The sequence below is a fragment of the Magnolia sinica genome, chromosome 4, assembly GCF_029962835.1.
Source record: "Magnolia sinica isolate HGM2019 chromosome 4, MsV1, whole genome shotgun sequence".
Lineage (NCBI taxonomy): Eukaryota > Viridiplantae > Streptophyta > Magnoliopsida > Magnoliales > Magnoliaceae > Magnolia > Magnolia sinica.
Genome location: NC_080576.1, coordinates 5,417,090 through 5,478,037, shown reverse-complemented (window position 1 = coordinate 5,478,037; position 60,948 = coordinate 5,417,090). Strand labels below are relative to the sequence as shown.

At 41.0% G+C, this 60,948-nt stretch overlaps 5 protein-coding genes and 1 long non-coding RNA gene across 6 annotated transcripts in view; 3 read left to right on the top strand and 3 right to left on the bottom strand.

The window, feature by feature from the left end:
* Positions 1-1,613: 1,613 nt before the first annotated feature.
* Positions 1,614-8,745, top strand: LOC131242241 (acyl-coenzyme A oxidase 2, peroxisomal). Its single transcript, XM_058240760.1, has 7 exons — positions 1,614-2,161; positions 5,626-5,741; positions 6,279-7,159; positions 7,536-7,715; positions 7,809-7,975; positions 8,059-8,182; positions 8,344-8,745. Exons 1-7 carry the CDS (start codon positions 1,710-1,712, stop codon positions 8,497-8,499), a joined length of 2,076 nt encoding a protein of 691 aa, XP_058096743.1. The 5' UTR covers positions 1,614-1,709; the 3' UTR covers positions 8,500-8,745.
* Positions 8,746-9,921: 1,176 nt separating this feature from the next.
* LOC131242240 (protein ALTERED PHOSPHATE STARVATION RESPONSE 1) lies at positions 9,922-18,677 on the bottom strand. The gene is made up of 5 exons (XM_058240759.1): positions 16,527-18,677; positions 15,858-15,935; positions 15,471-15,682; positions 11,802-12,025; positions 9,922-10,815 (listed from the first exon to the last, which is right to left on the bottom strand). The coding sequence occupies exons 1-5, from the start codon at positions 17,617-17,619 to the stop codon at positions 10,158-10,160; spliced, it is 2,265 nt and encodes a 754-aa protein (XP_058096742.1). The 5' UTR covers positions 17,620-18,677; the 3' UTR covers positions 9,922-10,157.
* A 17,567-nt stretch (positions 18,678-36,244) lies between these two features.
* On the top strand, positions 36,245-47,417 carry LOC131242238 (probable beta-D-xylosidase 7). Its single transcript, XM_058240758.1, has 6 exons — positions 36,245-36,729; positions 37,649-37,960; positions 38,650-38,819; positions 43,561-43,658; positions 45,442-46,206; positions 46,772-47,417. Exons 1-6 carry the CDS (start codon positions 36,331-36,333, stop codon positions 47,356-47,358), a joined length of 2,331 nt encoding a protein of 776 aa, XP_058096741.1. The 5' UTR covers positions 36,245-36,330; the 3' UTR covers positions 47,359-47,417.
* LOC131242239 (uncharacterized) lies at positions 38,826-40,792 on the top strand. The gene is made up of 3 exons (XR_009169555.1): positions 38,826-39,294; positions 39,422-40,305; positions 40,336-40,792. It is a non-coding gene; the product is annotated as an uncharacterized LOC131242239 (long non-coding RNA).
* A 1,341-nt stretch (positions 47,418-48,758) lies between the features above and the next one.
* On the bottom strand, positions 48,759-50,764 carry LOC131244340 (annexin Gh1-like). The gene is made up of 4 exons (XM_058243966.1): positions 50,652-50,764; positions 50,091-50,242; positions 49,613-49,834; positions 48,759-49,492 (listed from the first exon to the last, which is right to left on the bottom strand). Exons 1-4 carry the CDS (start codon positions 50,719-50,721, stop codon positions 48,971-48,973), a joined length of 966 nt encoding a protein of 321 aa, XP_058099949.1. The 5' UTR covers positions 50,722-50,764; the 3' UTR covers positions 48,759-48,970.
* An 8,526-nt stretch (positions 50,765-59,290) lies between these two features.
* LOC131244339 (leucine-rich repeat receptor-like protein kinase PXC1) overlaps positions 59,291-60,948 on the bottom strand; it is a 3,456-nt gene continuing 1,798 nt past the window's right edge. Inside the window, exon 2 of the mRNA XM_058243965.1 lies at positions 59,291-59,978. Coding sequence (XP_058099948.1) covers positions 59,305-59,978 — 674 coding nt within the window. The 3' untranslated portion in view covers positions 59,291-59,304. The remainder of the gene's footprint in view (positions 59,979-60,948) is intronic.

Below are 60,948 nucleotides of genomic sequence, written 5' to 3'. Positions count from 1 at the left end.
ATTTGTCATCCAACCTGTTCATAAGATCAGGAAAACATTGATTAAGATGAAACGCAAATATAAGCTTGATCCAAAACTCGTGTGGCCCTCAAAAACTTTTCAACGGTAGATGTTGAATTCACACTGTTTCCCGTGATGTGGTCCATTTTATCTTTGTATATGCTTCATTTTTAGGCTCTGGCCTAAAATTATATATTAAAATGGATGGAAGGAGTGGATAAAATATATAAATCACGGTAGACCCCACAGAGTTTACTCAGTGCACTTAAAAGATGGCCCACCATCTCCAGTAGCCAGATCACATCGATCAGACGGTTTCCATTTACTTTGCATTGGTTCCAACCACAGGCATCCCACCCACAAATATAATATGCTACACACAACCCATAGCGACGGTTATCCAATTCGAGGGCCCATGCAGATGGACCACACCGGAAGATTATAGATCAGATGATCTCAGCCATCTGATTTCATTAGTTGAATTTGATTCAGGCCCAATCCCAAATAGTTGGGACACCTTTTTAAGCATCTATTAAAATGACAACGAATTATTTGGATGGTTAGATCCATGACATTTTCGCGCTTTGCTGCATCCATTGTAGGGCCCACCATTTGGAGGGAGTGGATTGGTAACACGTGTGCCTCGTGCACGGTGGACCGGTTGCCATCTGTGGCGATAGCACGCGAGACGGTAACTTGCGTAATCGGCTCAATGCCGTCACAGTCCAACCTACCCAGATGAAGTGTATTGCTGTGCGGCCAATACCATTTTCGTCATGGCACAAATCGTGGGAACGATAATCGTATCCGTTGTTTTCATCGATTTGGACTAACCGAATGATATTTCAACCAAACTTACATCAATTGGCTGTTTATTGGGATGTGATCTGTTAGGACCGTTGATCCCATGAAAGTGCAATGGACAGAATAGTAATCAACTTCCAATCTATTATGGATCTTACTATATATATAATCCAAGAAGTGGTTAACTAATTGCACGGTCCAGATCCATTGCTTAAGCTAACCAAAGAAATTATTTCTCAGAGACGAGCCGCCACCGTACTTGTGATATACCCTATGTACAATCCTATCTGAAATGGCAAGTTCCTTTGTTAGTCTAGCACCATTTAAAAATGACATAGTTGTAATCATCCATGCCATTCAAATTATGATAGATTATTCCCGCTGGTTTTTCTAACCTTTTGATGAGAAGGAGAACTGAGTACGTAGCATAAAATAAAAAAAAAAAAAAGCAGTGAGAAGATTACACTCTCGGGTTTTCTCCTATAACATGTACCCGTCGCAACTTTACTTCAATCCGTCCATTTGATATCAATTAACTTGAAAGGTTAAGACAGCTTAATCGGTATGATTTTAGAGATGTGCTCTATCCACGAAGGGACTCAGATTTTAGAGATGTGCTCTATCCACAAATGTTCTGGATGGGTTACCACTATTTTTAAACAGTAGAAAACTAACATATGAATGTATAGCCCCAAACCAATCCGATGACGTTGAAAGGCGAGCCCAGGATAACTGACTGGCACAGTCGACATATCCAATACTTTCACGCCACGTTGCTTCAGGTCGTAAACTCGTAATACGACTCCATCCCCCGCTGCATACAAACCGGCCACTTTTCCTACCGGCTCCTGCCTTCGACAGTCCAATATCCGTTCTGCTCTCACTTGCTGTCCGGATCCCACACAATGGAAAATCCCAATCCAGATCCAACGGCTGAGAACGATCAGCATCTCGCCCTCAGGCGGATCCAACGGATATCCTTGCACCTCGCCTCACCCAGAACACCCCTTCATCACTGCACAGACCCCGATCAGCTGGCGATGTTAACGTGCGCCAGGGCGAAGAAGCTAAACGTGAGCCCCTCCGTCCTCTCGAATTACATGAGAGGAAAGAACAGGGAAATCCAGGAGAGGGTGTTCGGGTTCTTTGAATCCCGGCCCGACCTCCAGACGCCGATTGAGATCTCCAAGGACGAACACCGGGAGCTCTGTATGCGGCAGCTCCTTGCGCTGGTGAGGGAGGCAGGGATTCGTCCGTTCAAGTACGCTCTCGAGGACCCTGCCAAGTACTTTGCAATCTTGGAAGCGGCTGGGAGTGTCGATATGTCGCTCGGCATCAAGTTGGGGGTGCAGTACAGGTAGATTTGTGTGTTTTTGTTGAAAATTGGTGGAGATTCGATATGGGTTTTCTCTTGTTTGACTCGTCGAGCTGAGGTTTTGCTTGATTATATGATCTGGGTTGGCTTTTGTTTTTTGAAGATACTCCATTGTTTGGTAGGTAGGCTGGTTTTGAGTACAGTAAAGGGTGAATTCGAACGATTTTAGTACTGTTTTATATAGCATTCAATGAGGAATTCTTGAAATCCATAGCTTTGAGGTTGTATAAATAATGCTTTGTTTGTTTGGAGTGTTATGCTTATTTAGAATGTATGGTTTGATTGTTTTCCTTTTTGATTAATATGTGGAATTTTCTTGTTAGGATTGCAGGAACGGAATTGTTTTGAATTCTATAGTCCCGGTAGTGGTTGTATGTCTGAAGCTGTTGAATTTGTACAGTGCTCCTTGAGGGCATGTTTGGATTCTGTGTCAAAATGAATTGCAATAACTCAAGTTAATGAGTGGAAATGACCAATAGCTTATTCTCAATCCATTCATAATGACCGAGTAGCCTTCCAATTACAATTTTGATAGTTTCAGGTTCTCGAAATGCATGGAACTGTAAGGAGGGGTTTGGTCGTCATGATGATGGTGCCGCAACCACTTTGGTGATTGCCACTTGATTGAATTGATTTATTACAATCCAATCCCGTTGAGAAATCAAACACATCCTTATTGTACTATTATGCATGCTCCTATTTGGGACTGTTTGATTTTCAGATAGTAGTCTATATGCCCCATAAATGTTTCTGTAATGACTTGAGCATAGTGGGGGAAAAGAAAACTGGGTTTAGTCTATGATACCAAGTTACCCTGTGTTGGTATGTGTGTATGTGCGTGTGGTCATATGGCCTCTCTCATTTCTCTGGTTTGAATATCCCAAGTCACTCACATGTAACAAGGATGTGACTGAGAATGTGTGGAATGAAACATCGAGGAAACAGGACAGTTTCTCCTGGTGTGATCCTACAGAATCTGAACGTTAGATGGCAATAAATCAACCTTTTGCAAGTGAGAAACAAAGAGAAATATCAAACAGAATCTCATCTCACCTCCATTTATTGAAAATCTGATTGTTTCCAGCAATGTTGTCAAAATCGTTATTGTATCACAAATCATAATTTGGGTTAAATTGTATCTAATCACAAATCATATAGTAAATCGTAAGTTTTTAACTTTTTATTTATTTTTTAATTTATGTTTTCCTAAAAATTTGAAGAAAATCCGTAAAAGATAAATAAATCAGAAAAAATTCATTAGATATCCATTTTCCATCCATATGCACCATTACACCTCCATATCATGATTTTGTTAGATGATTCTTGTCTTTCCTATATGTTTCGTTATTCAAGAAATTTACCTTAAAAAAACATACAAGAGTCCTTTAATAATTTATGTTCTTTTTTATCTTTCTCGAGTGTAGAATCACATTGGAAAAGCAGCATTCGGTTGTAAACCGACAAAAAAAAGATAATTTGATTTTTAACCACCATTACCACAATATATATAGGTCAACATGATTGCAATCATCTATAAAAACATTCCAGATAAGTCATACATCAATTTGGTGTTTCAACCAATTAAGAAGTAAAAATGCAAAACAATTTAACGTTGAAGAGGATATCCATTATGTGATCTCTTATAAAGAATAAAATAAAATACTTGACCTCTTCTAAATGATTCTTAGGGCCCATTCTGATACCACCAAATAAGTTACTTTTTCTACTTACAACAGTAGATAAGTAACTTATTTGAGATAAGTTTGGTTTATGATCACAGTTATAAGCAACTTTTTTACTTAAAAGGTACGTAATCACTTCAGCTTAATCAGTAGAAACCAAGATAAACTACTTGAGGTATAAGTAGCTTAAGTAACTTACGATCCAAACGCCCACGTAAAGCCCCCACCAATTTAAAAACATAAAATGAAAGCCAAGTAAAGCTTAAAACAGAAGAGAACAAGTACAATTTGAATAGTAAATGTAGGATTCAAAGCATAGAATTGTAGGGTTCATCTAAAAAGGGATTCAAGGTGGGATTTAAATAGTTTTGCTTGATATTCGACTCAAGTTGTAAATCGTAGATCATAGGATTTTGACAACATTGGTTACTGGTGATCCACAGTCTAACATCATTTCTCTCATCTATTCCGGCATTTTGTCAAATATCTGGGCTGTGCTTCCATGGCTTATCAGTATTAAGTGTCAAGGCCATCTCATGCTTTATATCCCTTCCCATGGATGATCAGATTGGTAGCAATTTTGCATGTCAATGTAAAGCCTTTCTAAACTGTCAGGACATCTGAAAATTGCCAGTTGGTGGCTGGTAAAATCACTTCTGTGAGACATGGGAGTAATGGATCCCCGGAGGGATGAGGATTGCCGGAATCACACCTACCAGAAGAATTCGCAGCTGTAAACAGTTTCTTGATCTCTTTACAAGAAGTTGGACTTCATGGGGAAAAATGAAAAACAAATGCATCCAGATCAGAATTCAGTTTTAGGAGGTGTGATATGGCAGCCTGAGAACATGGTCAACAGCATCCTACCACATAACATTATTGCATACTCATCTTTCTTTCTTACCATGACATGGGTGAGGAGGCTGCTGATACGCCTGATATGACAACTGGAGAACATGGTCAGTAACATCTAACAATGTGACATGATTGCATGCTAATCTTTGTTTGTAGCCATGTCATTAGGCGAGGAGGGTGCTGATATGGCCACTTGAGAATGTGATAAAAACCATGACTTTACGCATAGTCATCTTCATTTGTTGCCATGTCATTAGGTGATAAACCTTGCTGATGTTCAACTGCAGCCAAACTCGAGATGGCTGACATTTGCACGTTCAAAACCTTTTTAAATTAAGAACTGATCATATACAGGCACCTGCATCACTACTTGGTACAGGGCATATTTTAGCCACAAGATTCATTAAAATAATTATTCTTTTATCTCCTCCTTAATGCATCTTGTGGCTAAAAGATGCCCTGTACCACAAGTAGTGGTATGTAGGTGATCAGGTCTTTTTTCAATCTGGCTGATATGGTTTTCCTCACCTGGCTCTCATTTTGATTTTCAAAACCTTACATAAAACCATGTATCTCCCTCCAGCTTAAACCGTACCTGCTCGGCATGAAGACCCAAGTTGTAGGAGTAATCCATTTCTGTAGGCCAATGTTATGCTGTAACTATTCTCCAAAATGACCAGGAGTTTGTCCTCCAAGGTCCTAAATGGTTGTTGTGAGCACTACATGTTTGGATAGCTTTGAATGAGTTGCTCTGAGTGATGTTCAATTATCTTTAGAATTTCTTGTCAAATTTGGATCTTTCAACTGTTCTATGACCGATTTCACCATTACTATTTCACATTATCTTATGCCTTTGCAAATGATCTTTATAGTTAGAAGTGAGTTGATTATATAGTACTTTTTATGCAGTCTTTGGGGAGGCTCAGTGGTTAACTTAGGAACCAAGAAACATATAGATAAGTACTTCAACAAAATTGACAATTTGGAGTATCCTGGTTGTTTCGCTATGACAGAACTCCATCATGGTAAGCTCTTTTACCACCCCAGAGTTCTGAAACTTCAGTGTCTGTGTGATCCTCCATTTGGATATCTCAAATCTATGTTTGTTAGCCTGTTTGGATTGGTGGAATCCAAAAATTAGATTTGGAAAGGAAAATATCACATTGGAGGAAATCTGTGGAAAATAATCATAAATAATATTTTTGTTTAAGTATTTATGATTTTCATAGAAATGCGGATTGGTCAATGGTAAAAAAGTGAGAGCTTTCTTTAGAAAAACATGGAAATCTCCATTCCTTAGGTTTTTTGAGGAAATTGAAATTGCCATTTTTTAAGGAAAACCATGAAAATGGAAATCAATTTCCACAGCTGCTTTTGTTGTTAGAAATGGGAGAAACGTCGCATCTGAGAAAAGCAATTTCTTTTCACGGTAGAAAAGAGGATTCCACCAACCTATGCGGGCCCTAACATCTTTTCCACTATCAGCATGGTTACTTAATTTTCAGTCATGAAATTGAATTTCTATATCATGCTGACTGACTATTGGTCTATTTGGAGAAAAGGATCAAATGTTCAAGGCCTGCAAACAGTCGCCGCCTTCGATCCTGTTACTGATGAGTTCATAATTGACACTCCCAATGACGGCGCCATTAAATGGTGGATAGGTAATGCAGCAGTTCATGGAAAGTTTGCAACAGTTTTCGCAAGGCTCATCTTGCCAAATCACCAAACAAGAGAAGGCACTGATATGGGTATCCATGCCTTCATTGTCCCAATAAGGGACTTGGAGACACATTGTGCGCTTCCTGGGATTGAAATACACGATTGCGGCCACAAGGTTGGCCTGAATGGAGTTGACAATGGAGCACTGAGGTTTCGTTCTGTAAGGATTCCTCGAGATAATCTGCTCAATCGATTTGGAGATGTTTCACGTGATGGAAAATACACGAGCAGCCTCCCATCCATCAATAAAAGATTCGGTGCTACCCTGGGGGAACTCGTTGGAGGAAGGGTTGGAATAGCATATTCTTCCGTCGGTGTCCTGAAGATTGCTGTCACTATTGCTGTCCGGTATTCTCTGCTTCGCCAGCAATTTGGCCCTCCCAAGCAGGCTGAGATCAGTATCCTGGATTACCAATCTCACCAGCACAAGCTCATGCCCATGCTGGCATCAACATATGGCTTTCACTTCGCAACTCAGTATTTGATGGAGAAATATTCCGAGATGAAGAAGTCTCATGATGATCAGGTTGTCGCAGACGTGCATGCTCTCTCCGCCGGCCTCAAGGCCTACGTGACATCATTTACAGCAAAATCTTTGAGCATCTGCCGAGAAGCTTGTGGCGGCCACGGGTATGCTGCCGTTAACCGATTTGGCAGTCTGCGAAACGATCACGACATATTTCAGACATTTGAAGGAGACAACACAGTGCTTCTGCAGCAGGTTGAGACTAACCACCATCCCTTCATCCACCTAGTGTAGGGCTTACAGTTGCTGGGCTGGCTTATCAAGCTGCCATGCTGGAGCCAGCCATGTGCTGGACTTGGGCCTCATTTTTAGGCCCATCAGTTGGGTGCGGACCTGAATATCAATCGCAATTAATAAATGGACAATGCCTGGTCCCAAGTTCAACAGTCATTTCGATCTGGCTGATGTATGACAGTAAATTGTGAGGCCTGAGGCCCAGCTATTATATCCTTGATTATGGAATCGAGCAATTTCTGGTGGGCCCAACTCAGCCTGAGCCTGGCCTATTGCTACCCTCAGTATTCTTCCATTCCAGCACAGTTTGACAGTGAACTTTCAACTTATCATATAGGTTGCAGCTGACCTCTTGAAGCAATACAAAGAAAAATTTCAAGGCGGGACACTCACAGTCACATGGAACTACTTGAGAGAATCGATGGGTTCGTATCTTTCTCAGCCAAATCCAGTAACTGCTCGCTGGGAAGGAGAAGGGCACTTGCGAGATCCTACCTTCCAGCTAGATGCCTTCAGGGTGTGTGTTCTTTGCAACTTATGAAATATATCATTATAGCGGTATGGTAAACGCACAAAATTTCACGTGTCAATATGATTTCCATGTGTACAGTACCGAACATCTCGGTTGCTTCAAAGTGTCGCTGTGCGACTCCGCAAACACACAAAGAATCTTGGTGGTTTTGGTGCATGGAATAGATGCTTAAATCATCTGCTGACGCTTGCAGAGTCCCATATAGAATCCGTGATCCTTGCCAAGTTCATTGAAGCTGTGCAGAGGTACATCTTATTTGTGGTCTCCATTTATTCTCTCCTTTTGTTTTGTTTTGTTTGTTTTGAGTGTAATCAGTCTCCTGCTGCAGCTGTCCTGACGGGAGCACACGTTCTGTCTTGAAGCTTGTATGTGACCTTTATGCCTTGGATCGAATCTGGAATGACATAGGCACCTACCGTAATGTAGATTATGTGGCTCCCAATAAAGCTAAGGTATTGTGATAATTATGAAAATTCGGCAATGTGTCTGGTTTGGTTGGAACTACCAATGTTCAAAAAAAATGCAAAACACATGCAATTGATACGGCTTTCATGTTTTTCTCAAGTTGTTTAATATAAGTTCTAATATTTCTTCCCCCCCCCCCCCCCTTCAGGCAATCCACAAACTCGCAGAATACCTGAGTTTCCAAGTGAAGAACGTTGCAGGTGAACTTATAGATGCATTTGATCTTCCGGATAGCGTCATACGTGCACCAATTGGCATGAAATCAGAAGTGTACACACAATACACCCAGAATGTTGGATTCTAATATCTTGAAGACGGGCTCCCCCACGGTTGTGTTAGAATAACCAAATGCTGAAAGGCTATGTAGGAGTCTTGCAGTCATGTATATGCTTGCTGGAGAGCACATAAAAAGGAGTATACGGGAATTAATTAAAATAAAACCCATATCATATGGCAAACATTACTGAAGGAACTTTCACAATTTGATGCACTGAGAGTTTTACTTCATTGTCAAAGTTTATGTATAATGGACCATTGATCATTGGTTGCATTCCACTTCTTTTGGTGGGCCAGAAGGCACAAATGGCTTATTTGCATTCAACAGCAGCAAATGCTAATGTATGCTTCATTTTCCTTTTTTCATTTATCCCATGTTTGGCTACTTCTTTCATTAGAGACTGGTAAATATCGAAGAAGAAATATAAAATGCTCAGTCCAAATTACTGGTTTTTGAGATCGGGCAGCACTTTGTACAGGTGGGATTTACTTTTCAGTGATCTTGACTGTTCATCTAGTGGGCCTTGCTGGATGGGTGATGCCATCAGATAGTTGGCTGGACATCCAGCGGTTTGTATGCAAGCAGCGAAAAAACAGGAGCAAGGAAGCAATCGCAGGGCTTGTTTGGTAGAGGGGACTTGTGGCTCAATACTCATCCGCCATGGATGGAGACCACAAATAGGTGGAAGCCAATGATGATGGCGATTATGACAACCTATCCATGAGGGAACCCCCCAGATGAAGGGTCTGGAACACTGAATAGTAGGGAGCATCAGCATAAATGCCGCACCAAACATAAGCATGCAAGAGGATGCTGTCCAGACTGAGCATGGGATATTGAGGAGTTTGGTTTGTGATACAGACAACTCATTGGTGAGATGATCAGGGGGCGTTTTGGATTCAAGCTGCTTGGAGCAACCTGCTTGCATTTTGGGTTGCAGCTGCTTGGGTTAGCTTATTCATGGTTTGTCATACCCATCCAAGTTTCATTGGCACGACCTATTTGCGGCAACCAACTTGTCCATGGTTTGTCAAATCAATTTATGCATGGAAACTGTGGACACTCCAAAATATGACAAATTACCAGGATAGCATGTCTTTGTGAAAAAAAAAAAAAAAAACAGGTGGAATAACAATGATAGCTTATTGCTGGTTTGGTTGACAGGGGACGACGCTTCATGTATGTGCGTCACATGTGCCAAATATACAACCATCTAAGCTCATGCACCCCACATGCACATGATGGTAATATGGATTGGAAATGAACATGTTGCCCAGTGGTCCACATTCCACATAAGTATTCAACCAATCCAACAGTGCAGATTCCCAGCGTGGGGGAGATTTCAAGGGCATGCACCTGCTGCTGAACATGGGATTTCCTTCGGTAAAGCCATATTAAAATGAGATAATACCAACCGTGTAGGCAAGAACTAGGTGTTAAAGCAGAACCTTAAAATGACATGGCCTTGTATTTGATCAAACAAAAGAGAAATTTACAACAAATGGAAAATATCAGATTGTACCCAATTTAAATTTTGGGAAAATTTTCTGCACCATAGAAACCCAAGAATTTATTCAAATCCTTCCAGAAAGTTCTTTCCATCCACAAATATCTTACAACCAGCCACCCTTCTTTTAGCTCAGTCTTTCCCTCTTGGACACCACCCATCTAATTGCAGAAAAACCTCAAAACCTCATTCTACCGTTTGTATATGCAACACGGGCTGTCTCGCTTGCCTGCCGGATGTCTTCATACAGTTTTAGCGATGCCTCAGCAAACTTAGTCAGGCGATCAAATGCCCGAGTCAAGCTCGCTTGTAAGCTGCTTAAGTTCGAAAGTCGGTTGCATTTCTCCTCATCCTCTCTCCTCCCTGACCCTCTGTTGCTGTCCATGTCATTTGGCTCCTCTTTCTTTTGCTGTTCCTCCAACCGCTGCCCAAACGAACCATGTAAATTGGATACAATGCCCTTGATGGCATCGGAGAGTTCTTCATATGGTAGGGCTTTGATACCAGCCAACCAATCACGGCAGAGAACAAATATAGGTGGGGCCAGAACTCGGCGGGGGGAGAAGGCCATCCTCCTCCCCCATGACCGTTCTTGGGATGGTAAGATGCAGTTTTGGAGCCAGCTGTTTAGAGCTTCAACATAGGATTTGTGGGCACCGATCCAATCCACAAAGCTAGACCCAAAGCTCTCGATCTCGTGCTGAAGATGGACTACAACCTGCCTGTGCGACTCACTCTGGGATGCTGTAGTCGAGCTCCTTGCATGGTAGGCTAGTGTGATGGTGATGTACTGCGTGTGATGGCATTCGAGCATTGCTTTCCACATCCGGATCGATCTGCAGAGGACCAGCATTCATGAATCATGATACTGCTGTAATCGGATCCTTGAATTTGCAATCAGATGAGCATGTAAAAGACTGCATTGAAACGTCACTAGCTAACAACCCATTTATGCTCTGACAACAACTTTCTAATAAGATGAGGGCTTCACTACATATCGGTGCAAGTTTCCTCAACGTATGGGTACAAGCATTCCATTCCAAGCAGTCCATGTCCATTCCAAGAGACCATGGCAGGGTCAATCTCATATCATTAGAAGAAACACAGATGGGGAATTTGCTGCCCGGTTGATTGGAATGTTTAGGTTCGCGCTCACCCGGAAATGAACAGGGCTGACATGCAGGATTCTGACCATTTGGAGCCATAGTTCAATGAACCAAACAACCAAATGGTACAATGGATGCCCCCAAAACCTTCCCGATTGGAATATCCTGACCTTTCGATCAATGGTCTATAAACAGAGTAAATGATTAATAATAATTTAAAAAAAAAAAAAAAAACAGAAAACAGTCCAAAAATCAAAAGGGTTGGGATCTTTCAATCTGAAAGCTATTTGGGGCATCCCTATATAGTGGGACGCATCAGATAAATGGTTTTCATCACCAAACTATAGGCCCAACGGGCATGAAATCCTGTGCTTCAGCAAACGACACTCTTGCTGGTAAGCAGGACCTACAAGACTTCCGATGGTAAAGTTCCTCTACAGGATATAATTCAGAAATGTTGAACAGCTTTTACGATACGGAACTACATGCAGAATCAAGCAAATAAAATCTGTCATCTCTCTTCAATAATACATAACTGCAATGGTATGAGATGCATTTCACTGTTAACAGATCATTCAGATTTCAGCCAAAAGATGCATAGCATCCAACATCTGTACAAGGACGCAAAAGATTGAGAGAAAAACCAAAATGGATCTACCAAGCTTATTCAATGAATAAAGCACTCAAAATGGTCTGCAAGAGATATAGACACTGACCCTTGAATCAGCTCTACAAGCTGTGGTTGCAGTTCATCATCCCTCAACTTTTCAATCCGCTTCGCTATTGAATCAACTGCATGAATGGATACTTTTATTCGTGAATGTAGATCCTTCACAATAGCTCGAGTTTTGTCAATCACGTGAGTACTCAGATCCCGAGCAAATTGATGCCTCAGAAGGTTACATTTCTGATCGTAGTCCTTCCTAATAGACTCACTGGCCTGCAGCAGTTGAAGAATAAATTGCAGCCATGATTAGTATTTATGTTATCAGCCAACGGACCATAGGTAACTGCTCCAAAAAAGTACATGGAAATCAAGAAGCTTGAGAACCAAAAGAAAATGTTTCAAACATACGTCATGCTTCATTCATTCATCATCATCAACCAAGCCTTTCGCCCAGCAGTTTTGAGTCAGATTTTAAATGGTGAGTTGTAAGAACTTCTATGCTAAGTTGACCACTGGAAATCGCCCTTCCTCTTTTACCCAGGCTCTGGAAGCAAATTGGCAGCAGCTCGCATTGACAGCACTTGCACGCCAACAAGGTACCACCCAGTGCTAAACCCGAGTCCGACAAATGCCCGTAGCCCCAGAAGGACAAGCAAAAAAGGAGGGTCATGAAAGACACCTGACATACCACTGAGCACAAGGCACACACGCACAGATGGAGTTCATGTACCACCATCACCATCGTACCAAAATTGCAAAGGACATGCTATAGTTTGGTTGCAAAGACCAGCACAGAGCCCACTGACACCAGTGTTTGAAACATCAGTATAACGTTACGTATTGCACCCTTGGGATACAGATATGTTTCGATTATCACACGGGATATATCGTTTGTATCGGGTTACTTATCGCACTTTTTGGGAAAAATCGGAAAATTGATTGAATTTTTCAATGAAACTTTAGGGATTGTTAAAAAAGACCTTAATGCACACTTTTAAATCATAACATCTCAGAAAAGAAGTGCCCATAATAGGTTTCCTTTGTATAGGTCCTAAGCTATGCGTTGTTTGATTAAACTAATGCAACTATATTTAAATTGAATGCATAACATTTAGAGTGTATGTGATTATCATTTCATCAAACACTCCTAAATACCTCGAAATTAGTCTCATAGCTGGTTGAAGGGAAATTTTAATTTTAATTTAATTTTTTTAAAAAAATTAGAAAATGATTTTTATTTTTCAAAAATTGACAAGGACTTAACAAATCAGTAGATCAACCCTCATACATGCTTGATTTCATGTTTGGAGTGCAACATTGCAAGCAATTTGGGAGAAATTGGGGAAATTTTGAATATTCCCTAATTTTTCCCAAATCGGATCATCTACACTCAAATTTCGAAATTAGAGTATGTGATGATCATTTCATCAAATACTCCTAAACACTTTGAAATTACTCTCAATTGATAGCTGATTGAAGGAAATTTTCGAAAAAAAGCATAGTGAACATGAAGAACCAATGGATATTGAAATCAAAGCTCAAACTCCATGATTTTTCATGCAAAACATGAAGAACCAATGGATTTATAACCATTTGACATTGTTTTAACATAATTTCAACAAAAAATCAGAAATTGAAAATGCTCACCGGATCAAACATGTGGGATATATCGGCACTACCTGTGCATTTCGTATCGCACAGGTGGGATACAAGATATATTGTAGGATATATTGGTCGATATCGTTGATATTTAAAACATTGACTGACACAAGATGGCAATGTAATGGTTCGCTCAACGTCTGAAATTCTTGTTTGGTGCAATGCCACTTTATGTTAGGTTTCCAATACTATTAGTATCACACAAAAAGGGAAACTCCAGGTTGATCTAAAATTCATCCATAAAAATGTGTTCTTATCAAAGATCAGAATGCAGTAATCAATAATAATGCAAAATCCATGTAGTGAGCATAACATGGCTTGTAAAGCCAGAAAATGGCAACCAAATGCCCATGGAAACAGAAAGCTCAAGAAGGATGACTGTCAAGTAATGTATAAGAAAACATGAAGCTGAGCTTTAGAAATTGCATACGAAACAAATGACGTATACGAAACAAGTGCAAAAGACTTCTCTTTCATTTTGCATTTTTTATTTTGCATTTTTTCCAGGTTCCTCATACAATTACCCTTGTAATTTCAAGGTACTTGAGTGTCCGCAATGACAACATGCAAGGCTAGTAGCTTGAGAGCTAGATCATATCATGGAGAAGATACAAAGAGGTTAATGTGGAAGGTCGGAATGCAGGAAATTTCCTGGTGGTACCAAGATGCGAATGTGGCAAGATATCTTTTAAAAAAGAAGAAGAAGAAGAAGTTTCCTGGTGGTACCAAGATGCGAATGTGGCAAGATATCTTAAAAAAGAAGAAGAAGAAGAAGAAGAAGAAGAAGAAGAAGAAGATTTTCAGTCAATCCATTTGTTTTTCTTTCTTCACTTAAAATATTTCCACTATTCGAGTTCTTGCATTTAAGGAAATTTTTGTATCTAATCTAGCAATACTATTACCATGGCGAGGATATGGGTAAGATATGCCTTCTTCAAGAATGAAAAAGGGATCTCCAAATTGGATCGTAGTAGAGATGAGAGACTGAAAAAATAAGGAAAAAAAAAAAACCTAATCCATGGCAGAGGATTAAGTTGAATATGGAGGTGTAGTGATGGAGGTAATGAGATTTAGCCACCTAACAATTCAAAAGACACTACCAAGTTATTTATTGAATCACAAACGCCATTAGTTAGGAGCCTTTTTCTTGTTGTTTCATTTTAGTGGTGAAGGTGATGCGCTTGAAAGATTGAACTTTGACAATTGCTGACTTACAAGGATGGGAAGGAAGAGATGATTCTAGCTGTCCTCTGAAACATCCAATCATCTAACAAGTATTGCAGGATACAGGATATACTTTAGGTAGGATACAAGAGATGTCATGTACCATCATAGATTTTTCCATATACCATCTATCATCCTCCTTATTCTTTTCTTGCTATCATAAAGTTGTCATTGTCGTCGTCATCAACATCTAAGCATTATCCCAATTAATTGCGGTCAGCAACATGAATCCTGTTCCGCCATTCCACTCTATCAAGGGCCATAGCTTTAGTTAGACTATAGGTCATCAAATCTTTTCTTACGACCTCCATACATGTCCTTTTGGGCCTTCCCCTTGCCTTTTTAGAGCCTTCAAATTGTCCAACTCACTTCTAACCGGAGTGGTACTTGGTCTCCATTACATATAACCAAACCATCTTAGTCTACTTCCCCTCATCTTATTACTTACTGTTGCTACTCCCAAGTTCCCTCGAATACATTCATTTCTACTTCTATCCTTCCTCATCTTGCTCATCCATCTCAACATCCTCAATTCAGCTACATTCATCCTATGAACATGTTGTTCCTTAACTGCCCAACATTTTGTCCCATAAAGCATGGCCAATTTATCATAAAGTCATTCCATGTAAAATTCTTAAATTAATTGAACTAAGTGAATCCTGTTAACAGGTTCTACATCAAAAAAAATACATTGTAACTACAAACATTCCATATGTGTTCCCAATTTATAATTGGTGATTAAAATGCGGACTCCAATTGCATTTTGGATGTAACATAAATGCACTAGAAAAACAAGATCAAAATATGCTTTATATGAAAGGAGTAACTCTAATACCTTCACTTCATCATACAGCTTTCTTTCCCACGCATACAATCTCTCCAAAGTAGAGGAATGTCTCCCTGAAATCATGCAGAACTCTTCAACAAAATCGCTGCCACTGTCATCGATGTCATCTCTTGATGCAGCAAGAGGATTCTTAGACGATGATGATTGGGACGATGTTGATCGATTCCATGTTATAACCTTTGTCACATGTTGGGGAGGTTCTACATAGATATTGAGATTTGGGATATAAGTCATTTCCAGGGATATATAAAACCATAAGCTTTATCGAAAAAGAACACGACTGCCCATTTATATATTTAAGAAATCAAAGATTGCTGTCCAATGAAATATCAAAATTTGGAAGACTGGAATGCTTACTGAGGCAAACCAACTTACCATGAGGAACAAGCTCAGACTCCCCCTTGCAACAAACTAGGTGGCAAGCAGCAAGAAATATGGATCCAGTGGATCTCCCTAAGGATCAGAAAAACCATGCAATGAGCTTTTCACCAAAAGATTCATGACTTCAAACAAAACAAAATTCAAGCCGAAGGAAAATGATAGTTTTCGAAAGAGGAATGATTGCCTACAAGTTGTAGGTTCATACATGCCAACTTGGTCATGTCTGTACCACATCCGAGCCATGCATGTAGTGGGCCTCACCATGAAGATCACCTGGTGAAAAAAAAAGGATGGTCCACTCATCAGGTGGGTCACCCTGCCAAAAAAAAAAGAGATGATTTATATCACAAGCCAACAGTCTTATTTAACAAGCATGTGGTCCACCTGATAAGTTGACCAGCCTTATTCTTGCAGCAGATGATATCATGGCGGGGGCACACCTTATACATGGCTTGGATGTTGTACTCTAGCAACATGTTGGCATGCGTGATAGGTTGCATATTAGGCTAACCTACAAAAGGTTGTAGGTGGTCCATCCTCTTCTCCAAATTCTCAGTAAGCAGTGCAATGATTCCTTAAAAATCTCTTATAAGCAAACATAAGAATCAACACCCAAGAGGCCGCCTACATTATCAAACAAGATTTCAAAATTTTATGGATTACCTTTTGTCTCCGAACAGCTTAACTGAATTTTGTTTGCCTCTAGCATTCTTGAGACAGCCTTGCCAGAGTCTGAGGCTCTGAGAAAACAATGCTCAATGTCCTTTATACTCGATAAGAAATCTTTAGCTCTGTGGGTAATGAACTCGGAAGGATCTTCTCTTTCTGCAGAGACTTCTTTCTCGGGCCCTTTCTTCTCCTCCCTCTTGGAATTGCATTGCTCAGACAAGGCGTTTCCAGCCAAAGTTTCAACTGGTCCATTTGCAATGAGATCAACCTTGGGCATCTTCCTCTCACCAACCTGTGTTTGTTTTAGGTCTCCGGATCTCTCAGATGCAAAACCATTGAAGGAATTAGCAGTTGACATCATCAATCTACCACTACTTTTACCGCGAGCAGCTTGATTACTGGAAGATTCATGAGCCCTTGGTTCAAATTCTGGACTGATCGACCCTATAAAGATATCATCATTTCCCTTTAAACCAACCTTTTCCCACTTTCCTACTTCCATAAAGGGACTGCCTTCTTCTTCCCTGAACTGTCTCAGATTCATCAAATTATCAAAATTTTGGCCGTACGCATTTTCACTGTGGAATCTGTGGTTCTGTGTTGAACCAACAGGGTCGAAAAAATCCCAAGAACCAATTTCTGGAGGTGGAGGCGGCGGTGGTGGGAAGCTCAATGACTCATCTTCAATGAAGCGATTCAAGGACGGATCCATCCTAACCGTCACAGCAGTACTTCCACCCAATCTCATATAACTGGTGGTGGAGATACGCGGAGAAAAGGGGCTTTCATTGTGTAATGGTGAATCAATCATTTCGGCATTGTGAGAATGAGATGGTGATGGGTACGAAGAATGTGAAGGGGTTTTGTCCACTTCTGTCGCAGAAGTAGACAATGACGACTCTATCAAAACCTCTGCCTCGGCAAACCGTCGGAGAGCGATTCCGATGCTTCGGAGGGATTGAATATAACAAAGATGGGCAGCAGCAAGAGCATACCTTGAATCTATCGCTTGTTTGATGAATTTCTTCCGTTCTTTACAGAGACGAAGAGCTTCACTCTTTTCGGCCTTTGAGTTCGAACAACCCATTTCCCGATAGAGCTCTCTAACAAAGAAAAGAACTTCAAGAAACCTCCATTCTCAAAATTCCATCAGCACCCATCCTCGGAAAACCAGTTATTCTTCTCTCCTCTCCCAACCCTCTAGACAAAGAAAACAACCCGTCTCCACTTCAAAATATCGGAGTCTCTCCCCGAATTCGAAAACCCACTTCAGAAAACGTCATTTCCAACGATTCCATAGAACCCACATCAAATAAGCTAGTAGATTCCGCTTTTCCCCAAACCCCTTTTTTCCTCAACCAACAGCAGCTCTCCTCCACCTGGAAACTTCTGAGATTCTCTACAAAGACCAAAACCCACTTCAGAAAACCCTTATTACTGTCGGCACTTCCGCGGCTCCCACCTCCTCTGTTTCCTTCCAAATCAAAAACCCACTTGGAGAAGCCTCCGTTTCCGGAAACCCAAAAACACCAACGGGAAACGACCTCGTATGTCACTCCCCTTTACAAGCACTCGTCTTCTGAGAGCACTCGCAGCTGTGGAAACCACATTTCACGGAAAGGCATGAAAAGGAAAGGAAGGAGGTGAGAGAGAGGGAGAGAACAGCTGGGGGGCATGAAACCAGCTATCCTAAAATGGATTTATCCGATGGACGAAGAAAACGAAATGGGTTTCTGCAAAAGACTCTCTTTTCGGGATAGAAACGAGAGAGATTGGCAGAGTGGCCGAATAAAATGATGAAAAGGAGGGGATGAGGAAAAAAAAAAAAAAGAAGAAGAAGAAAAGAGAGAGAGAGAGAGAGAGAGAGCCAAATGTCAAAAAAAAATCGGAAAAGAAAAGAAGAGGAATCTATTGCTACAGAGCCTCGTAATGTGTGAAAATTGGGGATTAGATATCATTCACAAATTCAATAGAGAGAGTAGGAACGGGAAAAGCAAAACCATTTTCTGTGCTTTTGCTAGAGAGGGGGGAAAAACAAAAACCATTCTCTATCTCTCTCCCAGTGGTTTTGCTCTGTTTTTATTTTCTTATGTCTTTCTGTTTCTGGGAGAGCATTGAAGCAGGGAAATCCACCTCCAGATACCTGTCAGATGAACGCCTGTTCTTTCATGCTATTTTTTAATGACGGAAATACCCCCTGGTTCCCCGAGATATGCTGTAACGGCTCTCCGTGAATCCGGTTTTTCCGGGAAATGGTTTGAGTGTTAGGTGCGGCACTGAACGTGGGCCACCTTGATGTATTTGTAGTATATCCACACCGTCCATCCTTTTTCCAGATGATTTTCGGGCATAAGAAAAATAACGAAGCTGATCTAAATCTAAGGTGGACCAAACTATGCCAAAAAGTGGTGATTGACCGTTAAAATCTTCTAATGGACCACAAAAGTTTTGGATCAAGTTAGTATTATTATTTTTTATTTTTTATTTTATTTTTTTACTTCATCCAGTCTATGGTCATATCAACAGATTGGATGGCAAATAAACATTATTTTGAAACCTTTGAAGTTCTCAATGCTCGTCCAATCACTAATGTTTTTTGTAGTGTGGTCCACGTGAGATTTATTTCTGCTTCATTTTTAAAGCTCATATCCTAAGATGACCTAGAAAATCGGAAGGACAGCTTGCAATACATCTGGGTGGGCCCTACAGTCAGGGCCGCACCATGTCAAGTGAGGCCCGGCCCGGGTCTCGCTCTACCTGAGAAGGATGGCTACTTGCAGTCGTGCCCGAGTCGCAGCGCACGCCCAGGTGGGCAAGATACCGTAGCCTCAGCTGGTGGGACCCGATTTTGAATATCATCTTGCCTAACAGTCAGGTAGCAAAATTTTCGGGTCGGACACAATTGGGATTAATCTGGACCGTTAGTTTATCATTTTTGGCCGTTGATTTTAATACAATAAGGGGTGCCACTCGCACAGGCTTGATAAATTTGCTAATGTCGGTGGATACGGGAAGAAATATCTGACCTATGTAATCGGACGTGGATTCAGGTTTCGGTTGGCTTCCCTTTAGAAGCGGGGTCGGGTTATGAACTCGGGAACTTATCGGGTACCATGCAGATCATTTATCCGATGGTCCCTGAATGAGGAAGGAACGTTTGTACTTCCTATATACGTGACCTTTATTTACCATTTAATTACATGAACACTTAATATCAACTCAAATCAAATCCTCGTTGAATCCGGTTCCTCTGCTTGTCATAAGCAAAATTTTCAAATATGATAATTGGTTCATATGATTATTGATGTCTTCAACACTATTGTATTACTTATGATAAATATATATATATATATATTTGAAATTTTTTTGCTTATGACAGGAAGAGTATCCCGAGTCATCCGAATCAGACCAGCTAGACACGAATCCATGACCATATCCATACCCAACGAGCTGGTCATTGAATCTAGTGGGTAGTGCCACTTTCTTCAGTATTTTAATCAACGGGTAAAGCGTAGATGTTCAAATGAATATAGTGGCATGGATCTGGTGGTGGGACCCAGTGAATTTCCCTATTTTAGGTCTTGAGTATCCCACTAGCTGTACAAAAGTACAAACTACATAAGGGATGCACACCTTTTCAAAGTAAGAATATACAACTTTTTGTTTCTATATTTATTTTTTTATTGGTTAACAGGGAGAGACGTGGATTGCGTCCTACCCCCGCACGTCTCTAGCACCGAACGGGCAGTTCTGTGGGCGGGCCCACTGTGATGTATCGGTTTATCCACGCCGTTCATCCCTCTTCTAAGGATGATTTTAAGGTAAAATAACAAAAATGAGTCAGATCCAACGCTCAAGTGGACCACACCAAATAATAATCTTAGTTGCATTAGATGTACAAAGCATTAAATGCCGGTTGCATTAAATGTAAGGGTCATCTGTGGTGTGGTCTACTTTAACGTTGGATCTCACTTATTTTTGTTATTATACCTTAAAATGATCTAAGAGGAGGGATGAACGGCGTGGATAAACCGATACATCACAGTGGGCCCACCCACGGAACTGCCCGTTCGGGCCAGAGACGGGCTAGGGTAGGACGCAATCCGCGTCCAACGGGGGGATGCAATTCACTTATAATATGGAGGTGTCAGTTGTTTTCAAAACAAAAAATAATTCACTCCTGGTGTACTGCACACGTGCTAGAGATCCGGGCCATTTATCATGCAGAGCTTAATATGAACAGGCCATACGCCAAAAATCAGGAGAATCCACTTATTAAATGAGTCCCGCATTTATGTTGAGGTTTTAACTGTTGAACGTTTTTCCCTAACCGCCCATTTTTTGTCAGTTAAGTTCGACCTTCCTTAATAGCAATCCAACATTAATTTTGGTTCTCCATACCAATGGCTTATCCTACCTGATGAACGGTCCAGATCTCCGACCCCACTTTCCACACGAACGAATCTCTCAGACGTATTCTTCCCATACACGTGAGGAGCAACTTACTGAAGAATGTGTTGCTCGCTTTAGTGGTCCTCTCTCCGAGGACCAGGGCCGTCCATTGGCTGCTAAAGCGGGCGTCCAGGATGCATCGCTTTTTAGCGTTGGGCCCCTTTCTTCCATTTTCTAGAAGCTACAAATGGCTTCGGCCACGCCCAATGTTTTACTTCCATAAGAGATTAGACCCGGATTTGCCTGAGGGACTGAAATCGGGCCTGAGATTAGATCCGACACAAAACCACCGTAAACGGGCCCATATGTGGTCCCGGACCAGTCATGACAGAACATTAAACACAAAGCCAGTCCATTTATATATTGGCGACTCAATATAGGTCCATGCCTGGAACAAGCCCGATCGGCAACCCGAACCCGGCTCCGTATATCAACCGTTACCCGCATAAACATAGGTTTTCTCAATTATGACAAGTGGGCCCATGTTTAAAAATCTAGACCGTTAGGCTGTTGTGTCCCTCTTTGGCTACTGGTATGCCAATAAATATTATTCACAGGATAATCTCGACCATTCCATTTGTAGCCTAAAGACAGACAGTTAAGAAGATAAATGCAAGAAAGGTTCACGGCCAACTGAAAATATCTTAATATTGGCCTTTGAAATCTTTCCATACGGGAGATTGTTTGAGCATTCTCAATCCATGCTGGGAATCAGTAGATCAACGGTCTGGATCCCTGTACAATGGGCCTCACTTTATGAATCGAAACCCGGAGTATACTTAGCAAAAGTGAGAACCACGCCTCATATATTTCCTTTGGTACGAAAAGTGTACAGTTTCACGGTTTCACTGACCAGCAAACGCTCCGGAGTATCAATGGTGTGTCGTGGACAGGACAGCTCTCTTGAATCGGACGGTTATCAGCTTACTATGATAACTGATATGCAATAACGCGCTTTTGATGAATGGACCAGCCACGCTGAGTGACTTCCATTGCATGATGAGTGGACCATCTGTTGATGCAAAGAGGCATGGACGGTTCAAATTCAGGTACGTGTCAAGGACATGTTTATCAAGTCAGGAAGCTACGGATATTGGCTTCGATAAAATAGGACCGTATATAGAACAGGTGCACTCGCGCGAGGACTGGAGTCGTAAGAGGATTTCGCTCCTACACGCAAGTACACTTTACAACCTGCAGATGTACTGAAGAAGAGGTTTGCCGGAATACCTCCGGACTATTACAATAAAGATGCGTCGAGACAATATCCGTTGGATCTGGAGCCATCTGCCCATCTGTTATCCAAGCTGCTAACGAGTACAACCTAGAAGGTGGCTGCTAAAAAATCTTCAAAGATTGGAAAATCTTAGACTTTTAATTTTAAATAAATGGCCCACAGAGCAACGGTCAATATTCATAAGAAAATGTTAAATAATGAAACTGCTTATGTATTCCATCTATGTTGAGGCCATTCTCGTAAACGGTTTAGATCACGCCAACACAACTCCAGATCCAAGTATTGTAATCAGCCAGATGCATTTCAGCAAACCTAAAGAATCATGATATTTGCAGTCGCGCGTCACCAAACACAAGTTCCCCACACGTGATGAAAAGTTGCACTCACATTCATCAGCTTCTTTGTACATGTGTGGCCCGTGTGATGAGGTAACCGACTGGATTTTTTAGCCAAGGAATAGCACGCATTGTGGGGTCCTTATGAACGGCCTGGATCTCAAGCAAGTCATGCCACGTCGGCATACACGGGATGCGTAGGTGTTGTATGTGCAACCAGGGGACCACCAGTCACACGTGCCAATTGGACACATCTGTGGGAGATCCAAGTCACTCATTGCCCCCATCCCACTTAGATGGTCCGGCTAAAAGATCAAGCTAGTCCACAAGATTCGCCGATGGGCCCATCTCCGTCGTGGGATCCGCTGATGAGCTGCGTCGATCTTGCAAACGTTGCAGTAGATATGTCTCCCCATATTTATCACAGAAAAAAAAAAAAAAAAACAAAAAGAGCATGGCAAGTTGAATAAGCAATGAGGTCCATCAATCTGGTGGGCCCCACTAACAGCTTATATATGTTAAAAATAAAAATTAAGAGACAGTCTTATTGATTATTTTCTTTTTACAACTAATTATTTTCTTATTTCTTGATTACTTTTATTTTTACTCCACCGTTATTTTAATTGCCACCTATATGCAGATAAAATATCTAACAACTTCATTTTCTTCCTTATTGATAATTCAAGGTCAGGCGACAATTCACATTGACAGGGATATAGTCAAGTGATTAAATTAAGAGTTGGTATGTTTTGTACCATCATATAAAAGGTTTAGATCACCGAAAGACAGCCCATATTTTAATGGCTACAACCCTAACCAAAGGTACAATAATAGAGATCTCCAACAAACTTTTTCTTTTTTTCATCAAAATAATAATAATAATAATAATAATAATAAAATGATAGAGAGGAGAAAGCATGGTCAATCCTATACGGAAAGAAAAACCCCAGATCAGGCACTATGATGGCGTTACTTGAAGTTCAATAAAAATAAACAAATAAATAAATAAATAAAAATCAGATATATTATGAGTAACATGAGTATGCCTTGGATCATGGTCTAATAATTGAAGAGGTCACGGTTGTTAATTAAAATTAGATAGTTTGAAAAAGAAAAGATCAGTAATCCAAACTCAACATATGTGAGTGGCTTATATGACAAGCATGCTATCCTAACTTTTGATACATTGAATGTTTACAATGCATTATAATTAATCAACCATTTGTCATGTAGCTTGGGAATAATCACAAGTGAAAATGTCAAAATTTATATTAATTTTAAAATTTTCAAGAATGGAATTACCTCAAATGCATAAATATGACCGTCTTTTTCATTTCACGAAAACATACTTAGAAATGAAGAAAGGCTTACAAAGAAGTTTATTATTAACCATATGGGAAGAGAACACTATATGTACTAGGGATTTTTAAATTATATGGAGTACAATATTTAAAAAGAGAAATTTTTATATAGGAAATGGGTTGGAGAGGAGAGATGAGTACCTTAAGCCAAAGATCTATACCTATATTCATATCCTTATTTATTAGAGAAATCGTAATTCGATATCAACCCTAATATCTTTTGGGTTATGGTGATAGTGAGGTGTGCTAAAGTACCACAATCTCTCGTAATAAGAAAATCCATTATGTAATAAGTTTTATATACTTACATATACACATATGCTTTAATTCTTATAGCCATAACTCTATATTTGAACGTTTGTATATGATTAAGTTAGTGGTTGAGATCCTATTGTCATTTCTATAACTAAGAGGGTCTCAGCCACTAAGTTAATCATTTACTTATTGTGTGTGAGCCTCTGAGATTATAAATTTTACTAAGAAATGACATTGCACCAAATTTAAAAGTAGACCATTGGAGATTTATTCCAAATTTCCTCCATTTATCCTAGGCTATTGATATGATTATACTCAATCAGACATATTTGATCCAATGTGTACTCTGATCATGATGTATGCTCATTTACTTTTGAGAATAAATAAAGTTTTATCTTAACAAAATTAACTGTTCAAAGCCCATTAAAAATACAACAATATATAAATATATGTTTTTAATAGTTTGTAATAAAATTCAATTGTTTATTTGAGACAGTACTTCAAATAAGTCTCATGTGTATCGTCACCACCTTATGATCATTAATGATTTTCTTCTATTTCATCTCGTGACTCAAACTTGATTTAGCTTCTTCCGTGATGTACTTCTAACTTGACCAAATATGTGCGCATGGCTTAGATAACATATACTAAAGAGGCATCACATTATTACGATTTTATCATATAGAGTAATAAGAACATATAAGTCACCTATGAGACTAACATACTTGCTTATATGGTGTGCCTAACCACGTTAAGCCTAGATTACAAACTAAAGTCTAATCCATAACTTAGGTGGGATACATAAAAGAGAACAATAAAGAAAATTGGAAAAGATGATGTCAATTATATGTTAGAATATGGTTTCCAATGTCTTTTATATACCATCGAAATCACTACATGTGGTTTGTCTAGTTTGAATTTTGGATGAGGAGATTAGCATGGTTTACAATAAACATATAGTGGTGTACCACATTCACGGTTTAGATTCAATGTACACATTGTTGGGGGTTCCAGCCTGCCCAATCATACATGCATGTGAATAAAACCCCATGATCATTTAGAAACCTTTCATAAGCACCTCCCGTTAGGCCATGGTTAGCAAATTTTTGTTTTAAATTTCATATTTTTTAATACTTGTATAATTGATCTAACGTATAGAGCTCCATGTATTTCAGAAAATATGGAAAAATAAATAAATAAATCATTTTTTAGAGACATTGGATTAACATTTTCAATAAAACACATTTATTTAAAAAAAAAAAAAACATCTTGGTGAAATTTCTAGTAGAGAAAGATTAATTTATACGAGGAATACTTGAAAGAATGGTTTTGAGATAAGTAAATAACACTAATTTACTATCCACATACATTATTGTTGATGTAGAAATATAAATAGCCTTCTACGTACCCTTGTGTACTTGCAGACAGGCAAAGGAGACCCTGGCTAATGCATGCATGGGACTCTCCAATGCCTAAATCAGGTAGGAAATCTGGGTCTAGTCGATTAATGAGTTTTAGGCTAGAAATTGTGCATACATCCTATCATTAAAAGATGACTCTATTTATAGTTGAGGAGAGGTGGTAACGCAGATGAGATATCTCTATTTAGTAGGTGCGTATTGTAGAGAGATTCAAATTCCGAGTATGCCATAAATATTCTTTGAGATCTTTAGCTGAGATCTTGGAGAGATCCGTGTTACAGTGTTCTTTCGAGATTTTCGGCTGGGATCTCGGGTAAGGCCGATTTGGAGTAAGCTTGAAACTTTCGAGGGTGATACTTTGCCGATCCAAGGTTGTGCCGACCTAAAGTTGTTGTCATTTTGGGATTGTGTTGTCATGGGGTTGTGATGACCTGGTTGCTTTGTAAAGGACGGTCGAGGCTCAGCCGACCTTGGGCTTCCCAACCTATTCTCGACGGTGGTCATGAGGCTGAGTCCAAGCTAATTCCTTAGTCGGAAGTGATTTTTAACCGATTCAGCCATTTGATTGGACTTGCTTAGCCCCTCTGACCTGACCTTCTATAGGTAGACCCATTTTTCCCATAATAATTATTATCCATGCAAATAGAAATTCTATTAATTTTAATTAAAGTTGTCTATATATATATATATATATATATATATATATATATATATATATATATATATTATTGTAACGTCCCGGATTTTCACTGTTTTAGATTTTCAAAATTCCTTAAAATTTTTTCTATTAATTAACTTATAATATCACTTAATGACCATTAACACTCAATGTTAGTTTATACAAGGGTGTACCAGTAAAGAACTGCACAAGTCTGATTAATCAACCGTAGAAAGCTAATGAATCCGCCCGATCACTTGAACATTAGGTGTAGTGTAACGTCCCGCCCAACCATAATAGTGTCCTAGGGCGTCCACGTAGGATTTGACACATGACCGTTTGTTTAAGCCACTCATAGTGAGGTATCACAAATAAATTAGACCAAGATTAGCCCAATTGAATAGACCAGACGAGCCTTAATAGAACCTGGTGCGGGCCTCTAAGGCAGATGACCGTTTACACTTAGCGACAGCCCGTGCAGGCTATACCGCAACACGGGAAGGTCAAAAAATTATAAAAATTTAGGAGAGCATAGATCTCACTAGACTTGGAGACCATCGCGGACCACAGACCCAGTGGACACCCAGAAGTGGAATCTGACACTTGCCAGATGCGCCCCACGAATGCCAGAATTGGAATCTGGCATGTGTAAATAAAACTGAAATGTAAGACATTTCAGTCGTTGAATTTCTTCATAATTTACGATGAGGGTCTAACGTATTTTTCTACACCCGCTCACAAAAATCTGGGACCCGATCGTGAAACGGTGACCGTTGATCGCAAATCGGACTGTTGCGGTAAAACCTCACATCCGTTTGCCCTCAAATTTTACATTGCCCTTCATCAGGCCATGAAGCACTTATTCTATAAATTTCGTGACCAGGGACCCATCAGAGCAACCCCGTTACTCTTTTAGCCTTAAGCCAATGGCTTAGAGTAATCATGACCAAATTGTCACTTTCACTAGTTATAAATAGACCACACTATGAACATAGTTAATCCAAACCCTAATCATTGCCCTCGAGAAATCTCAATACCTAATTCATTCCAAAAAATGCCCTGATTTTTCGAACAAGCTCTAGACCGCTCGTTGGTGGGCCACTAGTTTCAAAACTATAGAATAATGTCCGTCTCATTGGGCTTGTCGTCCATCGCGGGAGTCCGACCTGGGTACTGCCCAGAACCGCTCAACTTGAGTTAAAGGACGAGTGCATGAGAATTGCAAATACCTCAAAGAAAGGAGCTAGAACTTAAGTGAATTGGGTCATCCACTCTTATGCAAAGTTGAGGATTTCGGACCATCGGTTTACGACCAAAATTCACACATAGAGTGAGGATATTTCCCTACTCATATCTGTATAGCCGCGGCCCCGATCGACCATCGGTGACTGTTGAATGGACTTCTCATCATATTTGTCGATCGGTGCATCCAAATGGAGGGCTGATCATATCCATAAGTAGATCATCATTAGGGCTAATTATCTTACGGTGTATATTGACTTGTACACTCCATAGTAGGCCCTAGAGCTTAGAAAGACCCTTCCATAGGTCTAGTGTAGTAAAAACCCAACACTTGAGGCCATTTCCACCAAATTTGCCATTATAAAAGGTCCTCATTTGGGCACCCCCTCTCCCCATACGATTTTGCCGTATAAGAGAGAGAAGAGAGTAAGGGGAGAAGAGAAGGAGGAGAAAGAGAGAGGAAGAAGAGAGTAAAGGAGAGTGTTGTTGGTGGTGGGGCCTAAGGAAGCTCAACCTTGCAACTCTCTACCCCTTCTCCAAGGAAATCTTTACACCCCAACCACAAGAATCGTTTCGTTGATCGTCTAGGTAAGACCCCTTGTCTCTTTTTCCTTAAAACTCTTGTGATGAGAAGGGATTTCATAGATTTCTAACATGCAAATGGTTGTTTTAGGGAATCCGGCCGTCCGACCCCAAAAGTCTTCATTCCTGGGTTGTTTTCTAAGTCTCCAACGAACTATAGGTGCAGACTATTATCCTTAAGTGGCCTAGCACCAATTTTAGTAGGAGTTTAATAATTTTGTTTACTTGATATGTTGTATGGAAGAATCTAGAGGAACCTAGGAATGGTATGTTGTTGGGATTGTATAGAATAGCATGTTTAGTTATCCTTGATGTTAAATCTTGTCTCTCATAATCTAGTGTATGGATGATTACATGCTCATGTTTGTTTGATTTCTTTTTCTCACATGTGTTGCTTCATGGTGTGCATGATTCACTACTCTTGTGTATTTGATCCCTTGAGATGTAAAAAGTGCTTAACTTCCTCCCTAACCTACACCACTCACATGCACCTTGTTCATGTTGTTGTAACATGCTTGTTAGGAATAATTGAACCGTATGTTGTGATGTATGCAAACATGATACTATTATGCTAGTTGGTAATATTGGTGGTTGGTATGTTATGAATTAACATCGGACCCTTGGTTGGTCGGGAATATGAGAAGAACGGAGGTGGTTCTATTGGTAGAACCGCCTTGAGGCTAAACCCAAGGATTTGGGCGAGTGTGTACGGGCAGCAGTAGTTCGACTACATGGGTCCCTTGTACTCGATGTCGTTCATTGCATGCTCGCTTGACTCGTGCGGTTTGGCCTATTTACTATCCAACTCTGTTTGTTAACCATGTTTGATCACTTATGTATGAAATCTGGAACACCCTACCACCGTTGTAGCTCATCGATACCGGATGGAATATTGATCTACAGTCTCATGAGCCGGGTATGGTGGAATGAGACATTGCGTCCGAGCTGTCAGCCTACGTTGGGGTGACGCGCCACCCCGTAGTGACCACGAGCGATCCCTTTCTCTCAGCACTCCTCGTGTGTTTGAAGTCGGGGACGGGAAACTTGACGGGATTAAGGATCACGGGGTCTTGGCCTCACATGTTAGGGGGTCTTAGCCTCACAACTAGTTCAGGGCATTTAATACGTGAGGTGTATCAGATTTCCAAATCTACTGGATGAATGGACTTAATTAAGAACCCGATTAACATCATCATTACACGGCATTAGCTAGGTTGGCGACTCGGCAGTCGAGGTCGCTCTGAGGGAGTGTTGACATATGCGATCATTAGATGGAGTCGTTCGAGGGAGAGTTGTGGTGAGGGCATGTATCATATCATCCACCATGCATGTGCATTAATAAGATTAGTTAGGTATTTGTGAATGATTGTTTTTCATTAAATTCTCATTATAACTGATGCTTGTTGCAACTTAAGACTAATAACACCCATTGAGTTGATCACTCACTCCCACTCTGTGACGGTGTTTTAAAACATCAACCAGACCCGCTCGTAGATGCAGGAATACAGATTACGTAGAGCCTGGTGATGAGAGTCTCGAGGAGGAGTATAGGTTTCCTTACTTCCAGTTGATGAGCCGGACCCTGTCGGATCAGTAGATGGGTCATTGGATTGCCGAGCAGTGGCTCAGCTTTATTCTTTTTGGACATGCCATTCTTTTTGTGATTTTGTTGGGCGTCACCTTGTGCGTCCGTTTATATTCTTTTGGACATGCATATATAGGTATAGTTGATTTTCTTCCATTTCAGTAAACTTGTATGGTTGTGCTTCATGTTTTAGGAAATTCCAGAATGCGTATTTAGACTGGATTAATCGCATATTAATGAAAACCGGTTATAAGTGACCCCGGGAACTCGGGAGTCGAGAGTATGCATAACTCCCGATTTCTAGGGCGTTATATATATATATGGAAAAGGTACTATGCGCTCAACCTCACGATAAGCTCCCGTGAGGTCGAGCTGTGTGGGCCCTACCGTGATGCGTGTCGACCATCAACACCGTGCATTTGATGGGTCCCCTTTAAATTATGGGATATCCCAAAAATAAGCCGTATACGGAACTCAGGTGGGCCATACCATCTAAAATCATGTGAAGACACCATTAAAACATATAAAAGCACTTGGTGGGGCCCACCTGAAATTTTCATGCGTCTGAAACTTGGTCTGAACCCTCATCCAAGTGGGACACACATAATGGATGGGCTGGATTTGCAAACCACATCTCGGTGGGCCCAAAAAATGGTTATGAATGTTTTAATGGTGCACGGCCCCTCTCCACTTCTGTATGTGGTGTGGCCCACACAAGTCACAGATTGACTTGATTTTTGAGACCTAGGCCCACGATGGAATGGTGCATCTGATTGATGGGGTAGATGTTCGAAACGCATCACGGTGGGGCCCACACAGCTCGACCTCATGGGACGGACTCATAGCTCAACCTCATAGTACCATTTCCCTCTATATATATATATATATATATATATATATATATATATATATATATATATATATATATATATATATATGTATATATATATACAGAGGCATCCTCACCTACGCACCTTTGCACACGTGTTATGGGTGTCGAATCTGAACGGTCCATAAGATACGGAATCCCATGAAACCTCAGGAGGTGAATTTTCACCATGATCTAAGATTCTGGTGGACCATAGCAAAGAGAAATTCAAATCAAGGAAAGAAACTTTTATTGCATTTTTCATGGCCCACCAAAGTTTTGGTTTAAAGTAAAAATTTGTACCAAGGGGTTTCAAGAGGTTCTGCTTCATGTGGACCGTTCAGATTTTCGAGACTCAATGGATACGATGAGTTCTCAAAAAAGTTCGTATGTAGTCCGTGCGCAGGTGAGCGTTCTGCTATATATATATATATATGGGAAAAGTTACTATCGCTCGAACTCACTATTAGCTCCCCTGAGTTGAGCTGTGTGGACCCCACCGTGATGCGTGTCGACCATCAACATCGTGCATTTGATGGGTACCCTCTAAATTATGGGATATCCCAAAAATCAGCCGTATACGGAACTCAGGTGGGCCATACCATCTAAAATCATGTGAAACACCGTTAAAACATATAAAAGCACTTGGTGGGGCCCACTTGAGTTTTGAATGCTGCTGAAACTTGGTATGAACCCTCATGCAAGTGGGACACACATAATGGATGGGCTGGATTTGCAAACCACATCTCGGTGGGCCCAAAAAATTGATTATGAATGTTTTAATGGTGCATGGCCCCTCCCCACTTCTGTATGTGGTGTGGCCCACACAAGTCATGGATTAACTTGATTTGTGAGACCTACTACTCCCACGATGGAATGGTGCATCTGACTGATGGGTTAGATGTTCGAAACGCATCACGGTGGGGCCCACACAGCTTGACGTCATGGGACGGACTCGTGAGGTCGAGCGCATAGTTCCTTTTCCCTATATATATGAAGCTATTTTTTTATATTTTGTTTTCTGAGTTCGAATTGCATCCAAACAGGGCCTAAGATCCTACCCATGTGGGACCTGGAGATTCCGCCAATGCCTCTGTTTTCTTGGCAACTGTCCAATCGCACCGTGTAAGTTGAGTTTCACACAGCCCACCTTAGCTGGCAACCATTTAATCTAGATATTTTCTGATGGGGATGACAAGAGCATCCGAACCGTGCCTAGATTGATCTGGTGAGCTGTTTGGAACCAAATCCCAACTCAAGTCTGGGTCTGCCAGGGTGTGGTTGAAGAAGGTGCCCGCGTGACCATCCCCAGGTTTGGATTTTTAGATTGTCAATGTCGTGAACAGAAATATTTTTGATACTCCGGCTAGGTGTGATGGATGATACTCAGGAGGACGAAGGGAATAAGCAAAACTCAGTCGGGAAACGGCGTGACCGTGGAGGTTTTTGGTGCGATTTTACATTTTTACTAATGCAACGTGGTGGGCCCATAAGAATTTGGTTGCTGCATCTACACGGTGGGGTCCACCTGGTCGAGCACTCGGATCCCTCACACAAGTCATATTGGCGTATGCACGTGGGGGCTGTACACGCGTGCGGGCCGAGCAAACCACCTATTGCGGAGATCGCACGTGCCACCGACAAACGATACTAAGCTTTTCAATAATGGAGGGAGCGGGAACCAACGGTCAAATGCGCCGGATCGGCAGGGTCACGGACCCGACCACTTATGGCCCATACTCAGTCCCCGTTTGTCGGACGTGGATTAGCTACTGACAGGTTGAGTAGCGAGACTGGCTATTGAAGTGACGTCACCAAGTTCCATGGGCCACACCATGATGTATCTTTTGTATCTACACCGTCCATCCATTTTGAGACATCATATTAGGGAATGATCCAAAAATTGAATCAGATCCAAAGCTCTAGAGGACCCCACCACAAAAAACGGTGGGGAGAGTGACGCCTACCGTTAAAAAGTTCTAACGGCCACGAAAGTTAATATTTGTGTTTTCCCTTCTTTCATGTCTGCTTTAATACATGAACAAGTGGGATCTCAAATAAACATCATGGTGGACCTTCGGAAGGTTTCAACGGTGGGCGTTACTCTCGTCACTGTTTTTTGTAGTGGGGTCCATCCCAGCCTTGGACCTGCCTCGTTCTTTGGACCATGACTTAAAATGATCTCCAAATGTATGGACGGTGTGGATACAACACATACATCATGATGGGACCCACAAAAGTTAGTGACGTCACTTAAGTAGCCAGTCTCGCTACTCAACATAGGAGAAATTTCTTGATGGGAAGTCCTAAATCACTCTGCCACGTGTACTGCGGGAATGGCTCTACCATATCCGGGCCGTCCGGCTTTACCGCATTACCTCCTTATTCGCGGATGATTTCTTCCCAACGGAGGCGGATTTCCTGGGCGCGACTTGGCTGGGACCCATAGCCAGCGATGTGGGTGGTACCTGACCGTAGGGCCCACCTTGATGTATGCGTTGTATATCTACTACCCTTCCATCCGTTTTGAATTCATTTTATGGCATGATCTAAAAAATCATGCAGATAAAAATCTCTGGTGGACCACACCACAGGAAACAGTGGTTAATGGCTATTAAAAACTTCGATGGCTACAAAAGTTTTGGATTAAGCTGTTATTTGTGTCTATCCTTAGTTGAGGTTTGTGCCACCTTATCAACAGATTGGATGGAAAAGAAACATTAGCGGGTCTTAAAAAGTTTTTAATTGTGGGTGTTCAATGATCACTATTTCATGTGATGTGGTCCACCTGAGACATAAATCTCCTTTATTTTTGAGCTCATGCTATAAAATGAGTTGGTAAAACAAATGGTAATCACCCAAATCTATGGTTCCATGTCCAGAAGCCACGCCCACTCCACCTGCTAGTGGCATTAACATACCCAAACTCTAACGGGCCATCCTGCTGTATTTGTTTTATCCATCATGCATTTTTCAAAAATTATATATATCCAAAGCTCACATAGACCCACACCATAGAAGTGGAGGGATTGCACGCCCTGCGTTGAGAACTTATAGAGGCCACTAGTTTCGCTGTATAAGTAGAAAGGAAATAGAAAAAAAAAGAAGAAGAAAGAAAGTCCTTACTCTTACACGGGTATAGACTCCCAGGAGTTTCAACGCCGGGTCACAGTTCGAGTACCCACCAGCCGTGAAATCCCGCGGCATGCGTGTGTGGGGTGTGTGTGCGTGTGTAAGCATGTGTGTGTGTGTAAAAAAAAGCACCTTTTTAATATTACTATATAATAAAAAGGGAGTTAACAAAATTCCTGTATAAATAGAATTATGTTCCAATGCCTATTATAAAATGGGTTTTTTTTCTTCTTCATATGCTACCTTGCTTATCTAAGTAATTATTTTTGGAATATCTTTGTTAGAGGTGGGCACTGGATGACTCAATCCGGCTAACTTCACTCGTCTAACTCAACTTGAACCGAATAGGTGAGTCAGTCTGAATTAAATATGCTTTGCCCAATCCGTACTTAAACGGAGTCGTGTTTGAGTTACCTAGTAACTGGACCGAAACTTGATACAGTTATACTCAACTTGTTCCAAAACCTGACTCGACTCGAGTTTGGGTATGTATAAAAAATACAAAAAATTAATTAAAAAACTAATTTCTAACCTCTTTAACCCTACACGCCACACCCAATCTATACCCAATCCCAAACTCTCTCTTTTCCTCCCTTATCTTCCTCCTCTCTTAAGTTCGACAACCACCCACCACCATCACCCTCCTCCTCTTCCTCTCCACTCCCTCCCTCATCTCTCAATCTGACTCGGTGACAACTTGGTATTTTTGACCAAATTGGACTCGGTTCTGACCGGACTCGAATTGACTCAGGTATGCCGGACTCAATATTGAGTAGGATTGAGTTCGAGTTAAGCCTATTGCAAAACCAAATCGAGTCCAGTCAGCCCTAACTCGATTCGACTCGGCTTGATGCCCAACTCTAATCTCTAGCACATGATGGATGAGAGCAAATGGATTGAGGGTGGGCCTACCGTGACATTTAATTATGTGGAATTCATCTACACCACCAGGTAAGTAAAGTCATATTAGTCCTTGGGCAAAAAAATAAAAAAAAATAAAAAATCATCCATGATTCGAGTGCACTACATAATAATTAAAAAATACTGCGATGGGCAATACTCACCCTTTAATTTGTTTTCCTTGGTGTGTTCAAAATGAATCATAGATTGACTTATTTTAGGCATGGGTTTAAATTTTGGTGTGACATGTAATGTTTACTATGGATTTCATGTAATCATCACAGTGAGCTTTGTAAATGTTAAAGATGGATGTCTCTTTTTTATACGTTTTCTTTGATGTGGCCCATTTTAATTGCAGGTTTGCTGGATTTATGAATACACATTAGTACACTGATTAGAAAAAGTAAAGATGAGCATCCTAAAAGCTCCTTTTGTTTTAATATTAGCTTAAATTTGGAACACTGGGACGTAGCCATGTATTATTGACAGGGCCCATTGTGATGTGCAAAATCCGCCATTGGTGATATACACGGGCCACACCAAGGAAAATAGTTTGGTGGTTTAGTGGTTTAGTGTCACTCTATACACTGTTTTCAATTGTGTGGTCAACTTGAATCATAGGTAGAACTAAGTGCTGGGCCCTAATCTTAATGGAGTGTAACACACCAGGTGGTTGGAGTGGATTTTCACATGAACGTAACCGAAGGGCTACCTTACACAAGATGAAACCTTTTCTAATAAAGTAACCTATTCATTGATACATCTAACCTGCTATAACAACTTTATTTTGAATTATGGTGTGAGGTACAAAAGCAAAATTCTAAATGCCACGTGTGACATTCGATAAAAACATGATTGATTTGACTGAAATACACGTAAATAAATCTAAAATTATAATAATTATGATTTACTTACATATTAGCCACCGCCATTATATAGTATTCAACTAAGGATCCACACAATATTTTACTATTTTCAGCATGTTACAATTGAGCCGTATAGGTTGAAATATCATGAGTGAAATATCTCCAAGATAGAATAATCCTTTCCTCTCAATCTTGAGACCTTCATTAGAGTGATATATGATGCCATTGAACAAGCCTTAAAAATTATAAGAGTGGCGATCTCTTTTCAAACTCCTGGCATATGTTACGACAGTGCGTTTACCATCAAACTCTTTTTATATAGCTCTCGTCACGTTGGCCAACAGTGGCGAAAGAAGTAATTATCTTCTGTTTGCAAATTTACGAGTTCGAAACATCTCTTTCTTCTTTTGCTAGGACCTGTTGCTAATAAATAAATACGCGACCCGCATTCTTGCATTGTATGCACGGGCTTTTAGTTCTGACAAGTTGGGCCTGTGATCCAGTAATCCAGACCATTGATCGTCTGCGTACCACAGTCAGTGGGCCATAGAGAACAATGTCAACACCTTTTTCAGTCGGATATTGAATATTTTTTGTATTTTCTTATTAACTGTGTATCATTGGGAACCACAAATCAAAAGATTAATTTCTTCTTATTGAGGAAATCTTTATTATATAGTCCATCTACGATAGGATACAACTGACGAACGGTCTGGATTATCTAAACATTAGCCCTAATTGTCAGAACTGAAAACCCGTGTATATACCGAGCAGAGCAAGGATGCAACCGACGTATATCAAATCACGGATTCCTCCTACTTCTGACCTTTCGTCTGTCTCCTTTCTCATTTCTTCCACCCTCTTGAACGAGGATTGAGGAACGAAAGAGAAAGAAGAGAGAAAAATGAGATTTCGCACGCTTTTTCTTCTCACACTCTTCCACATTCCTCTGCTTCTCGACTCGGTCGACTCGACCGAGCCACCATTTTCCTGTGACTCGTCGAACCCAGCAACTCAGTCCTACAAATTCTGCAAAGCGTCTCTACCCATCAATGAAAGAGTCCAAGACCTCATTTCTCGCCTGACCCTAGATGAGAAGATATCCCAGCTGGTGAACTCAGCACCCGCGATTCCCAGACTCGGCATCCCGAGTTACCAGTGGTGGTCTGAGTCGCTGCACGGGGTCGCCAGCTCAGGACCCGGGATCCGATTCAACGGAACGATCCGATCGGCCACCAGCTTCCCTCAAGTCATCCTCACCGCAGCTTCATTCAATGCCCGCCTGTGGTACCGCATCGGACAGGTATTTCCGAGCTCTGCAATCTGGAAATTGTAAGGTCCTGACGCACCATGATCCGAAAAGCGTCCTGATGCACTAGCCAGTACAGGCAGGGCTCATGTTTCACTGATCCAGTTCATCTGAAAAAACCAGCCGCGGATGGGGAATGCTCTTAAAATCTTCCAGGTTGGAAGATCCTACCCTTCGATCAGTGGCTTACAAATGTACGGTTGTGTTCCAGAGAGAAGGCCAACGATTAGATAGGTGGGATTTTCCAATCTGGAAATTTTGTTTGTGGCATCCGCCATCCATAGTAGGAATCAATAGATCAACGGTCCAGATCAACAAACCACAGGTCCGCTTGTACAGAACGAGGGCGTGGAAAGGTTATTTATTAAGAAAACTGCAGAAATGATAAAATTGCAATTTTGCTTCTGTCCAAACAGACAGTTCAATGTTTTATCAGTGTTTCTGTCGGTTAGGGTGCACCAAATATCAGGAAATTTCATAATATTAGGTGCAACCAAACGCACCCAACGTCAATTAAAGCATGAATATTTATGATTACAGTTATATACGCCTTTTGATGCACGAGCGGATTTGGAATGTGAATATTCGGTATTCTTATGGTCTAATTTGAAAGAATGCAATTCCAATTTGAAGCGTCTGATATACGAATTCTAAGGAAACGACAATCTAATTGTTACCATTTTATTAGCCTGATTACTGTAATTCAATTTGATAATGCAGCCAAACACACTCTAAGATTGCAATTACATTTCTTGCAAAGTCAAATTCGAGAATAATGCAAATTTGGAGCATAGATCCTCTCTTCTGTTTTTCAAATTTATTCGACTAGTCCTTGCAATTCAATTCGATAAAGCATCCAAACACACTCTTACTGCATTATTTGATTTGGGTCATTGTATTTTTCCCTTACAAGGCTACTGGAATTGAAGCTCGAGCGATTTATAATGCCGGACAAGCGACCGGAATGACGTTTTGGGCCCCGAATATTAACATTTTTAGGGACCCCAGATGGGGGAGGGGGCAGGAGACCCCAGGAGAAGACCCCCTGATGACTGGCAAGTATGCAGTTTCTTATGTGAGGGGATTGCAAGGGGATTCTTTTCAAGGAGGGAAATCAAGTGGTGGAGGTCTTGATCATTTGATAGCTTCTGGCTGTTGCAAGCATTTCACTGCCTATGATTTGGATAATTGGAAAGGGACCACACGTTTTGTGTTCAATGCTCGTGTAAGTAGGCTGCTGTTTTTTTTTTTTTTTTTTTTTTTTTTGATTTTGACATGGGTGTGTTTCTTTGGGGTGTTTTGTGAGTGGAAAACAAATTTTTTTTTTTTTTAAAATAAAAATCTTAGAAATCTTTTCTGGGTTTACATCTTTTGTTGATTTTGAATCATTGGTATGTTTGATTAAAGTGTTGTTGATGGTGATTGTTTTGTTTTTTTCAATCTTGGAAGTTCTTTTGTTTTGTGGATTTTGAATCATGGGTGTGTTTGATGAAACATGGTTTTCTCTTTTTCAACCACAGAAGTCCTTTTTGGACTATATATTTTGTGGATTTTGAGTCGTGTGTTCGGCTGAGAAGTGATGATGGTGAGAAAAATGGTTTCTCTTTTGTACAACGCAGCGATTTAATCAGTCTAAGGCTGCATGGGACTGCACCAAAATAGCGTGAAATTCGATGATATTTGGTCCGAACCAAACGGAGCTTAAATCTAAAAAGTTTCTTTTGGGTTTTTGGATCCTGGTTGTGTTTTGATTTGAGCTATTGTTTTAGTTACAATGCTATTTTGGTTTTTTTTTTTTTTTTTTTTTTCATTTTTCAATTTTCTTGCCGTAGTTGGATGGAGGGTTTTGATTACTCACCCAAAAAGGAAAAAAAAATAGAGAGCTTTGATTTAAATGGTTTTTGCGTGTTACAGGTGTCAATGCAGGATTTGGCAGACACGTACCAGCCACCATTCAAGAGCTGCATTGAGGAGGGTCGTGCAAGTGGGATCATGTGTTCTTACAACCGTGTGAATGGAGTACCTAGCTGCGCGGATTTCAACCTCTTATCCAAAACAGCGAGGGCGAAATGGGGCTTTTATGGGTAAGGGATGGTCTTTTTCTCAATGGCACTCGGGAATGTGCTTGGTAGATGTAATGGCATTCATGCCGTGGATAGATGGTCCATTCCCGCCGGTCCACCATGTGACGATCCAGATCGTTCATCTAGAGCTTCCCACATTGAATGGTTAATATGGAAAAATCGCATTCAACAGAGATATCTCTTTATAACGTGATAGCAGTCCATAACAGCATCTTATAGGCCACCTTTGCATGGACGGTAATGATATCAAGTCAGTAACTTTCTATGTGGGCAATGTATTGTAAGAGCTTTTAGACGAACGGTCTAGATCGTTCCACCGTGGACCAGACGTGACGAACAGATTGGACGGTCGTCTAGCTGTCGTAGCCTTGCGAGCACACGTAAGCAGGGCACCCTACTCCATAGCTCAAGTGGTAGACGGAGTGAAAGATAGCTCCTTTCAACATTGAGGTTTTGGTACCGATTCCCTAGTGGGGTGGCTACCAGTGAAGTGTGAACTAATGGTGTACTTACAAACTAACTGGCCGACTCTGCGGACCCCCTCGAATTGCATGGTATGGTCATGACCCAAAAGATAGGCCGGTAGGACACCGGATAACGAGTGCGGATTGCGTACTCAGTATGCTAAAATGTGTGAGGCCCACCGTTATGTATGGTCTTATCCACGCCGTTTATCCATTTTTTTCCGGTTTATTTTAAGGCGTGAGTCGAAAATTAAAGCATATCTAAATCTGAAGTGAAAACTTCCTGAGCCACAATGGCTTTGGATCAAGCTGATGTTTATATTCTTCTTTCATCCGTATTCATGTTATGAAAAGGTTGGACGACAAATAAACATTACCGTGGGCCCAAAAAAGTTTCAACAGTGGATGTCACTACTCCCACTGTTTCTTTTGATGTGGTCCATTTGAGTTTTGGATATGCTTCAATTTTGAGCTCATGAACTAGAATGAGATGATAAAGCGGATGGATGGTGTGGATAAGATACATTCATCACAGTGCGTCCCACAGAGTTTGCTCCCTACGCTAGCGTGGTGAGTTACTCAGTGCACAAACTGCGTCCCCACGCTGCAGGGAGGAAATTGGATTTTTTAGCAAGCTTTATCTCACTGACTACACTATTTTGGGCCCACCGTGAATGTATGTCGCTTATCCACGCAGTCCATCCACTTTTCCAGCTCATTTTAGGTGTAAAGCTCAAAATTGAAGCATATCCAAGCTCAAGTGTACCACACCATAAGAAACGGTGGTAATAATGATTTCCACCGTTGAAACTTTCCTAAGGCCCACAGTGATGTTTATTTGTCATACAACCTGTTCATAAAATCACAAAGATATGGATGAAGGGAGAACAAAAATATCGGCTTGATCGAAAACTTCAGTGGCCCCCAAGAAATTTTCAACCGTAGATTCTAAATTCACACTGTTTTCCTGTGGTGTAGTCCGCTTGAGCTTTTGATACGCTTCGTTTTTGGGCCGAAGCACTGTAATAAGCACGTGAAATGGCTGTACAGAGTAGATAAAATACATAAATCACGACGGTGGACCCACAGGCAATCCGCTTATTGAAAGGAGGACCCGATGACTGAGACTGAGTACTGCTTGTCAGTGGTCATATACTGCCAGCAGAGCATCGTATCAAATAACTCACCCAGCTCATAAAGCAAATGGGCAATGTTCCAAAAATTACACATTTTGTGGAAAATCATGACCCCGCAATTAGTGCCGTTCGAATGTGAAAGTCAAAAGTGGCAAAGGCATTCAGTGGGCAAAGGTCCATTTTATTGGACGGTTTGGAGTTATGAGAGTTCACTCAAAGAACTTTACTAACTCTAGATACCAGCTCCAATGCTAAAAATGGAAGGATGAGAAGAATGTAACGGTCAATATTTGATATCTGCCTGCAACATACCTTTTAAGCTGATATTTGGGCCACCGCAAATGGACTATGGGGCCATCGCCATGAATGGTCCGGATTTGTCCATGTTGTACATCTATCCAGTCTTGTCGAATTATTTTAGAGCATGAGTCAAAAAATGAAGCAAACATGAAGTTCAAATGGAGCACACTACCAGAAACAATTTTAATTGAATGCCCACCATTAAAACCATCTCAGGGGCTATAAAAGTTTTGGATAAGTTGATACGTGTGTTTTCCCTTCATTCATGTCTGTTTGACCATATGAATAGGTTAGATGACAAATAAATTATCCTTATTGTGGGCCCTAACAAGTTATTGATAGTGGGTGTCAAATACCCTCTATTTTGTTGATGTGGGTTCACTTGAGCTATGGATCTGCATCATTTTGGGATTAGGATCTAAGGTGAGCCTGCGAAATGAATGAGCTCCCAAAACGAATGGATAACGGGGATATAAATTGAAACACACATCACAGTAGTCCCCACAACACCTGCCACTGATGTTCCTGGTGGTAGGGTGACCAAGGAATTTGCTTCCTATCCAACCGGTTGGGCATGGTCGCTCCACATTGAAAATGTGATATGCCAAAAATCAAGTTAATCCAACCATCAGGTGACCCACTGCATGAATTTGAAGGGTTTTAGGTGTTTGTCTATTATTTCTATGATGATTGGAACAGCCTGGGCATCTAAATTTATCGGGGAGTGACCTTTTTGGATGGGTCGGATACCATTTATGCAAAAATGTGGGCCTCACATTCAGGCAAAATGACCTTCCGTTAGTGGATTGCCTGGTGATTCGATCAATCCTTGATGACCTAATGTGGTGGAATTTGATTGAGCCATGTGTTTCTATTATAGATGGGCCCAATTGAGTAAATATTTGATTGGGAATAAAGATTGCTGGGACCGATGTGGCGAGATTTGATAGGCCACATGCCACTGTCAGAGATGGGTCCAGGCCAGTTTACACTTTACTGGCAACTTCCAAACATGCATTGCACGTGTCCTAATCAATTGCCGCCACATTTGTTACTCATCGAGGGATATCCAATATGGTCACCCACAATCCATGTCCACTTGACCCAATAACTTTAAAAAATGCTTTGCATCCCCATCTCTAACACTTGGATGTGAATTCGATGGATCTGAGGAAACCACTGGGATCGGTGGATCTGTGATTGTGGGGCCCATGGGGCCCACCGTGATGTATGTGTTTTATGTTCACCACTTTCGTCCATGTCATTACCCCAAAAATGAAGTAGATCCAAATCTCAAGTGGATGACACCATAGGAAACAATGGTGATTGAATGCCCACCATTAAAAGCTTCCTAAGGCCCAACATAATGTTTATTTGTCATCCAACTGCTGTGAAAACACAAATATCAGATTAATCAAAAGCTTTTGTGTATGATGTGGTCCACCTGAAATTTAGATCTTCTTCATTTTTGGGCTCATGCCCGAAAATGAGCTGTCAAACTGACGGACAATGTTAATATAAAACATATATTCACAGCAGGCCCCACAGATCCACCCACTAGAGTGGTTACCCAGATCTATCTTGTCAACATCCATCTCCGTCCATTTTGGACAGGGATATGGAATGCGGATTGCCTGGTGACCCGGTACTGAACCATCTCCTTGGGGCCTGACCCACCGTGATGTATGTTTTGTCTACACCTCTTATTCATGTTGCCAGCTTATTTTAAGGCGTGAGCTCAAAATGAGGCAGTTCCAAAGCTCAACTGGACCACACCACACAAAACTGTGAAGATGATGAGGCTGATGAAACCTTCTTAGGCCCCATGATGCTTTATTTGCCATCCAACATTTTCATAGGGTCACCCATACCTACCTTGATGAAGGGAAAACACAAATATCAGCTTGATCCAAACTTATGTGAAGTTTTCAATAATAGGCTTTCAATTCACATTGTTCCTGTGGTGTGGTCTACTTGAGCTCTAGATCTACTCATTTTTGGGCTCATGCCCTTAAATCCACATTGTTCCTATAGTGTGGTCCACTTGACCTCTAGATGTACTCATTTTGGGCTCATGCCCTTAAAATGAGCTGGCAAAACATATAAATGGTGCAGTGGATGAAACACAAACATTATGGTGGGCCCCACAAGGTATCACAGGCAATTGGCTCTGACTGATATTATTAGCAAGTGGTCCAATCAAATCTGGGTATGTCGGGTCACCAGGCAATCAGCTTCCCTCATGGAGGGTATTCTCTCATTTGGTGAAACGAGGTTTCAGTGGATCCCTGACTCTGGGGCCCACCTTGATTTTTTTATCTGTATCCACACTGTTCATCCCAGTCGCAGGTGGACCACACCACAGGAGTGGAGACTGAACTCCTACCATTAAAAAAAAAAAAAAACCTTCTTGGGGCCACTGAATGTTCATTTGCCATTTAACATGTTGATAAGATCACAAAAACCTGAATGAAGGGACCACACAAATATTAGCTTGATCTATAACCTTTGTAGCCCACGCTAAGTTTTTAGTGGTCAATCACCAGAGAGATTTGGATCTGTATCATTTTTGGCTTCATGCCCTAAAATGAGCTGGCAACATGATGGACGGCGTGAACATACCACACGTAGATCAAGGTGGGCCCCACGGTCACGACCTATCGAACTCGGTAAGTTCCCGACCTAACTGAATCCGTGCCGGTGGCGGATCATTTTTAAACCTTTTTGGTTTTTGTTTTTGGATTTTGCCGGTGGCGGAGAGTATGATTGAAGGTCCAGGGTACTTTCGTCATTTAGGAAAATTGGATCCCTTGGTCTGATGGTTGATGGGGTGATCATCAGGTACATCACCTCGGACTGCGATGCGGTTTCCATCATTCATGACGCGCAGGGCTACGCCAAAACCCCAGAAGACGCAGTCGGAGATGTACTCAGAGCCGGTACGTGGGACCCTCTTCACTTTTTCATTTAAAACCCCCGTGATTTGTATTCGAATGACCAAAATGCCCTTGTGCTTATCCCGAGGCCAACCCGATAGGCGAAATTATTATTTTGTCTAATCTGGCCCTGCTACAAGTTTCAACTATTCTCGCCTCGATCTACCAAAGTCTTTTTTTTTTTTGTCGCGAATGCCAACTTCACCCACTGCTTTACGAGAAATCGTACTGTCCTCATGCATCGGGCCGTGAATGAATAGTCCATACTAACCCGGCACTGCTCACATGTGGTGCCAGATTGTTCATCTGATGGGATTTGCTGTGGGATGTATTGGGACATATAAACATACGGCACTGATCCAGACAAAAAACGCCGCAGGATGTACGGTGGATTCCAATCGACGATAGCTTCGGAGCGGACGCGGATTGGGTATTACCCCGCCCGGGCCACACTAGGAACGGACAGGGGCTCTGGGCTACCACCGTGATGCATGGGTTTTATCCACACTTTCCCTCCATTTTTTTATTTTAGGATACAAGGCCAAAAAATAAGGTAGATCCAACGCTAAAGTGGACCACACTAGGAAGCAGCGGGTATAATGACTCTTACCGATGGAACCTTACAAGGGCCCACCATGATAGTTAATTTCCATCCAACCTGTTCATAAGATCATATAGAACCTAGATGAAGGGAAAACACAAACGTCAGCTTGATCCAAAACTTCTGTGGCCCCTAGAAAGTTTTCAACTGTAGGTGTTTAATCCCCACCACGTGCTCCACTTGAGACTTCAAACTTCTTCGTTCTTGGGCTTGGACCTTAAAATGATCTGGCAAAATGGATGGATGGTGTGGATAAAACCCGTACATCACAGTGGCCCCTCAGAACCCCTGTCCATTCCTGGACCCAATCCGCGTCCTTTTGTAGCATAAAACATCCATGGTAGGTAGGGCCTATCGGATCAGCGGTTAGATATCGATCTATTTGCAACCGCACATGTACAGTCGTCCAACCCAAACGACTAGCACATGCAAAGGCTTAACACGTAAGAAGCTGGGCTGTTCATGGCCCGAATATACAATGTCCGTGTGTTTGGATGTTACCCATTTTACATATGTCATTACAATAGATGGGAATTCGTCATGGAAGCTGCACTGCCTCCCTTTTTAAAAAAGAAAATGAGACTAGTGAGGTGTTGACATGCGCTCTTATGTCTCAAGTGTTATAAAATCTGAACATTCATCAAACTCGCCATTGAAAAAAAAAGGCACCCCAATGAGATTTCAAGCTGATTGGATACCTGGGTGGGCCACAATATTCATTTAATCCAGACCGTTGTTATGCTTCCAAGAGGCGCTGGAGAGAAAGATGCACTAAGACACATTTTTAGGGGCACCCAAACATGCCCCTAGGGTGTGTTTGGATGTAAAATTGCAATCGTTTCAGTTCAATCAAGGGGACATGATCTACAATGAGGAAATGGCTATCAAACTGGAGTTGCATTTCATTCAAGTCTGAGTTGAAATAGATATAGTTGGATTTTGGAATCCAGTCTGTCGGTAGGTATTCAATACGACGGAATGCAATCTGTGCACTCTCACTTGCTTGAACTGAAAAGACTACAATTCAATCCGATAACACATTTGAAAAACAGCTTAATGAAGTCACATTGGAGAGACAACATCCACTTATTGAAGGATTTGTATTTAAAAGTGAAAAACTGATGGTTGATATTCCATACGGCTGATTGATTATGTACCTTATGTTAAGAAATTTAAAATTTTCAGGCATGGATGTAAACTGCGGTTCATATCTGCAGAAACACACAAAATCAGCTATTCAACAGAAAAAACTCTCAGAATCTAACATAAACAGAGCCCTCCACAACCTCTTCTTCATCAGAATGAGGTTGGGATTGTTCAATGGCAACCCAAAAATGCAGCCTTACGGAAATATCGGATCAAACCATGTCTGCTCCAAAGAACATCAGAATCTTGCCCTTGAAGCTGCCCACAACGGCATAGTCCTGTTAAAGAATTCAGCAAGACTCCTTCCTCTATCAAGAATGAATTCCAGGTCCCTTGTAGTGATTGGCCCAAATGCTGACAACCCACAAACACTCTTGGGAAACTATGCGGGCCCTCCGTGTATATCTGTTTCCCCGCTCCAAGCATTGAGGAATTATGTGAAGGACACCCAGTACTACTCTGGCTGTGATACGGTTGCCTGTGCTTCAGGCTCTATCGAGAAAGCAGTGGAAGCAGCGGGAATGGCCGATCATGTGATTTTGATCATGGGCTTGGATCAAACACAGGAAAAGGAAGAACTGGATAGAGTGGACTTGGTTCTCCCAGGGAAGCAACAGAGTCTTATTACTAGCGTGTCGAGAGCTGCAAAGAAGCCAGTTGTCCTGGTGCTTATTTGTGGCGGTCCTGTTGATGTTACATTCGCGAAATACAATTCAAAGATCGGAAGCATTTTGTGGGCTGGTTATCCTGGAGAAGCTGGTGGAATTGCACTTGCGGAGATTATCTTCGGTGATCATAATCCAGGTGAATTATCTGCCTGCTGTCCTCTGCACATATTTTCAATGAAATTAGAAGTTCTAATACTCCTTTTATATTGAGTTCTTTGGTAGTCAGAAAAACAATACCCAGTTCTTGATTTTTCAACTCATCTATTGATTGAGAGACTTCATCAACTGAGCTTAAAAGGGGCTGACTATGGTGTGCATGTTCACTGTTTACGAAACGGTGGCAACCCAGTGCATGCGTCATCAATTTACGCCAGCCCAGACCATCTAAATACCGGTTCATACATCATAACTTACAATCTCTGGCGATCGAATTTGGATTGTGAACAATTGACCATTTTCATTTTAGCAGTTCACTTAATGGCCATCAATTGGACAGTTTACATCATCTAATCAATGTGCTTTTCATGCCATGCTCCGTCCACCATGAGACCCAGTATTCAGATCGTCTGCATTGATACCCCATATACGGTGGATGAGTTGCCATCATTTAACAAAAGGTGCATCACTTTAAAAGAACAGAACGACCCATTGTTGCCGCCAAATTCATAAGACTCAATGACCAGTTTCATGTTGTAATGCAGGAGGGAGATTACCCATCACTTGGTATCCCCAAGGTTTCACTAAAGTGCCAATGACAGATATGAGGATGAGATCTGATCCTGCATCTGGCTACCCTGGCCGCACATACAGATTCTACCGTGGTAGAGAAGTGTTCAAATTCGGTTATGGACTCAGCTACTCAACCTACTCGTATGAATTCGTCTCTGTTACAGCAAACCATCTTTATCTGAACGTATCTAGCAGCTTTCAGGCTACTGAGAAGTTGGGTTCCATCCGCTATAATACAGATAGTATGGGTGCTGAATTCTGTGAGAAGCTGAAGTTCTCGGCCCTCATCGGAGTGAAAAATCATGGGGAGATGCCTGGAAGGCATCCTGTGTTGCTTTTCTTACAGCGGTCCGAAATTCAAGGCGACAGCCCGACGAAACAGTTGGTTGGATTTGAGAGTGTGCATTTGGATGCAGGAAAGAGAGCTGAAATTGGATTTGTTCTGAGTCCTTGTGAGCATCTCAGTAGGACAGATGAAGATGGTTCCAAGGTAATGGAAGGAGGGTCCCATTTCTTGGTTGTGGGTGATGAGAGGTACCAGGTAACCATTGTAGTTTGAAATGGAGGAAAGAGATTAAAGATATTCTAAGCTATGGGTATTTATATAAATTATATTATTATAGTAGTCTCCGAATTTTGATTTGGAATGCAAATTCACACACAGACACAACCAGGCATGAAAGAGAAGGAAATATTTGAGCTTGATGTGGGTTCCTTTCTATACTCTTCTTAATTTACTCCTAACTATCCGAAGGTCTTTTCTAGATCAATTCATTAAGGGCATGTTCGGTTGCACCACTAAATATCATGAAATTTCATAATATTTTGCACCAATTAGACTGATTAATCATATTGAAATATCATTTAGTTTCATGATATTTGTTGCAACCAAACACACCCTGAAGTAACTAGAGACTTTTAGTTACAAATTATTCTCAAAGAAGGCAGCTTTTCAGACTTTTTTGAGACAGTGGTGGGCCTCAGAAAACAAGACTAGAATAAAAACCCACCTGAAACTGCTAAGCACAACCAACCAAAAGGAAAGCAAAGGACTCAAAGGAGAGTACATGACTTCTCCAAAGAGGGCAAGCTGATCATGTATGGAGAAGGCTTCAAGGCCACTAGTCATATCTGTCAGTTCAATGCAGCAGAATTAACTAAATTGCAATCAGGTGGTTGGGTTTGAAAGGCATGGAACCACGCGCATAGTTCTAGTACTCAGTAACTCAAATTGAAACTCAACCCAATCAACTCAACTAGGTGAGATTTCTAGCTGAGTCACTATGAAACTTGCTGGCAAGCCCAACTCACTTATGATTCGGTGAAACTCAGCAATTCAACTTGCCAACTCAATGCGACTCCGAGAAAGGAGACATCAATACCAACCATGTTGTGTGCTTTTGAGTAATTTGAACATTTTAGCCATATACTAATTTTAAATATTAATCCCATCATGAGTTTGATTTCCCTTCGTGTATTATCTAATGCACGTGGTTAGTAAGTGATTGTGTGCATCCGCACGAAATAGTCTTACCTTAAAAGGGGTGGGGATACTATGTCGTCATAAAAAAAATATTTTTAAATATTTATTATTACTTTAATCACATCCGAGCTTAATTACTAAATATCGAGTTGGGTCCTCGAGTCAACCTGATCTGGCTGCATATCCAGTTGAGTTGAATTTTCAGGTTTTTGAACCATAACTACCATGGATTGAAGACTTGTTTGGTCCTGGTCAAGTTGGGGGTTGATGCATCCAGGTTGAGCACACTGCCAACTCTGACTCGTTGTGCCAGACCAGATTGGACTCAACCGAGTCTGACCTGACTAGGACGAGTCGTCAATTCATGACTACAACTTGATGGTTGCTCATTACCATATTACAAGGTAATTTCCATTCGGTCATCCCTCAATGTTAAACTAAGGAAGCCACTATTTACATGGACTACTATATAACCAAAAGTGCGAAAGATGGTGTATTTTCCCTTTAACTAATTATTGCAATTCAATCCAATACAACTATTCAAGACAAACGCAATCCTAAGCCACTAATCTGAAAACAAATACAACTATTCTTTTTCCCCAAACTGTTCTACGTCCCCTACTAATTTATCCAAACAGGCCTACAAACCTTCTCTTATTTGTCACTAGCATTAGATAGAACGACTGCCTCAAGAACCCCTGAGTAATGCAATGAGAAAATCAGCAACCAAGCCATTGGCTTTATCAGCACTGTTGAATTCCCTCCTTACAAGGCTCTCTAGAGGCAACCCAGTTTTGGCAGCAAAAGCATTGTTAATGCCTTTGATGTCTATCGCTGACCGTGTTATGACCACTCGCATTAGTACTTCTCGGGCCTTGCTATTTCCCATTGCTCTTCGTAGCTGCTTGGCGAAGTGCTTCTCAGGGTGCTGAATACATCGAATTATAACGCGGAGTTCCTTTCCAAATTCTCCACACTTGTCTCGCTTGAGCGACTTTGAGAATTCGGGGCCATAGAGTTGTTTGTATGAGATAAAAATGGCCTTAAGCTGTCCAATGCTTCTTTGGCCCATAAGGGAAATGATGGTCTTCTTGTCGATGGATCGTCCACTCTCGATCGCTTCATAGAGAACCTTCGCATCACACATTGCCATGCTCATATCTACTCTTCTGCCATCAATCTTGCTAGAATTTAAAATTGCCAGCAGAACCTGGAGGGACATCAATTAAGGGTAGTTTTTTCATTTCATACTTTGATATGGATTGTGGCCCATTCATGAAGAATATATGAACACCAAACGAAATCCTGGCAATGTTATTTACAATCTCACCTCTTTCAAATTACCATTCCTCCTGCGAGTAATGTCCTGCTCAACATCTGAACCGTAACGAGCACGGTAGGCTTGCCTGATAGATTGAAGCTCTGAAGGAGACCGAGTACACACGACTTCAATAAGAGTATTCAGGTCCATGCTCGAAGTAGACGAAAGCGAACCTCTGACTATCTCAGCATCGCGCTTGTGCGGCTCGCTCATGCGAAGATACGCCACCCTCTGAAGTCCATGCACACGTATTAATGCAATGCACATGCACACGTGCAAGCATGGCACGCACGTGAAAGTTCTGTGCTTTTCATCAAGATGGGTCCATTGGATATGAGCCGTTGGCCCAAAAACTGGTTTGGGTGCAATTTTACACTGAACGTGAGCTGTCAGTGGGGCCGCTTTGATGAATATCCCAGATCTTGTACGTGTGTGATATGGTTACTATGGAGATACTTGAATATGGAGAGTTTATTTAAAGGCTTACAGCAAGTAGCTGGTTCTTTTGAGTGGTGGAGAGGAGGTGGAGAAGATCTTGGCCGTAGAGGGCACTGTAAGTTTGGCTAATTAGCTTTAGTTCTTCCATGTTTCTACTGGTCAGGATCTCCACCAGCTTTTGGTTGTTGGTCGCACCATTGCCTAATGAGAGAGAAAGAGAGGATTGAGTCGATTCACTGAGTTCAAGAAGAAAAATTACTGCACCGAGTTTTGGTAGCCAAAATCTCAGCTCTCTAATATTTGAATCGACAGAAGTGACATTTTGGGACCACAAACCGAAGTGGGCCTCACCAACTTACAACAGACAACCATCCGAGCAAAGATCAGAGGGCCCCATAACTCAGTGTGAGTTGGCAGTCTCCACTCTCATCCTGACAGCCATCTGATCAAAGATGAGAGTGGCCCACCACCTTGTGATTTCCATCAGAATCAAAATTGGGTGTGGATCATTAACTCACACTAAATCAGTTGTGGGCCCACTTCTGATGTGTATGTGACCCACCAACTTGTACTACTAAAGAATTTTAATCCAAAGAAGTGAGGTATTTACCAGAAAATCCACGGTGGAGATGTTGGCAATCCAAAGCGTATTTCTTACTAAGTTGTATGGAAGTTTCCATTTCCTATATAGTATGTGAATGGGAATGAAACCTAATGTAACCACCATGGCCCATTTTATAGCAGACGACTTGGATTATTATAAAAACTAAAGGAATATAGCTTTACAGAAAGCATTAGGGAAAAAGAAGAGAATAACGTCCACATATTGAAATGAAGAACTTATCCCACCTTCCATTTTCAACCATTGTCTCCCAACTGCATTTCACTTTCATCAATCAACTTCTTTTTTGGTAACAAATACAGCAGACTCATTTGAGGTGTCATCCACCTACCCAGCCTCTTAATATGCAAACCATCACATCCTAATGTAGGGAATATCCCACCCCATTTTCCACTAATCTTTTTATTTTATTTTATTTTATTTTAATCTTTTAGATTACACGTATGGCCCACACGCAAGGGACCGACGGCACATATGGAACTAAGATCATAACCCAAGTTCCTTATAGTTTAAACGCTTCTAGGGCATCTTCCCCGGTGGCCGCTGATGTGATCTATGTAACTTTTTTTTTAAAAAAAAAGTAGATTGTGACTCAACGCTTCTGAGTTAAGATGCTAAAAATCGATCAATTAATCAATGGCAACGACCTGAGTTTATATTGGATGATTAGTGAGCGGAACCGAATGAATGGTCCAGATTGATTGACAAGAGTGTCCATATGTGTGTACTAGAACAATTCTTCACACACACACACACCCGCACACACACACACACATATAACCAAATGCTCACCTTTGCACCAGTTCTCATGAGAACTCATCTTACATTAAATGAGCCCAAAATCTGAATGGTCCACATGATGCACCACCTAACGGGATGTTGGTGGGCCATAGCAAAATGAAACAATTTCCTCCCTTGGTTTGCTTTGGACTCGGAGGGTTTCATGATGTGCTGTGTAGTGGGCTCATATCACGGAAGATGAGTTCTCACAAAGTTTTTACGAGAATTTGTACAGGTTAGCGTTCCTCTCTCTCTCTCTCTCTCACTATACACACACACACACACACACACACACACATACAGTGCTTGGTTGTTCTAATTTATCAAGTTGAATGAGATTAGCATAATAGTTCGTACTTGTATAGAGATGATCTGGTGAGCCCAGTGTATGGAAACCTCCCCATGAACCTAGTTGCATGTGGATTCATTGGCAAACTCAAGACATATCTGGACCGTCCATTATGTTAGTCTACTCTTAGGCTGCCTTGAAATAATCATACAGATCATATGATCAAAACCGTCCAATCATTGGCATGCAAAATGGATGGATAAGATCATTGGTTTAATATAAATCTAGTCAGAAATGTTTAGGACCATTTTATTACTGATTTCTGTACAGTAAGAAGGGTGAAGGCTATAATGGACGGTCCAAATAGGTGATGTAATTCTTACTGGAGATTCGTGGAAGCACACAGAGATGAATCAAGTAGGGTATTTCAACCGCATAAACAAACCCAATCACAAAGACTCTATATTCAATGTAAAAATACCCTTTTAGGAAAAAAATCATAGCACAAAGCTATAATAATCACTATAAAAGTAGAAATTACAAGAGACAGAGAGAATACCCAATTCGAACATGTTTTGAATCTCTCCTTACAAGTATGTTGAAACCTTACGAACGAATTAGAAAGCCTTAGATACATTTTAATCCATATTATACCCTTATAAATAGTCTATAGGAGAATCACAATCAAAATCAGAAATAAATCCCGCAAACATACAACTCTGCATAACTCGACGTTGATGACACCTTCAATGGGATTCCAATGGCATTGACGAACCGTTGATGGCATTGAGTGGTTTCGATGCCATCGAACTAATATCAAAACATTCTAGCGACTAAATATGAAAATTTCAAATTTTATCGATGGCATTGAATAGACCTTCGTTGTTAACGAGCAATATTTTATGCCATCAACGAGACATCAAAAGTGTCCAGCGACTAAACATATAAATTTCAAATTTTCTTAATAACATCAAAGTTTATTTAATGGTGTTGAATTGTCATTGACAGACATTAATTTACAGATTTAACACATCAATCAACAATTCCAACGACAAAGAGTCCACATACAACTACTTGCATGGTAATGTTTCCGTACACTTATCCCACTAGGGCATTTATAGTAGTTATATTCCTACATTCATAGGGCCGTCCGGTTGGGTCGAGAAAGGTTAAAGGCACTCTGCCTGGCATGCAGAAACGAAGCAAAAGGGTAATCCGTAGCCGGCAAATCTAAAAGTGAGGCCAGTACGGACTATAGGTGGGACACACTTGTACATCATACATCAAATCTGGACCGGTGGTTGATTTCTCATTAATTTTCATTTGTTCCGTACACAATTTCCCACATGATATATCTACCAACGTGAATGGGTCAGGATCTCATGATGGGTAGCTCAAATTTCACACAAGCGTGGCTTGTGGCTATATGTGGGGTTGGTTGCTCTGTTTTGTTACATGGTATGGATGTCATCAAAATTTCATTCACCCAATAGTTGTCACTTAGACATTTGATTCCTTGATGGCTCAATATTCTCATGGGTTTGTGGGTCGCCATCATTGATGTTGGGGCCTATGATTGTCTGCAAACTCATCAACCCACTCATTGATCCGACCTTCGCCTTGACGTGGACACTTGATGCTTTAATGGCGTAAGATTCTTATGAGATCGTGGGTCGTAGTCCTTAATCTTGCGGCTTATGATTGTCTAGAAACCCATTTAACCCACTTATCGATCTGACCTCCATGGGCCCACAATAAGTTTCTTCGGGAATATGATTCTTTTTATAGTTCGTTTACCAAGATATTTAGGCTTGTTTTGCTTGGACATCAAGTTTCCCTTGATATTTATATTACTTTGAAGCTTACTCAAAAGCTATTTAAAGTAGTAATTAATGATGTTAACGACACGTTTGATTTTCCAATTTTCTAAGGCAAAGTAAATGAGTGATTATCATTATCATTTATAGGACTTTGTTTAAATAAGAGCTATGACTCCTAATTCAATGGTAAAATACACTTGTAAAGAAAGAAGGTAAAGTAAACCGTAATCATTATATTTTCACATTATAAAGTCTGGATTTTAGACTGAAACAAATAATATAACAAAATCATGTTACAATAAAATATAAGTGACATAACAACACAATTACAAGAGTAAATTATTATGACCCATTTATAACCATTTACCACTGTAATTGGAAAACCAAATATGCCCTAAATTAGTATGAAACAAGCTAATTGAGTTGACTTTTCAACTAGCTCAAGACTTTATAATTCTAAAACTATTTAAATGAGTTATGATAAATTTAATATGTTATGGGAAAATATGGGTCGGCCTCGGAAGGAATGGACTCGGTTCGGCCGACTAAGCAAACTTGCTATAGCAGGCCAAACGGCCGAGGCCGACGAGGGGAACCTCGGCTGGGCCGAATGGCTGAGGCCAACGAGGGGAACCTCGGCTCGGCAGGGACGGCTCGTCTAATCCGGATCAGTAGTAACCAAAGTTTAGCTTTCAAGTTCTTTTGTAGAGCTTTCACATCAGCCTCAAACCCGGAAAAAGCCATTACACACTTCCACCGTTAGCTTCGATTCGATCCCTACTAACCAGTAGTTAGCCTTGACCTGTGTATGGACTCAGACCGTAGTGTCAGCTCAGATGGAGATAAGGTCTACAATCACGCTCAGGGATTAGCTTTAGTAACACACGTATGGAGTAAGATTTGGCACGCAATCTAAGGGTAACTGACAATACCTCCAAATGCTTAACTTCCGCATACTGGCAAAGATTGTGTCAAGAACGACGGACACGTTAACTCCAACCAAATAGTATAAACAGAGAACTCATTTGCGGAGACAGGTACGTAATATCTCACACCCTAAGCCCCAACTACACTACTTATATCCAGATTCCTAACCTGACTTTGGCATCGGAGGGCTCCTGCTCTAGCTAGGATTTCCTTTGTCCTTCTCTTGTGCAGGCTTACAGGGCTCGACGCGAGTGTTTGAAGCTCGACGAGGGTGAACCAGATTTTTGCATCAACATAATAAAAGTATATATTATTATTGGGGAGATTAAGTGATACATCATCATTGTTATTATTTTCTTGAAATGATCAATATAATTAGAAAGAATAGATGACCGAGATTATTTATTTTTCTTTTACATTAGAAAATTTTATAGCTTCATGTAATTTAAAAAAACTTTAATATAATTTGATTTTCATTGTCTTTAAAAGGTAATTAAGTTTCATCTTCTTTTGAGCTGTGGGCATGAGGAATTTGTCTTAAACTTTATGATTTGTCACTTCTGGATCACTCATTTTTTAAGGTTTTTAAGGCACCCATTGCTCGAGTGATTGGTGGGTAAAAATCTGATTATTCCACGGTGATTGGCTGAGAATTTCCTTCTTTTGTTGTTTGTACCTTAGTTGTATATATTATAGATTTGTCATAAACAAGCATATTGTTAGAACGCAAGGTTATATATTAAGGGTGTGTCTGGTTTTCTAATTTTCTATGTAATGTAAGTGAATCATTGTTATCATTTCAAAGTGTTTGTTTAAATATAAATTCGAGCTCGTGTGTGTGTGTGTGTGTTAAGGTCAAAATCTAGACCACCCTCCACTCAATATAGTGAACCTTCGACGAACCCTGGTCTTGCACAAAAGAGTGAGCAAAGGAGACCCTGACTAAGTCGGGTGACCCTCCGATGCCAAAGTCAGGCTAGGGAATCTGAGTCTAAGTCGGGTGTAGAGAGAGGGTGCGGGATCTTGCGTACCTGTAGCAATGAGGTTCCCTAGTATTTATATCTGTGGGTTGGACAATCCACGTTCGTTAATCTCGGCATGATTCACTCAATCAACGAGACGTTATGATCGTGAAGATATTATCCGCAATCTTTAGATCGCGTGGTGTATCGTGTCTTAATGGCATGTATCTTTAGGCGAGATCGTCTGTCATGTTTGCATCTAGGTTGATCTCTAGACTCGGCGTGCGAAGTACCGTTACGGGCTCGACTTCAGCCTCGGCACATGATACATCCATGCCTAGACTCGGCCTCAACCCTTATGCATGATACATACATGCCCTGACCTGGCCTCGGCCTCGTCATACAGAATATTTATGCTTTGACTAGGCCTCGGATCATACTGTCGTAAAGCTGAGTACTAATAGTTGGAGTCTGTCGATAGATCACAATGGTCGGAGCTTGCTGATCAAAGTTGAGAACGAAGATCGGGACTCGGCTCAGCCATTTTCCTTCGGACAAGGATGAGGGTTCGGGTCGGGCAGTCAAGATTGTAGTTTCGAGTCATGACTTAGGAGTTGACCCCTAACGTTGTCCTCATTCCGAGACCTCACTATCCGATTCGTGTAGCTCGAGCTGACCCTAATTGTCCTTGTACAGATTTCCCCATAACTATATATATATATATATATGAAGTGTCGAGTAAAGGAAATAATAATCATTATATTTTTATATCATAAGACCATCACTTTTATCATGATTTTTAGTTAAAGCAAATAATGATAGCAAACCTATCATTACAGTCAAATGTAATTGATACCACCGCATAATTATAGAATTAAGTAATCATTACCCATTTTTAGGCATTAACTGTTGTAATTGAAAAACCAAACACCCCATAAGTTCATTCATATTTTGGAAATGACACGGGTTGAAAGGTAAAATTTCACTAATCCCATAATCATGACCCTCTAGAAAATGATAGTATCCAATCCAAGAGATTAACAGTATATTAAGAACTACAACCAAATGAAGATCAAATTCTAGCAAAGCACAAGGATTACCTTTGTGGAAAAAAAAAAAACACCAATCTTCAGATCCATCTTCCATAACTTTGGTAGACAATCTGAAGGTTCAAAAGGACATCAAGAATGCCTACACATTAAGTGCATTAGTAAAAGATCGAAAAAAGAGCTGAAAACCAAGTATTTCTGCACAGATAATGACATTTCTAATTAGTGTGAAACACACGGCATATAGAGCAGGGCGTGCCGTTGGTGCGACACAAGCCTAGCCAGTGGTAGTTATAATCAGGTGGAATATATAAATGTGAATTTTATCCCTTTCAATGCTCTCCCAGGCCTATAAATATGGGTGAAAGCAGGCATCAACAGCTCACCGGAATACATGATTTCGTTGAACAAGCATCTCAACTGCCTACGGCATCCATGACATCCCACACCAAGACCACTCTACCCACAACATATCCTGCTACAACCTTCCAGGCCATTGTTTTCATGTCATTTTTTGGTTTTGATTGTAGCTGAAGATTAGAAATGAATACAAGACTACATTAGACCCTTGTAATCCATAGTTCTCAGTAAAGGTTTAGAGCATTTTCTGTTAGATTCAGAATCATGAGCTAACAATATAAAGTTCAACAATTTCTGCATGTAATCAGCATATTTCATTTGAATCGGGCTTTTTCTTCTATCAAAGGTTGGGAACAGCAATGAGAGCACAGAACTCCCACAAGTGTTATTAAGCAATTTCTACATTCATGTTAGTACATGTACCAATGCTCTTCCTGTACTCAGGTCAGGTCAGTCCCAAATCAGTTTGTGTGTGTACACACACCCAAAAACTGACTTGGGGCTGGCTTGACCTAACTGCTCAATGAATTATACTTGAGCGCAGCTTCATTACTAACCGGGCATGCATGAAATATATAAACTGGCTTAGGAATCTAGACCCAATCCTGATCTGTGATGGGCTAAACCTGAATGCCGGACTGGGCCTGGCTGCCCGACCTTGTGAACATTCCATGTACGAAAAATAAAAATCAAGGTGGTACACTCATCAGGACAAGCGACACGTGTATGTTGAATTTAGAACTTCCTTACTTTACTAGCTTTTCTAATTGTGTATGTTTCTGATACAATCGTAATCAGACGGATCAGTGGACCAATATTGCTTTTTTGTTCAGGTATATATGCTTAGTGTACGTTGCCTTATGAGTGGTCTGGATCAGACTGTGTGCTATACCACGGTGGGACCCATTGGCCAGTGGGTCCGGCCGGGAAAGTCTTTGCCAGGAACTTCCTGCCGTAGGAAGCTATGTGTGTGGCCACCATGATGTTTGTGAAAAATCCATCTTGTTCATCTGTTTTGCCATATCATGTTAGGACATGGGCTAAAAAATAAGGCAGAAGTTACTGCCAAAGACTTTCAGGTCATTGAAACATTTATGGGGCCACATAAGTTTTGGATCAGGCTAATAGATATGTGTTTTCGGTTGATCCCGGTAGGGATGACCTTATGAATGGTATGGATGGCATATAAACATCACGGGACCAAGGAGATTTCAATGGTAGGAATTTTCCTACCACACAGCTCACTTGAGTTTTTGATCCGCCTCAATTTTGGTCCCATATCTTAAAATCATCTGACAAAATGGATGAATCGAGTAGATTTCTTACAAACATCATGGTGGGCCCCACCTAGCTTCCTCTGGCGGGAAGTTACTGCCAAAGACTTTCCCGGCCGGACCCACTGCCATCCCTGGAGGGAGGCCAATGGGTCCCACTTGATTAATGGCAGCCCACTTGATGATAGGAATGGGTCAATGAGCCAGGCCAGGCCATTCATCATTGGTCTGTGCTCAGATACCGGGCCTAGATTTACAGCACAGGCCCAGCCCTTGGGCCATGCTTAGAAGGCCGAGCCCTGATCTACCCGGCCCATCGCCACCCACTAACCACCGGTATCTGTGATGCGGCACCACAGATTATATAAAATCTATCCGATCTCTTATTGGTAATGGATACTTTGGTACTTTAGTCTTCGATCTAGGTAATCTTTAGTGATCCAAACCATTTATATGATGGCTCTGACCGTTAGATGAGGGGTATCTTCTTCTTCTTCTTCTTCTTCTTTTAAAGCTTTTATATTGGAAATATTTCGACCCTTTGATCATTTGGCTCTTTTTCTCTTTTTTTTTTTCACTGCATATGCTTAAGCTTTGAAAGATGGGTAGGGTCGAAATCATGGTTTCAAGACTGTGACTGGGATGGACTCGTTCGCCCGAGAGGGAGTGACTCATCGTATAAACGGTTTGGATCATTTAAAAGGATCGTGATCCAATGTGGGTCCCAAGGTACCGTATCCTATTGTAATACAATCAGATAGAGTGAGACGCATTTACTGGAGAATGCGCACCTATATCCGCTAATCATACACATCAAGGCCGTCCAACAGATGGCCTCATGGCAAATCTATTATAGTCTAAACATCCTTTGGCCCACTTATCAGGTGGACCACACATGCACACTGAAATGACCAATGGTTATTCCTTTCCTAACCGTCCATTTCCCGTACCCATGTTGTCCATCTGAGGATCAGACCAACCTAATTTCTGTGCATATTCCTGCTTTCATGAATAATATCATTTCCAATTCTTAATTTCATAACATTATATATAAACTACAAACAAAACATCACTTGAAAGTTGGAACAAGAACACACCATGCATCCATATCTTGTATGCATTTTCAGAAAATCAACAGATATTAAAGTAGTCCTAATCTTGCATTAATCAAGGACTATGATCATCTCTCACCCCCAATCCCCCTCGATGCACCGGATGAGATCGATTCATCTGTCATTGACCGCTCATACGAATAACCTTCACCATCAGACTCAGAATGATAATCACCCTTCACACTTTCTAGTTCCCTCACCACATCCTCCATCTCAGGACGCTTTTCCGGCAATTTATCGCAGCACTCTATCGCAATCTGCAGCAATTTCACTGCACCTTCAGTGGCCATCCGTTGCACTGTGATCTCTAGATCGAAGATCTCAGCGGTCCATTCCTCTCTTACAGCTTTATGGACCCAAGTGCCGAGATCCACGGCCTTAACGCCTTGTGGGGCAGAGTGACTAGACATTCTACCTGTGATGAGCTCAAGGAGAAGGCAACCATAGCTCCATACATCAGATTTCCTTGAAATTTTACGGCGAGTCTGATATTCAGGTGATTTGTAGGCAATCATTCGTTGGGCAGCAATTGGGACTGCAATCAGTGAACTAAGGCCATAATCAGAAACAAGGGCAACACCATTCTCGTCGAAAAGTACATTGCTTGATTTTAAGTTGCCGTGGGGAATTGCACTGCTCGTCTTGACATTTTGGTGCAAATACGCCATCGCTCGAGCTACTCCTCGAGCTACTGACAGCCTCGAGCTCCATCTGAATGGAATTCTGTTATTCTCTTTACCTCCTGCATAAGTCGATTCATTAGTCAGTAATGACCTATCATTATGGAATGTTTAACGTTGGATCAAGCATTTGCTTGGCTCCGCGATCTAGAGCCGTTCATATGGCGAGACCCATGGCAGGTCTGAGGTACTTTAATTTGAACGTTGGTTGTAATTGTCCATTTTCATTGGATGATTTAAAACACTGCAACATGGGACCATACTTAGAGTGGATGTCTTTTTCCCTACTATTTTCTTTGGTGTGACCCACCTGAATCACAAGTTAGCTTGAATTTTTTTTGGCCCTAGGCCTAACATGGGATTACACACCTAAGATCAAACTAGATTTTACATACACATCATGGTGGGCCTCAAAAAAACCAAGTGGTATTCCACTTGCAACTGTTAAAAAAACTAGAGATTTGAAGGGAATTTCAGGGATGCCCACCGTTAGTTTTTCATAGGTCCACCTTAATGTATATATGAGATCTAATTTGACCATTAGATGTGTAGTCCCATGTTAACCCAAGGGGAAAAAAATCAGGCTACCAGGTGATTCAAGTGGGTCACATCAAGGGAAACAGTTAGGAGAAAGATTTCCACCCTTGATATTTATAGAGTTCACCATGATGATTATATGGAACCACTCCAATCATTAGATGTTACACCAAAATTTAATTTCGAGCCCAAACATTAGTCTCATCTGCCATTCAAGTGGGCCACATGAATGATAAAATTTTGGAGAGTGAGGGTTTTCTATAAATTATTTCTAATCCTGCCGACTAAATCATGGATGAAGTTGATGTTTGGCCCTGCATATGCTGATGCACCTGGTTATCCAGGTGAATTTTATATAATCACTAGCGGCCAACCTGAGCCCATCACTTTGGTCTTATGGCCGACCCCAACTTCCCTTAAAAAATGTAAAGAAATGTACTCAAATGATAATTGATGGATAGTTTATTCAAAACATTTTTTTATATAAAGGTACTG

Coding starts and splice junctions, on each gene's coding strand:
- LOC131244340 (XM_058243966.1), bottom strand. CDS start 50,721: ATGGAAACTTCCATACAACTTAGTAAGAAATACGCTTTGGATTGCCAA. Junction 49,835..50,090: donor AAAAGAACCAGCTACTTGCT/GTAAGCCTTTAA, acceptor CATGGACTTCAG/AGGGTGGCGTATCTTCGCAT. Junction 49,493..49,612: donor GGAATGGTAATTTGAAAGAG/GTGAGATTGTAA, acceptor ATGTCCCTCCAG/GTTCTGCTGGCAATTTTAAA.
- LOC131242238 (XM_058240758.1), top strand. CDS start 36,331: ATGAGATTTCGCACGCTTTTTCTTCTCACACTCTTCCACATTCCTCTG. Junction 37,961..38,649: donor GTTTTGTGTTCAATGCTCGT/GTAAGTAGGCTG, acceptor TGCGTGTTACAG/GTGTCAATGCAGGATTTGGC. Junction 38,820..43,560: donor GCGAAATGGGGCTTTTATGG/GTAAGGGATGGT, acceptor GGTGATCATCAG/GTACATCACCTCGGACTGCG.
- LOC131242240 (XM_058240759.1), bottom strand. CDS start 17,619: ATGGGTTGTTCGAACTCAAAGGCCGAAAAGAGTGAAGCTCTTCGTCTC. Junction 15,936..16,526: donor AAGCTGTTCGGAGACAAAAG/GTAATCCATAAA, acceptor TCTGATCCTTAG/GGAGATCCACTGGATCCATA. Junction 15,683..15,857: donor GTCTGAGCTTGTTCCTCATG/GTAAGTTGGTTT, acceptor ATATCTATGTAG/AACCTCCCCAACATGTGACA.
- LOC131242241 (XM_058240760.1), top strand. CDS start 1,710: ATGGAAAATCCCAATCCAGATCCAACGGCTGAGAACGATCAGCATCTC. Junction 7,716..7,808: donor TCCAGCTAGATGCCTTCAGG/GTGTGTGTTCTT, acceptor CCATGTGTACAG/TACCGAACATCTCGGTTGCT. Junction 7,976..8,058: donor TTCATTGAAGCTGTGCAGAG/GTACATCTTATT, acceptor CTCCTGCTGCAG/CTGTCCTGACGGGAGCACAC.